The following is a 72,089-nucleotide window of genomic DNA, read 5'->3' as shown; positions in this document are numbered from 1 at the left end:
AGGGAAAATGTGGAATTTGCCCCTGGTTTTTGTTGAAGGGGACCTGGGGGGGTCCCTTGCTTGGAGTTTCTTGGGAGAGGTGTTCCTTCAATATCAAATTTAGATTTACAATCTTTGGCCCAATGCCTTCCTCTATGGCAGTGAGGGCAAATTCTTGGAGGTTTGTTTATTAACCTTCTTAGGGCAGTCCCTTTTTAAATGGTTTTTATCTCTACTTGTAAAGCATCCTTCATTTTCCTCTCTAAAGGCAATAGCCATTGTCTCAGCTAGCATTTGCATCTTTTGAGTTTCTATCCTAGATTGAGACAAGTCTTCATATAATCAATAATAGTCCCAGTCTCATGAATTGGAGTGAAAGCTCTTTGACACTCCTGATTTGCTTTCTCATAAACAAGTAATTTCTCTAGCTGTCTTTTGACTTCTTCTCCAATTACAGTACGGGAAATAACAGTTTCTAATCTAGCTAAAAAATCAGCATACTTTTCGTTAGGTCCTTGTAATATTTTGGTGTAGCTACCTGTAGGCTCTCCTTGAGAAGTAATTCGACCCCAAGTTTCTAGGGCCACTGTTTTTAATTGTTCATGCAGCAAGGAATGGCATTGTATTTGAGCTTCTATGGCATCAAATTGCCTGGTGTCAGTTAACATTTCCAAAGTCATTTGGTGTTGGGAGTGCCAGCTCGGGCATTCTTGTTAGCATGATCTCTGGCTATATCATGAAACCACATTGTCCATTGAAGATATTCTCCTGGTTTAAGGAGAGCTTTTACTAGAATTTGCCAATCACAGGGAATAAAGTTTCCAATAGAAGATGCCACAGCATTTAGAAGCTCTTTATTAAAAGACGAATGTGGGCCATACACAGTTACAGCCTTTTTTGTTTGTTGCATGTAAAAAAAAAAAAAAAAAAAAAAAACTAATACCTTCATATTGAGGTATTTTGTGCCCTTGAGCATCAGAATTTCTTAAAACCAGAAAGGTGGAGAAACCATCTGGTTCAGAGACTTGTGATTGCACACCAGTAATTCAGAGAGCTTCTGTCATGGAGGAGAGTGAGTATGTACTGATTTTTTGCAAACATAAATCTGTACTAGGGACTTATCACTATTATCTTAAAAAGGATTGCCAGTTTTGGTGTCAAAAAGTGTCTCAGGAGAGTCGTTGTAAGAATCATTAGGTTCTATCAAAGGAGAGACTTTTGGATTTGTGCCTGCTGGCAGAGGAGGAGCATTCGGAGCAGCCGGGGCAGGGCTTGTAGGAAAATTCTGAAATATTTTCTGTTGTTCTAATTGGGCCTTTTGTAAAGTTTTATCATTTAATTTATATTCATGTAATAAGTGTTCTGTCTCTTGTCGAATATTAGGAGGGCTAGAGTTACCTTGAAATGGCAGAATAACAGCTTCAATGAGAGCCCATAGGGGCCAGAAATCAATTGGAATATTTTTTCTCCATTTGGTGGCTTGTTCAACATTTTCTTTGACCCAGTACCAAATTTCTAAATCAAAACTGTCTTTATCAGGGAACCAAGGATTATAATTAACCACTGTTTAAAGGCAAGCTTCTATTTGTTGGTGCAAAACCAAAAGTCCCTGAGCTTTAAACAAATGATGAAGTAAAGTAGAGAGATGATGGGGCTTTCCAGCCGTTTGAAGTTAAGTAGAGAAATGAGGTGGCTTTTTAGCCGTTTGGCCCATGTCTTAGTACTTACTGACCTCAATAGGCCCTGAGTCACTCCGTCTGAAATGCCACGAATAGCAGAGTCCCTGTTCTGGGTGCCACTTGTTGGGGTCCTTTAATGGATAGAGAGAGACAAAAAAGGCACGAGGACGTTGGCTCTGATGGAGCAAAGGTGCTTTAATGATCTTTTTGTGAGTATATGTAGGCGGTTTTACAACGAATTTCTTTCAACAATGATAAAGTTCAGAAAATTAAACGTACAGCAATCATTACCAAGGGAACAAGGGATTAATATTGGTCATAAGGTCAAGAGACAATGCATATCTCAAGAAAGAGGATCGAAAAAAAGCAGTTTTGTCATAAAGAGAATGTTTACTGAGGGAGACTCAAGTCTGTCTCACACACTGACTCCAGCACTGGGAGCAGCTTGCTGTTCCACTGATAAGGAACAGAGGATTTATGAGAAATAGCACATAGGAATCCTCCTGTTAAACACCCACTGACAGACAGGGAGGCCTGGTGTACTGTGGTTCATGGGGTTGCAAAGAGTCGGACATGATGAGTGACTGAACTGAATTGAACTGAATAAAAATCTTATCAGTAAACAATGTCCAGGATTGAGGGTATCACATGTGATCCTTTGAAACATTTTTTAAAATAACATCTATCATTCTTAAACTATTCCAAAAAGTTGAAGAGGACGGGAACACTCTTAAATATTTTCTATCAGGCTATCTCTACACTGAAATCAGTACTATAATGAAACACTACAGAAAATTACAGATCATTTTCTTCATGAATATGGTTGAAAAAAGTTTTCAAGAAAATATTAGCAGACAGAATTCAACAATCTATAAAAGGTATCATAAATGATTATCATGTAGCATTCTTCCAGAGATGCAAGGATGGTTAAAAATCCACAAATCAATCCACGTGATACACCACATTAAAAAAAGTAAGAGAAACACAAGATTGTGTCAACAGACGTAGAAAAAGCATTGACAAAATCGAACATCCATTCATGGTAAATACTCTTAGAAAAATGGGCATAGAGAAAATACTCTCAAAATTAAAAGGCCATTTATGACAAACCCACAGAGGTGGATATCTGACAGCTTTTTCCTCTAAAATCAGGACCAAGAGAAGGATGCTCACTCTTGCCACTCTGGTTTAACAGTGTGGAGATCCTAGCCACAGCATTTGGACAAAAATATAATAAGAGACCTCCAACACCTAAGAGAAGAAGTAACACTATCACTACTAAAGAGAAATGATACTTTATATAGAAAACCCTAATATCTCCACCAAATAACTAACTAATGAAAACAGTATACACACACACACACACACACACACACACACACAGGAATATTCCTCACCCCTTAAGGATAAAATTTTGCTGCTTCTAACATAGATGGACCTGAGTATCATTCTGTTTAGTGAATTATGTCAGACAGAGAAAGACAAATACGGTATATTATCACCTGACATACGCAATCTAAATCTAGTACAAATGGATGAAAATAATGGAGTAGAAAAAGACTCTTGCACATAGAGAATAAACCAGTGTTTACCAGTGGGGAGAGAAAGTGGGAAGGGGCAAGACAGAGTAAAGATTCAGAAGTACACACTACTATGTATAAAAAATAAATAAATAAACTACAAGGACATACTTTACAGCACAGGGAATATGGCCAATAGCTCATAATAGCTTAAAACAAAGTATAACCTATATATTGAACCACAATGTTGCACCTCTGCCACTACCATAATACTGTAAATCAACTAAAATTAAATGAAATTTTTGACATAAAAGAAGAGTTCTGCATTGTGATATGTGGTTGTAATGATATTCATATTACAATATTTACATGTAACAAATTAACAAATCTTGTACTTGAAATTTCCACAATGTTATATGTCAAATATATTTCAGTTTGAAAAATCTGCTGAAATATAGTTTTCTTTTGACATGTTTTTTATTGTACTTCACTTCAAACTGCTCATTTCTACATGAAAATATTTTAATGTGATAATCTTCCTGCAAGACTCTTTCTAATAAAACTGCCATTTCCTCTTAACATTTAAATCAGTTCTAATGAGGTGGATGAAACTGGAGCCCATTATACAAAGTGAAGTAAGCCAGAAAGAAAAACACCAATACAGTATACTAAGGCATATATATGGAATTTAGAAAGATGGTGATGATAACTTTATATGCAAGACAGAAAAAGAGACACAGATGTATAGAACAGACTTTTGGACTCTGTGGGAGAAGGCGAGGGTGGGATAATCTGAGAGAATAACATTCAAACATATATATTGTCAACTGTGAAACAGATTGTCAGTCTAGGTTTGATGCATGAGACAAGTGCTCAGGGCTGGTGCCCTAGGATGACCCTAGGAGGGAGGTGGGAGGGAGGTGGGAGCAGGGTTCAGGATGAGGAACACATGCAAATCCATGACTGATTCATATCAATGTATGGCAAAAACCACTACAATATTGTAAATTAATTAGTCTCCAACTAATATAAATAAAGGAAAAAGAAAAAAAACACAATGTTAACTATAAACTTGTAACTGGCTCCCAAACTCTTACCTGATTTTACCTTCGAGTGCTAACCAGGCTATGTTTACACTGTAAGGACATTAATTTCTTCAATTTTATTTCTGACTACTGTACACATTGATCCATTTTCATGTATACTTGAATCTATAATTCCATACCTACTCATTTCTTGGAAATTTTTTTGGTTAGACTAAAAGTAACACATCTGAACACTTCATAATATGCAGATTATTTCAAGACCCGTTGTGTATTGCATAAACCTGAACTCCATTTCCACAATAAAGCTTCACTGTTATATTCATATTTCATGACAATATATTTCAATTGGTCTTTATGTTGAAGAAGATACTTGGCATGTCCGGTATAAGATTGTCTTGAGATTCAAAATTTAAATTAGGATTCTGAGGGTGAATAAATAAACTGGCAACCAACCATTATAGAAATAAATAGAATTCACACTTTTCTCATAATACTAGAGGACTTTGCATTTCTTATCCAGGCCAAATAGAGCCTGTGTACACTGGAGTTATGGCTCATGAGCAGAAAGGGGCTGACAGTTGGGAAACACGCTGCAATCATTATACTCATGTCCACAAGGAACCAGCTGGGCTGATCAAAAAGAGCCAAAAGAACTTGACAGATGGAGGAAAGAATATAAAAGCAGACAAAGGTGCTCCCGAGGAGAAGGATGGATTTAGTAGCTCTGGACTCAGGGGAGGACCTGGAGGAGGTGTCAGTCCTGCAAATGTGCTGGACCTGCTGCTTATGTCTGTACAGGATGAGAACCATGGAGCTGCCAGCCCAGAGCATGAGCCCCAAACATAAAACATCAGGGAATAATAGCAATGCTGCATACAAGGCGTCTTCAGACTTGTCAGTAACAATAGAAGAACAGTAGCCAAAATCTCTTTCCTCTGTGGTGTTTTTTTCACTCCATTTGCCAGTCATATGGAAAGGAAAAATGACATTTACCAGCATTTGCAGGATCCAACACAGGAAAATAGAGAGAACCACGTACTTGGGAGCTGTTACTTTCAGCGCTGCCCACCTGGAGTTCCAGGGACTGATCGTGATCACCTGAAAGACACTCAAGAGGCAGATGCTACCGATGGACACTCCCCTCCCCACTCTGTGCAGAAAGAAGAGAAGTTTGCAGCCAAAATCACTGCAGAAATGCTTCCACCCAAAGACTGCCATTGTCTGGGGGACCCCTTTACAGAGGAGGACCAAGGAGTTGGCCACAATCAGGTGCTTAAGGATCAAGTCTGTGGACCTTAACCTGTAACCCAAGAAGTGAAGCATGACATAACTGCACATGAGTGAGATATTCCCCAGGATTCCAACCATGGTCTGTGTTAAGATGATCATGCCTATCATGAAAAAGCTGCTTGCCATCTTTCAGTTCACAGTCACTGGTACTTTTGAGTTAGAATGTCCTGCGTGGGAATATGAGGCATGGGTTACATGCATCATGTCAACTGAAATCCAATATTCTCCACTTAACAATAGTTCCCACTTGGAAATATTTGCTTCTTGCATTTCTGTTACCAGCACCTTTAAAGGGTTTCATGTATAACATTTAAAGAGAACTAATATGTTAAATTAATCACTGAAGATACTCATGTGATCACTTCTTTATTCTTCACAAATATTAGGCAGGAACTGAAGGGACCTTAGTTATACAGAGGAGTGTAACCTACCCCCAAACTGGTTAAGTATTTGCCACACCTGCTTCTTAGTGCAGAGTGAGAACTGAATCCCATTGGGCTGCTCAAGACAGTGGTTTGAGGAACCCCCCAGGTGCTTAAATGATTAAGACCCTGCCTTGCATCACAGAGGGTCCAGGTTAAATCCCTGGTCCAGGATCTAAGATCTGATGAACTTTGATGCACAGCCAAAAGCAAAAAAAGAGCATGCACTGATCACCAGCCATGCCAAACAGCTAGTTAGTTGCAGGCATATAATAAACCAGATCTGTATTGGATTTTGATTTCACAGCTTTTCTGTTTGTAGACCTGTGGTATCTTTTAATTTTGCTATAACATGATTCCATGTATTTTTAAAGCTTTATTCTATGGTACCATGTATTATGAATTAAGTCTTAGCATCTTAACACATGAACATCACTGCTGGCAGTAGAATACAGCAGGAGCCTGCCTCGGGACAAAGCAGTGTCATGAAGATGAGAATGTCTCACCATGAGGATGGCAACACAAAGACTCTTTTTTTCCCGTGACAGAAACACAAATAAATAACATGCATTATATAAATGTTTGAATAATCATATGTAGGCAATAAACCTTAGGGCATAAAACATTAGCATGTGATAAAACAGTTTAAGAAAAAACAAATTATTGTTCATTCATATGCTGAATCAGTATGTTATTGTCTGAGCCCAGTGAATATATTAGCAATGAAGTAATATTTTCAGTTGACATTAACATACAAGACACAGAGGCAAAATTTGGCACTTGTAAAGCATGGATCCTTGTGTCTCTCATACACTGACGTGCTAGACTTGCTGAAATGTCAACAAATTGGTGTTGGTGTCAGTTTCTGATGTGATCACTTACCCAGAATCTTGATCTGCCTTTCTCTCACAGACTCTGCTGCTCAGACGAAAGTACAACGAACATACCTTCCAGCTTCCAGGACAAGGGCTCGGTGGGATGGTCATATTATGTGTGTGGGAGGGAGGCAGCCAGATCTTGATAAATGGGTTTGAGACGCTGTGCTCCCCTCCCCTCCCGTCAAAACAGCAATTAGCTTTTCACCCGCAGCAGTGATGGGAATGCAGGCTTGGGAGCTGAGAACATTTCTGGAAACTTTTCTCTCAGTTGTTAATTACTGGAAACAATTACAAGTTTCTAGTTAGCAGCCTTAGGAGACAACTGGCTCTACTTGAGAGGCATTTGCTTTTCCATGATCCCTGAAGGGCATGGTCTCACGAGGAAGAAATGCTGAAATCACACACATTAGGGACTGACACAAACCATGTGCGTCCCTCTGGATTCTTCACTTGCCTGAGATGAGTCTCTGCCCTAATACTAGTACTTTCCTCACCTTCAACCATTGAATGGAACCGTCAATCAAAGTATTGGTAAAGAAATGGAATGAGACAAAACACCTGGGAAGTATATTTGAAGAGACAAAAGGAAAAGGAGGAACATCATCAAGAACTCATGATAGGAACCACTGGCAAAACTTATATCAATTTAGACTCATTTTCATAATTCAATGCCACTTATTATGGAAATTTTGTAGCAAATAAACTTTATTATTATTGAACCCTGTGATAAGAATTGGGTGCAGAACAAATAAATAGGAAAAAGAGTGAGGATTTGAAAACAATTATGAATCAAATCACGTAGATCTGATGGCTCAATTATTTTACCAAGTTCTTAATTCAGGAGCATCCTGGAGAGGAAACAATATGCCACTAGAACTTGTGCATCAGTGCAAAATTAAAAGAAAATCTGAAATGCAAGTTGGAGGCTTCACAAAAAGCCAACACACTGACAACTTGATCATGTACTTCTAGCCTCCAGAACTGTGAAAAACTGGGAAAGCTGTCTATATTTAAACCTCCCAGGCTGTTGTATTTTATGAAGTCAAACCTAAATGTAATAGAAACTGTAAGAGTCTGTCTGTTTGATCCTGGGACTTCTAAGGGTGATCCTGCAATTTATGCAAGAGAAAGTGTTGCCTATGTTCTCTTCTAGCAGTTTTATGGTGTCATATATTCTGTTTAACTCTTGGAGCCATGTTGAGTTTATTTTTGTGTATGGTGTGAGGGCATGATTAGACTTCACAGATTTACATGAGGCTCTCCAGCTACCAGAAAGAGTGGAGAAACAACTCGAGAAAGAACGAAGAGAAGGTGCCAAAGTAAACAATGCTCAGCTATGGATGTGACTGATGATGGAAGTAAAGTCTGATGCAAAGAACAATATTGCATAGGAACCTGGAATGTTAGATCCATGAACCAAAGGACATTGGAAGTGGTCAAATAGGAGAAAGGAGGAGTGAACATTGACATTTTAGGAATCAGTGAACTAGAATGGGCTGGAACAGGCGAATTTAATTCGGATGACCATTATATGTACTACTATGTGCAAGAATCCCTTAGAAGAAATGGAGTAACCCTCATATTTAACAAAAGAGTCCGAAGTGCCGTATTTGGCTGTAATCTCAACAGTGACAGAATGATCTCTGTTCATTTCCAAGGCAAAGCATTCAATATCACAGTAATCCAGGTCAATGCCCCAACCATCAATGCTGAAGAACCTCAAGCTGAATGGTTTGATGAAGACCTACAAGACGTTCTAGAACTAACACCAAAAAAGAAGTTCTTTTTATCATAGGGGACTGGAATACAAAAGTAGGTAATCAAGAGATTCTGGAGTAGCAGGCAAGTTTGGCCTGGAGAACTAAATGAAGCAGGGCAAAGGCTAACAGAGATTTGCCAAGAAAACGCACTGGACATAGCAAACACCCTCTTTCAACAATACAAGGGACAACTATACACCAGATGGACATCACCAGATGGTCAACACTGAAATCAGACTGATTATATTCCTTGCGGCCAAAGATGGGGAGACTCTATACAGTCAGCAAAAACAATATCAGGAGCTGACTGTGGCTCAGATAATGAACTCCTTATTGCCAAATTCAGACTGAAATTGAAGAAAGTGGGAAAACCACTAACCATTCAGGTATGACCTCAATCAAATCCATTACAATTATACAGTGGAAGTGACAAACAGTTTCAAGTGATTAGAGCTGATAGACAGAGTGCCTTAAGAACTGTGGACGGAGGTTGGTGACATTGTACAGGAGGCACTGTTCAAGAACACTCCAAAGAAAAAGAAATGCAAAAAGTCAAAATGGTTGTGTAAGGAGGCCTTACAATTAGCTGAGAAAAAAAGAGATGACAAAGGAAAAGGAGAAAAGGACAGATATACCCATCTGAATGCAGACTACCAGGGAATAACAAGGAGAGATAAGAAAGCCATCTTCAGTGATCAATGCAAAGAAATAGAGGAAACCAATAGAAAGAGAATGGCTAGGTATCTCTTCAAGAAAATAGGAGATACCGAGGGAACATTTCATGCAGAGATGGGCACAGTAAAGGACAGAAATGGTATGGACCTAACAGAAGCAGAAGATATTAAGAAGAGTTGGCAAGAATACACAGAAGACTATACCTAAAAATCTTATGACCCAGATAACCACAATGGTGTGATCACTCACACTCACCTAGATCCAGACATCCTGGTGTCTGAAGTCAAATGACCCTTAGGAAGCATCTCGACAAGCAAACCTCGTGGAAGTAATGGAATTCCAGATGAGCTATTTCAAGTCCTAGTAGATGACTCTGTGAACGTACTGCACTCAATATGCCAGCAAGTATGGAAAACTCAGCAGTGGCCACAGGACTGGAAAAGTTCTGATTTCATTCCAATCCCAAAGAAAGGCAATGCAAAAGATTGTTCAAACTACCACACAATTGCACTCATCTCACAGGAGAGCAAAGTAATGATCAGAATTCTCCAAGCCCAGCTTCAACAGTATGTGAACCAAGAACTTCCAGATGTACAAGCTGGATTTACAAAATGCTGAGGAGCCAGAGATCAAATTACCAACTTCCACTGGATCATCAAAAAAGCAAGAGAGTTCTAGAAAAACATCTACTTATGCATGATTGAACACAAAAAAGCCTTTGACTGTGTGGATCACAATAGACTATGGAAAATTATTCAAGAGAGAAGAGTACCAGATCTCCTGACCTGCCTCCTGTGAAATCTGCATGCAAGTCAAGAAGCAACTGTTAGAATGGACATGGAAGCATGGACTGGTTCCAAATGGGGAAAGGAGTACATCAAGGTTGTATAATGTCACCCTGCTTATTTAATTTATATGCAGAATAGATCATGCGAAATGCCAGGCTGGATGAAGCACAAGTTGGTATCAAGATTGCCAGGAGAAATGTCAGCAACTTCAGATATGCAGATGACACCACCCTTTTGGCAGAAAGTGAAGAGTAACTACAGAACCTCTGGATGAATGTGAAAAAGGAGAGTGAAAAAACTGGCTTAAAACTCAAGATTTGAAAACAAAGATCATGGCATGTGGTCCCATGATTTCACGTAAAATAGCTGGAGAAACAATGGAAACAGTGACAGAATTTATTTCCTTGGTCTCCAAAATCACTGCAGATGGTCATGCAGCCATGAAATTAAAAGATGCTTGCTGCTTTGAAGAAAAGTTATGATCAACTTAGATAGCATATTAAAAAGCAGAGACATTACATTGTTGACAAAGGTCCATCTAGTCAAAGCTATGGTTTTTCCTGTAGTGGTGGGTGGATGTGAGAGTTGGACCACAAAAAAGCAGAGTACAGAAATTGATGCCTTTGAACTGTGGTGTTGGAGAAGACTCTTGAGAATTCCTTGAACTGCACGGAGATCAGACCAGTCAGTCCTAATGGAAATCAGTCCTGAGTATTCACTGGAAGGCTGATGCTGAAGCTGAAGCACCAATACTTTGGCCACTTGAGGAAGAACGGATTCATTGGAAAAGACCATAATGCTGTGAAGGATTGAAGGCAGGAGAAGGGGACGACAGGATGAGATGATTAGATGGCATCACTGACTTGATGGACATGAGTTTGAGCAAGCTCTGGCAGTTGGTGCTGGACATGGAGCCTGGCATGCTGCAGTCCGTGGGCCCACAAGTAGTTGGATGTGACTGAGCAACTGAACTGAACTAATTACACTTAGCCCATAGACAATTGGGGGAATTTCCCTGTCTTGAATCAACTCATTAGTAAACATAATGGACCTGAAAAATCCACTTGCCATGTAGTATAACATGACTACCCAGATGATGTCACATCCATGAGAGGAGAACTGTTTATTATTTATATAATTATCAATATGTTTTAAACACTATGAGCAGTCTTTACCTCCTGTGATAGTTTGTTATGAGGAACAAGCTAGTATAAGGGGATATGCCTTCACAAATTTTAGTGGTCTTATCTTTTGTCCGACTCCTTGTGACCCAATGTATTGCATCATGGCAGACATACCTGTCCATCACCAACACCTGGAGCTTACTCAAACTGATGTCCATAGAGTTGGTGATGCCATCAACCTGTGTCATCCCCTTCTCTTCCTACCTTCAATCCTTCCCACCATAATGGTCTTTTCAAATGAGTCAGTTCTTCTCATCATGGGCCAAATATTGGGCTTTCAGCCAGCATCAGTTCTTCAAATGAATATTCAGGATGGATTTGCCTTAGGATGGACTAGTTGGGTCTCCTTGCAGTCTAAGGGAGTCTCAAGAGTTTTCTTCAACACCACAGCTCAGAAGCATCAATTATTCAGTGTTCAGCTTTTTTTTACAGTCAAACTCTCACATCCATACATGACTACGAGAAAAAGCATAGCCTTGACTAGACGGACTTTGTTGGCAAAGTAATGTCTCTGCTTTTTAATATGCTGTCTATGTTGGTCATAACTTTATTTCCAAGGAGCAAGCGTCTCTTAATTTCATGGCTGCAGTCACTAACTTCAGTGATTTTTGAGCCCCCCAAAATAAAGTCTCTCACTGTTTCGATTGTTTCCCCATCTCTTTGCCATAAAGTAATGGGACCAGATGCCATGATCTTCGTTTTCTAAATTTTGAGTTTTAAGCCAACTTTTTCACTCTCCTCTTTCACTTTCATCAAGAGGCTCTTTAGTTCTTCTCCGTTTTCTGCCATAAGGCTGGTGTCATCTACATCTCTGAGGTTATTCATATTTCTCCCTGTAACCTTGATTCCAGCTTGTGCTTCATTGACCCCAGCATTTCTCCTGATATGCTCTGCATTTAAGTTAAATAAGCAGGGTGACAATAAACAACCTTGGCATACTCCTTACTCGATTTGGAACCAGTCTGTTGTTCCATGTCCAGTTCTCACTGTTTCTTCTTGGCCTGCATACAGATTTCTCAGGGGACAGGTCAAGTGGTCTGGTATTCCCATTCTTTAACAATTTTCCACAGTTGATTGTGATTCACACAGTCAAAGGTTTTGGCATAGTCAATAAAGCAGAAATAGATATTTCTGGAACTCTCTTTCTTTCTCGATGATCCAGTGGATATTGGCAATTTGATCTCTCATTCCTCTGCCTTTTCTAATTCCAGCTTGAACCTCTGGAAGTTCACGGTTCACATACTGTTGAATTGGTTACAGTAAAGCTTAAAGGGTTTAAAGATGTGTATATCTGCATTTTAAATGGTTTGTTTCAATACCTCAACATAATAAAAGCTATATATGACAAACCCACAGCAAGCATTACCCTCAATGGTGAAAAATTGAAAGCATTTCACCTGAAATCAGGAACGAGACCAGGGTGCCCATTCTCACCACTACTCTTCCACATAGTTTTGGAAGTTTTGGCCACAGCAATCAGAGCAGAAAAAGAAGTAAAAGGAATCCAGATAGGAAAAGAAGAAGTGAAACTCTCACTGTTTGCAGATGACATGATCCTCTACATAGAAAACCCTAAAGACTCTACCAGAAAATTACTAGAGCTAATCAAAGAATATAGTAAATTTGCAGGGTAAAAAATTAACACACAGAAACCCCTTGCATTCCTATACACTAACAATGAGAAAACAGAAAGGGAAATTAAGGAAACAATACCATTCACCATTGCAACAAAAAGAATAAAATACTTAGGAGTATATCTATCTAAAGAAACAAAAGACCTATACATAGAAAATTATAAAACACTGATGAAAGAAATCAAAGAGGACACAAACAGTTTTAGAAACATACCGTATTCATGGATTGGAAGAATCAATATTGTCAAAATGGCTATACTACCCAAAGCATAAAGTACCCAAAGTGATACTACCCTATCACTACCAACGGTATTTTTTACAGAACTAGAACAAATAATTTCACAATTTGTATGGAAATACAAAAAACCTCGAATAGCCAAAGTAATCTTGAGAAAGACGAATGGAACTGGAGGAATCAACCTGCCTGACTTCAGACTCTACTACAAAGCCACAGTCATCAAGAAAGTATGGTACTGGCACAAAGACAGAAATATAGATCAATGGAACAGAATAGAAAGCCCAGAGATAAAGCCATGTACCTAAGGACACCTTATCTTCGACAAAGGAGGCAAAGGTATACAATGGAAAAAAGACAACCTCTTTAACAAGTTTTGCAGGGAAAACTGGTCAACCACTTGTAAAAGAAGGAAACTAGAACACTTTCTAACACCATACGCAAAAATAAACTCAAAATGGATTAAAGGTCTAAATGTAAGACCAGAAACTATAAAAGTCCTAAAGGAGAACATAGGCAAAACACTCTCCGACATGAATCACAGCAGGATCCTCTATGACACACCTCCCAGAATATTGGAAATAAAAGCAAAAACAAACAAATGGGACCTAATGAAACTTAAAAGCTTTTGCACAACAAAGAAAACTATAAGCAAGGTGAAAAGACAGCCCTCAGATTGGGAGAAAATAATAGAAAATGAAGCAACAGACAAAGGATTAATCTCAAAAATATACAAGCAACTCCTGAAGCTCAATTCCAGAAAAATAAATGACCCATTCAAAAAGTGGACCAAAGAACTAAACAGACATTTCTCCAAAGAAGACATACAGATGGCTAACAAACACATGAAAAGATGCTCAACATCACTCATTATCAGAGAAATGCAAATCAAAACCACAATGAGGTACCATTACAGGCCAGTCAGGATGGCTGCTATCCAAATGTCTACAAGCAATAAATGCTGGAGAGCGTGTGGAGAAAAGGGAACCCTCTTACACTGTTGGTGGGAATGCAAACTAGTACAGCCACTATGGAAAACAGTGTGGAGATTTCTTAAAAAACTGGAAATAGAACTGCCATATGACTCAGCAATCCCACTTCTGAGCATACACACCGAGGAAACCATATCTGAAAGAGACAGGTGCACCCCAGTGTTCATTGCAGCACTGTTTATAATAGCCAGGACATGGAAGCAACCTAGATGCCCATCAGCAGATGAATGGATAAGGAAGCTTTGGTATATATACACCATGGAATATTACTCACCCATTAAAAAGAATTCATTTGAATCAGTTCTCATGAGATGGATGAAACTGGAGCCCATTATACAGAGTGAAGTAAGCCAGAAAGATAAAGAACATTACAGCATACTAACACATATATATGGAATTTGGAAAGACGGTAATGATAACTCTATATGCAAAACAGAAAAAGAGACACAGATGTATAGAACAGACTTTTGGACTCTGTGGGAGAAAGCGAGGGTGGGATGTTTCGAGAGAACAGCATTGAAACATGTATATTATCTATAGTGAAACAGATCACCAGCCCAGGTTGAATGCATGAGACAAGTACTCGGGCCTGGTGCACTGGGAAGACCCAAAGGTATCGGGTGGAGAGGGAGGTGGGAGGGGGGATCTAGATGGGGAATACATGTAACTCCATGGCTGATTTATGTCAATGTATGACAAAACCCACTTCAATATTGTAAAGTAATTAGCCTCCAACTAATAAAAATAAATGAAAAAAAAAAAAAAAAGAATGAGAAAAATAAATAAATAAATAAAATGGAATATTTCAGGAATAACAGAACATATAAATGTGTTTTCATCATATCAGTAGAGAGGCACAAAAATTCTTTGAGGTATAGGAAATATTGAATAACACAGTGGACTTTGAACATGATGCACTGACATCACTCCCAAACACCTACATCACTGGACACCTGTAAACAGCCTGTCCTTCCTGACCCGGTGTGTCCACATCCTATGGCTGATATTGTGAAGGAAGAGGGAGAATGCTGTTGAGTGTTGTTTCCTCAAAATTTTATCTTTCCTCCATTACTTCTAAAACAATTTTGAGGGTATTTTTAAAAAGCAAGATATTTTTCCCCTGAGCCGAAATTAGAAAGTAACCCTGACTGATTAAATACTATGTGATGTATGTGTACAATGGAATACAACTCAGCCATGAAAAGAATGAAATAATGCCATTTGCAGCAACATGGATAGAGTTCGAGAGGATCATACTAAGGGGATTAAGCCAGAAAGAGAATGACAAATACCATGTGGTATCATTCATATATGGAAACTAAAATACTGAGGTTTCCCAGGTGGTAGAGTGGTAAATAACCCTCCTGCCAATGAAGGAGACATAAAGAGACGTGGGTTCCATCCAAGTTTGATCCACTACTTGGGTCAGGAAGATTCCCTGTGTAGTGCATGGCAACGCACTCCAGTATTTTTGCCTGGAGAATCCTCATGGACGGAGAAATCTGGTAGGCTGCAGTCTGAAGAGTTGGATATGACTGAAGCAACTCAGTGAGCAAAAACATGACACACATGAACTTATCTATGAAAAAAAACAGACTCACAGACAGAAAACAAAATTGTGATTCACAAGGGGGAAGGTGGGGGAAGGATGCATTGGGAGTTTGAGATTAGTAGATGAAAACTGTTAAACACAGAATGTATCAAGAACAATGTCCTACTGCAGAGCACATGGAACTATAGTTACTATCTTGTGATAAGCCATGGTGGGAAAGAATATGAAAAAGAACATCACTAAATCAAGTTGCAGTACAGCAGACATTGACACCATACTGTAAGTCAACACTATATATCAGTAAAATAAATTTTAAAAAACTGAATGTGTCAGATATGAAGTGAAGTGAAAGTCACCCAGTCATAGCCAACTCTTTGAGACCCCATGGACTGTAGATTGCCAGGCTCCTCTCTCCATGGAATTCTCCAGGCCAGAATACTGGATTGGGTAGGCGTTCCCTTCTCCAGGGGATCTCCCCAATCCAGGGATTGAACCCAGGTCTCCTGCATTGCAGGCAAATTCTTTACCATCTGGGTCACCAGGGAAGCCCAACAGTCCTGGAGTGAGTAGCCTCTCTCTTCTCCAGTTGATCTTCCTGACCCAGGAACTATACTGGGATTTCCTGCATTGCAGGTGGATTCTTTATCAGGTGAGCTATGAGGGAAGCTATGATTAGATGACAAATTGTGGAATTCATGAATGGGTCCTCTGCCACGTCCTCATTTCCAGCTCCTCCTTCCTACAACTAGGTGTTACCAAGCTGAATTTGGGCCCATAGGAGTCTTTCAATGTATTATTGCATGCAATTTTCTAATATTTTGTGAGGTTTCTTGCATCTATGTTTATGAGAGATTCTGGCCTGTAAATTTCTTCATAAATATTGCCATTTTGGGCTTTTGGTATCAGAGTGATGTTGGCCTCATAAAATGAGGTAAGAAGCATTCTTTACTCTTCAGTTTTTTTTTTTTTTTTTTTTTGGAAGTACTTGGGAACCATAAGTATTAACTCCTTGAATGTTTGGTAGAATTCACCTGTGAAGCAATCTGGTCCTGAACTTTGTTTGGGGAAGTTTTCTATTACTGTTTCAAGCACTGGACGAGTGATCAGTCTAGTCAGGTTTTCTACTTCATGATTCAATCTTGGAAGGTTGCATTATTCTAAAAACTGGTCAATTTCTTCTGGTCTATCCAAGTTTGTTGGCATAGATAGATGTTCACAATATTGTCATAATTCTTTGTACTGTTGTGTAATTATCGCTCTTTTCCTTCTTGATTCATAATTGATTGATCAGAGCCTTCTCTCTCTCTCTCTTTTCTTAAAGTGAGTCTAATTAAAGGTTTCTCAATGTTGTTTCCCTTTTCAAAGAACCAGTTTTTAGTTTGATTTGTCTTTTAAAAAGATTCTAAGTTGCTTCAGTCGTGTGCAACTCTGTGCGACCTCATGGATAGCAGCCCACCAGGCTCCTTCATCCACAGGATTCTCTAGGCAAGAATACTGGAGTGGGTTGCCAGTTCTTTCTCCAAAATATTTTTTAAAATTATTAAAATATATATATATATATATATATATATATTTATCTGGGTGCACTATGTCTTAGTTGTGGCTCTCGGTATCTTTAGTTTCAGCATGTGAAGTCTTAGTTGTCACATGTACTATCAGGATCCTGGACCACGGATCAAACCCAGGGCCCCTGCATTGGGAGCTTGGAGTCTTAGCTACTGGAACACCAGGGAAGTCACTGATTGATCTTTTCTACTGTCTTTTTAGTCTCTCCTTTATTTATTTCCACACTGATTTTATCATTTCCTTCATTCCTAACTCTGGGCTTTGTTTGTTCCTCTTCTCCAGTTTCTTTAGGTGTATGGCGAGAATGTTATTCGAGATTTCCTATCTTTCCGTAGGTGGGCCTGTATTGCTGTAAACTCCCCTCTCACTTTTCTAGTGCTTGTCTCAAAGATGGCTTCTTCATTTTGTACCATTGTGAGTGGAATATAGGTTATACGTGATTTCTACTTAAATTTGTTGAGATTTGTTTTGTGTTCCAAAATATGATCTATCTGTGAGCATTCAAGCTAGGAGCTGAACCCATGACTGACATCTCAGAAAAATGGATACCCTGGTGAGTGAGTTCTTTGAGCCACAGATTGGGTACCCCAGTCCTAGATTCCTGTGTGTTTGATACAAGCCACTTTGTCTGGTGGAAGAAGTGCTAGGATGAGAAGAAGGGCTATAAAAAGGCAGGACTATGCTCATGAGGAGCACACATTGCCTAGCCCATGAGGCAGGGAAAACAGAGGTCTAGTCAAGTAGCTGTTGTTTTCCCACAACCAACTCACCACACAGCCCAGACCCAGTGGAATGAACACACCAGTCCTCCTCCCTCCATGGCACTGTATCTGCAAAAGCCACTATGTGGGAAGAGTTGATGGAGGGACACAGAGGTAACCGACAGCCAGGGCAGAGCCTGGGTGGAGCAGTGGCAGCCACTGTTGCTGTTGATTCAAGAAACCCCCCAGAAGCAGCCCGGAGATCATATGACAGCTCGTTCACTACAGCTCATTACCTGAAATCACATGCAAAGAACTGCCTATCCTGAGTAGCTTCGCAACAGTGCAGGAGTGATAGAGGATGGGGAAAGTTTAGAGACACAGGGGACCTGCTGCCCAGATAAGACAGATAGGTCTGCTCTCGTGGCTGCAGAGTTTCCTAGGACCACCTACCACCTACTGATGTGCCCCAGCCTGAACACAGCGAATGCTTCTGCCCAACTCAGTCCCTGTCATATCCCTGCACTGGATCTAGAGCACCTACACCCAGAGAGAAAACTTCACCTAGGGACACAGAGCAACCTGGTTCTGGGACAGAGGTGTTCGGTAACAGCTCACTTCTCAACCAACCCTTAGGATCAGGTGAGCTTCTGTAAAGAGCAAGCTATAAAGAGTAGCTCCATAACAAGGTGGGGTCTGCAAAGACAGGGAGCAGTCTTCAACTGAGAAGGACAATGGGAACTTACACTTGAGGCTGCAACAGCACAGCCATTGGCACCTACATAGACGGAGCATCAGACCCCTGTCTGCCCTTGGTTCCCAATTGATTCATAGGTATTCTTCCTCTGGGGAAATGGACCCACTGTGCGGAGAGGAAAAACACACACTTAGAAGAAAGACATTCACCTTGGGCCCGACCCACAGGGTTTCTGTTCCAGAACCTAACTGGATTCAAAACAAAAAACGAGCTCCTTCACTATGTTTCTGGCAGGAGACTTTTCTCAGATATAAATCTGCAAAGAGACAGAGAGAGACTAAACAACACACTACTAAAATCTGATTGGTTCAAAAGAGAAATCAAGAGTAAATCAGAAATTACTGGAAGACAAATTAGAACAAAAACACAACTTTCCAAAACTGATGGAACACAGTAAACACAGTTTGAAGAGAAAACTTTATATCAATACAGGCCTACTTCAAATGTGTGAGAAAAATCTAAAGAAAAAAACCAAACCCACTTAACTGACCAAATTTCTAGAAACAGTCTTTAAAGACTGAATTAGGAGGAAATAGACAATCTTCAATGAAAAGAAGCAAAATGGCTGTCTGAGGAGGCCTTAGAAATAGCTATGAAAAGAAGAGATGCAAAAAGCAAAGGAGAAAAGGAAAGATATACCCATCTGGATGCAGGGTTCCAAAGAATAGGCAGGAGAGATAAGAAAAGCTACCTTAGCAATCAATACAAAAAATACAGGAAAACAATAGAATGGAAAAGACTAGAGATCACTTCAAGAAAATTAGAGATACCAAGGGAACACTTCATGCAAAGATGGGCTCAATAAAGGACGGAAATGGTATGGACCTAACAGAATCAGAAGATATTAAGAAGAGGTGGCAAGAGTACACAAAAGAACTGTACCAAAGAAACCTTGATGACTGAGATAATCATGATGGTGTGATCACTCACACTCACCTAGAGCCAGACATCCTGGAATGTGGAGTCAAGTGGGCCTTAGGAATGATCACTACGAACAACGTTAGTGGAGGTGATGGAATTCCAGTTGAACTGTGTCAACTCCTAAAAGATGATGCTGAGAAAGTGCTGCACTCAATATGTTAGCAATTTCGGCAAATTCAGCAATGGCCACAGGACTGGAAAAGGTCCATGTTCATTCCAGCACCAAAGAAAGGCAATGCCAGAAAATGCTCAAGCTACTGCACAATTGCACTCACCTCACACGCTAGTAAAGAATGCTCAATATTCTCCAAGTCAGGCTTCAGCAACACATGAACTGTGAACTTCCAGATGTTCAACTGGTTTTAGAAAAGGCAGAGGAATGAGTGATCAAATACCAACATCCTCTGGATCATCGAAAAAGCAAGAGAGTTCCAGAAACACATCTATCTCTGCCTTATTGACTGTGCCAAAGCCATTGACTGTGTGGATCACAATAAACTGTGGGAAATTCTGAAAGAGATGGGAATACCAGATCACCTGATCTGCTTCTTGAGAAACCTGTATGCAGGTCAGGAAGCAACAGTTAGAACTGGATATGAAACAACAGACTGTTCCCAAATAGGAAAAGGAATACATCAAGGCTGTGTATTGTCACCCTGCTTATTTAACTTATATGCAGAGTACCTCATGAGAAGTGCTGGGCTGCAAGTAGCACAAGCTGAACTCAAGATTGCTGGGAGAAATATCAATAACCTGAGATATGCAGATGGCACCACCCTTATGGCAGAAGGTGAAGAAGAACTAATGAGTCTCTTAAGGAAAGTGAAAGAAGAGAGTGGAGAAGTTGGCTTAAAGCTCAACATTCAGAAAACTCAGATCATGGCATCTGATTCCATCACTACGTGGCAACTAGATGGGGAAACAGTGTAAACAGTGTCAGACTGTATTCTGGGGTCTCCAAATTCACTGCAGATGGTGATTGCAGCCATGAAATTAAAAGACACTTAGTCCTTGGAAGGAAATTTATGACCAACCTAGACAGCATATTTAAAAGCAGACACATGACTTTGTCCACAAAGATCCATCTAGTCGAGGCTATGATTTTTCCAGTAGTCATGTATTTATGTGAGAGTTGGACTATAAAGAAAGCTGAGCACAGAAGTATTGATGCTTTTGAACTGTGGTGTTGTAGAAGACTCTTGAGAGTCCCTTGGCCTGCAAGGAGATCCAACCAGTCCATCCTAAAGGAAATCAGTCCTGAATACTCATTGGAAGGACTGATGTTCAACCTGAAATTCCAATACTTTGGCCACCTGTTGTGAAGAGCTGACTCATTGGAAAAGACCCTGATGCTGGGAAAGATTGAAGTCGGAAGGAGAAGGGGACGACAGATGAGATGGTTGGATGGCATCACCGACTCAATGGACATGAGTTTGGGTAAACTCCGTGAGCTGGTGATGGACAGGTGTTAGGATGCTTTAATGGACCAAAACCTGGTGGTCTGGAGTCAATCATAAGGAAGTGAAAGAGCGAAAGTGGCTGATAGTCCCTGGTTTACACCGAGGACCAATAAAGCCCTTGACACAGGGCTTGCATCACTCACGAAGGCACAGGTTGCCCTCTCGATGGGAACTTGAAAGCCCGTGTAGGAGAGAGAGCACGATGGGTCTCTATGCTCCAGAGAAATAGCCGGGGGTGGCGGTGTGGTGGGGAGGGGGTGGGGAGTGAGAGTGAGAAAAGACATGGAGACCTAAGCTCTGATGGAGCAAATGTGCTTTAATGAACTTTTTGTGATGATGTATAGGCTGTTGTACAAGGAATTTCTTTTGAGAATGATAAAGATCAGAAAACTAAATGTGCAGCAACCATTACCAAGGGAACAAGGGATTAACAACAGTCATAATGTCAGGAGACAATCCATATCTCAAAAAAGAGGATTGAGACTAAGTTTTGTCATAAAGAGAATGTTTACTGAGGGAGACCCAAGCCTGTCTCCCACAGTGACCCCAGCTCTGGGAGCAGCTTGCCTTTCCACTGATAAGGAACATAGGATTTATGAGAAACAGCACATAGGAATCCTCCCATTAAACATCCCCTGACAATTCTCACTTATTTATTTATAATATTTGTAAAAAGGGCTCTAACCATTTGAGTTTGTTTAGTTTTAACCATTTTTGCATGAAGGCAACAGTAAATGACAAATATAATTGTCAAGACAATCACCAAAATTATAATTCCTGACCCAATGCTGTGAGTGATGCTTGGAAACCATCTGCATGGGTCTAGCCCAGATAATCGATCAGCTAGTTGTTCAGCTAAAGTTTCCAAATGAGTGGAAGATGGCAGATTTTTAGAAGACGTTTCAAAGATTTCTTTTTGTAATACTGTACATTCAGAGAGACATTATCATGTATGTTTTGTAAAGGAAATTTGATTTGTTCCCAGTTGTAGGCACGATGACTAAATAGTACAGGAGCAACAGAAAATTGAGTAGAATTCCAATCACATTTTAGTATCACCTGTTTTTGTATATCTATTAATTGATCTCCAACCCATTTGATGGCTGTTTTTAGTTTTTGTATTTCATCTTAAATATCCTCATCTATCTGAGCCTGAGTGGCCCAAATAGTATGAGCATCTTTAGTCCAATTTTGGATAAAATTATGTGTTTGAATTGAGGTTTGTAATGCAATGCCATTAATGGCAGTAGTGGTGCAAATAGCTATTAATCCCAAAATGCCGAGAATCAGCCATCCAATGAATCGTTTAGATCACTGGATCAGTTTAGTAAGTAACCAGGAAGCAAGTCCAGCCACAGGACCTTCTTCCCAGGGCCATTGGAGATTTATTGGTAACCACAGTCCACGTCGAGATCGAAGAATCAAAAGGGAATCATTTCTTAAGGAAATAGAGGAGTTAAGACAGCTATATAATTTGCAATTTATACAAGTTACAGAACATAAAGTCTTAATGAATTCTAAGTTTCCTATAGCTACAACAAAAGGAAGTGGAACACAGGCTTGTATGAACTATGAGTGATGATAAAAGAAATAATTACTATGACTCTGATTGGTCCCTGTGAAATGTCCAGTCTAAGTCCCAAGTTCTTCAGTGCTTGCTGCAAGTTTCCAGATGTCCCATTGTTTAGGCCCAATCTGTTTATCAAGGACGATTTGAGGGCGAGAAGGGGTCATTTCGCCATCAAGCCAGCCAAGGAGTCCTTTTCATGGCAGTGTTTCATTGAACTGTTGGTAATCTTTTCTGTTACTTGAATAACATAATCACATATAGTACTGTTATTATAACCTGAGCAGTTAGATAGCCATATACCACGGGGTCCCCAATCAAGAATGGTGTAATTGGCCATAAACATTAATTTCCCTGATTCAGCTTGACATCTATCTCAGTAAATAGAGTATATTTAATGTCTTTATAAGTAAACCCCTTACATTCTGACTTTTGTCCTCTTCCTAGAGTTTTGGTAGTGTTGACATGGTTTTCAGAAAAGGACAGGGCAGTAAACAGTCCAAGCAATGTGTGGAAGTTCTTTTTTGGAGGCAGGACAAAAGCCCGTGTTTGTCGACTGACATTAATACATAATTTTGTTGTGCCCATGCATAAAGGAAAGATTTCATAGCCTAGAGAAATGTCAATTAGACTTCCTTCTCTCTCAGGATGATAGGGCCCCTCCAAGCTCCAAGGAGGGGGCATATGTGTTGAGTCATTAGTGGATACGATTGGTCCTATATCTGTCCATTCTAGAACCTACAATAAAAAGGGGGATTAGGTGCATAAGCCCAATAAGTGTGATCAATCAAGTCAGCCTGAGTGGGGGAAGCAAAAGCAAGCAAAGCAAGCATAGCAAAAAAAAATTTTCAGGATTCCGAGGCATTCCCTGTTGACAAATCAGATTTTCAACTTGATTAGTAAGGGTTTTTATCTGTCCCCAAGTCGGGAGATCATAAGGTCAATGACATCGAGTGGCATTTGTTGGAAATGTTTTAAAGCCACCATGGCTTGTACTGGAATTTCTTCCTCCTAAAGCTTTTGTTGTTTTGTCTCTAGTTTGAATGTTGGGGTCCCCCTTAGGTCGATTCTTCCGAAGAGGAAGCCATGTGAGTTCGTTGGATCCATCTGGAGAAACAGAAGCATACCCCTTTCCCTGTAAGATTAGTTTTCTAGATTTCCATTGATTAGTTATCCTGTCTTGATACCAAATGGGAAGAGGAAGGGAGGTGTCCTTCAATGTCTCGAAATGTTTTTCTGCTTTTGTCAAAATATCTCCTTGCAGTAAGTTTAAAAAAAAATTCAAAACAAATCAAGCTATATTAACAATAATTATAGGCTTAAAGAACATATTGCATTGGAATCTAGTAGAGTCTGCTCTAGATAAGGACGATAGAAGTGTTCCTATCCATTTCCCCTTTAAAAAATCAAAATTTTTTTGTAGTTTCTGTGTGTGACGTGTTTGTTTAACTATGTCTCGTGTTTGTGGATTATAAGGATGTCTGTAATGTGTTTAATAGAGAATGAAAGCAAAAATTGTTTGAACTGTCTAGAAATATAGGCAGGGCCATTGTCTGTTTTTATAGAATTAGGTGTTCTCATTATTGCAAAGTAAGCTAAAAGGTGGGTTATAACATGTTGTGTAACGGCAAACACTAACGAGTATGAAAGAGGAAATTAATAGTAACACAATAATAGTGGGAGACTTTAATACCCCACTCACAACTATGGATAGATCAACTAAACAGAAAATTAACAAGGAAACACAAACTTTAAATGACACAATGGACCCGCTAGACCTAATTGATATCTATAGGACATTTCACCCCAAAACAATCAACTTCACCTTTTTCTCAAGTGCACACGGAACCTTCTCCAGAATAGATCACATCCTGGGCCATAAATCTAGTCTTGGAAAATTCAAAAAAATTGAAATCATTCCAGTCATCTTTTCTGACCACAGTGCAGTAAGATTAGATCTCAATTACAGGAAAATAAATTGTTAAAAATTCAAACACCTGGAGGCTAAATAACACGCTTCTGAATAACCAACAAGTCATAGAAGAAATCAAAAAAGAAATCAAAATATGTATAGAAATGAATGAAAATGAAAACACAACAACCCAAAACCTATGGGACACTGTAAAAGCAGTGCTAAGGGGAAGGTTCATAGCATTACAGGCTTACATCAAGAAACAAGAAAAAAACCAAATAAATAACCTAACTCTACACCTAAAGCAATTAGAGAAGGAAGAAATGAAGAACCCCAGGGTTAGCAGAAGGAAAGAAATCTTAAAAATTAAGGCAGAAATAAATGCAAAAGAAACTAAAGAGACCATAGCAAAAATCAACAAAGCTAAAAGCTGGTTTTTTGAAAAAATAAACAAAATTGACAAACCATTAGCAAGACTCATTAAGAACCAAAGAGAGAAGAACCAAATTAACAAAATTAGAAATGAAAATGGAGAGATCACAACAGACAACACTGAAATACAAAGGATCATAAGAGACTACTACCAGCAGCTCTATGCCAATAAAATGGACAACTTGGATGAAATGGACAAATTCTTAGAAAAGTATAACTTTCCAAAACTGAACCAGGAAGAAATAGAAGATCTTAACAGACCCATCACAGGCAAGGAAATCGAAACTGTAATCAGAAATCTTCCAGCAAACAAAAGCCCAGGACCAGATGGCTTCACAGCTGAATTCTACCAAAAATTTAGAGAAGAGCTAACACCTACCTTACTCAAACTCTTCCAGAAAATTGCAGAAGAAGGTAAACTTCCAAACTCATTCTATGAGGCCACCATCACCCTAATTCCAAAATCAGACAAAGATGCCACAAAAAAAGAAAACTACACGCCAATATCACTGATGAACATAGATGCAAAAATCCTTAACAAAATTCTAGCAAACAGAATCCAACAACATATTAAAAAAATCATACACCACGACCAAGTGGGCTTTATCCCAGGAATGCAAGGATTCTTCAATATCCGCAAATCAATCAATGTAATACACCACATTAACAAATTGAAAGAGAAAAACCATATGATTATCTCAATAGATGCAGAGAAAGCCTTTGACAAAATTCAACACTCATTTATGATTAAAACTCTCCAAAAAGCAGGAATAGAAGGAACATACCTCAACATAATAAAAGCTATATATGACAAACCCACAGCAAGCATCACCCTCAATGGTGAAAAATTGAAAGCATTTCACCTGAAATCAGGAACAAGACAAGGGTGCCCACTCTCACCACTACTGTTCAACATAGTGTTGGAAGTTTTGGCCACAGCAGTCAGAGCAGAAAAAGAAGTAAAAGGAATCCAGATAGGAAAAGAAGAAGTGAAACTCTCACTGTTTGCAGATGACATGATCCTCTACATAGAAAACCCTAAAGACTCTACCAGAAAATTACTAGAACTAATGAATATAGTATGAATGAATATAGTAAAGTTGCAGGATATAAATTTAACACACAGAAATCCCTTGCATTCCTATATACTAACAATGAAAAAAACAGAAAGAGAAATTAAGGAAACAATACCATTCACCATTGCAACAAAAAGAATAAAATACTTAGGAGTATATCTACCTAAAGAAACAAAAGACCTATACATAGAAAACTATAAAACACTGATGAAAGAAATCAAAGAGGACACAAACAGATGGAGAAACATACCGTGTTCATGGATTGGAAGAATCAATATTGTCAAAATGGCTATTCTACCCAAAGCAATCTATAGATTCAATGCAATCCCTATCAAGCTACCAACGGTATTTTTCACAGAACTAGAACAAATAATTTCACAATTTGTATGGAAATACAAAAAACCTCGAATAGCCAAAATAATCTTGAGAAAGACGAATGGAACTGGAGGAATCAACCTGCCTGACTTCAGACGCTACTACAAAGCCACAGTCATCAAGACAGTATGGTACTGGCACAAAGACAGAAATATAGATCAATGGAACAGAATAGAAAGCCCAGAGATAAATCCACGAACCTATGGACACCTTATCTTTGACAAAGGAGGCAAGGATATACAATGGAAAAAAGACAACCTCTTTAACAAGTGGTGCTGGGAAAACTGGTCAACCACTTGCAAAAGAATGAAACTAGAACACTTTCTAACACCATACACAAAAATAAACTCAAAATGGATTAAAGATCTAAATGTAAGACCAGAAACTATAAAACTCCTAGAGGAGAACATAGGCAAAACACTCTCCGACATAAATCACAGCAAGATCCCCTATGACCCACCTCCCAGAATATTGGAAATAAAAGCAAAACTAAACAAATGGGATCTAATGAAACTTAAAAGCTTTTGCACTACAAAGGAAACTATAAGTAAGGTGAAAAGACAGCCCTCAGATTGGGAGAAAATAATAGCAAATGAAGAAACAGACAAAGGATTAATCTCAAAAATATACAAGCAACTCCTACAGGACAATTCCAGAAAAATAAATGACCCAATCAAAAAATGGGCCAGAGAACTAAACAGACATTTCTCCAAAGAAGACATACAGATGGCTAACAAACACATGAAAAGGTGCTCAACATCACTCATTATCAGAGAAATGCAAATCAAAACCACAATGAGGTACCATTACAGGCCAGTCAGGATGGCTGCTATCCAAAAGTCTACAAGCAATAAATGCTGGAGAGGGTGTGGAGAAAAGGGAACCCTCTTACACTGTTGGTGGGAATGCAAACTAGTATAGCCACTATGGAAAACAGTGTGGAGATTCCTTAAAAAACTGGAAATAGAACTGCCATATGACCCAGCAATACCACTTCTGGGCATACACACTGAGGAAACCAGATCTGAAAGAGACACGTGCACCCCAATGTTCATCGCAGCACTGCTTATAATAGCCAGGACATGGAAGCAACCTAGATGCCCATCAGCAGATGAATGGATAAGGAAGCTGTGGTACATATACACCATGGAATATTACTCACCCATTAAAAAGAATTCATTTGAATCAGTCCTAATGAGATGGATGAAACTGGAGCCCATTATACAGAGTGAAGTAAGCCAGAAAGATAAAGAACATTACAGCATACTAACACATATATATGGAATTTAGAAAGATGGTAACGATAACCCTATATGCAAAACAGAAAAAGAGACACAGAAATACAGAACAGACTTTTGAACTCTGTGGGAGAAGGTGAGGGTGGGATGTTTCAAAAGAACAGCATGTATACTATCTATGGTGAAGCAGATCACCAGCCCAGGTGGGATGCATGAGACAAGTGCTCGGGCCTGGTACACTGGGAAGACCCAGAGGAATCGGGTGGAGAGGGAGGTGGGAGGGGGGATCGGGATGGGGAATAAGTGTAAATCTATGGCTGATTCATATCAATGTATGACAAAACCCACTGAAATGTTGTGAAATAATTAGCCTCCAACTAATAAAAAAATTAAAAAAAAAAACAAAAACAAAAACATGTTGTGTAGCTTCACCTCGGAGAGGTGTTGCCCATATAAAAGAAGAATTTGTATAGATCAAGACATGTAAGAGGGAAGAGGATGAAAGTTCAGGGCAATGAGGTACATACATTTGCCATAAATCTTTTTTCTGTTTTTGTATTCATCATTCCAATCATCATTCCTTGTACCTTTTTATTAAATATCTTATTTTTCATTAGCAACTATGAACTGTCTTGTATATTAGCATTTTATAGATTGGTGAATATACTTATTATATTATATATTATAATATATATTTATTTTTATATATGTAAATACACACACACACACATATATACCATAATATTTAAACAATATATTTATTATAATATAATATAATATAATATAATATATATTTATTAATAGTCCAAAACTAGGTTTTCTGTAAGAAAAAAGTTCTGTAAGAGGAAGGTAGGTTCAGTAATTAATGTTTTAAAATCTTATTTTATTTGAAAATGACCTAGCTATTTATTGATTTTTTATTATTTAGTTTAGCATAACTATAGAAATTTAAGTTATCCCAATCCTAAGAGATTATTTTCGATTATAATAATAGATTATTACTTTTAACAGAGTTTATCTAAAGGTTTTCAACTAACTTATATATATATATATATATATACAATATATTTATATATATATGGAGAGGGAAATGGCAACCCATTCCAGTGTTCTTGCCTGGAGAATCCCAGGGACGGGGGAAGCTGGTGGGCTGCCGTCTATAGGGTTGCAGAGAGTTGGACACGACTGAAACGACTTAGCAGCAGTATATATATATATATATAAAGTATATCTTTTTGTTGACAAATTTATTTTACCTTAAACCTAGGCACAATAAAAGTATTATATAATGTTGATGACTTAAGACATGACTTTATTAGATTAGCAAACAATTTAAATTATATTTATATTTAAATAAACTCTACATTTTATTTCAGCCTCTTGATGAAAGTGAAAGAGGACGGTGAAAAAGTTGGCTTAAAGCTCAACATTCAGAAAACTAAGATTATTGCATCTGGTCCCATCACTTCATGGAAAATAGATGGGGAAACAGTGGAAACAGTGTCAGACTTTATTTTGGGGGGCTCAAAAATCACTGCAGATGGTGATTTCAGCCATGAAATTCAAAGATTCTTACACCTTGGAAGGAAATTTATGACCTACCTAGACAGCATATTCAAAAGCAGAGACATTACTTTGCCAACAAAGGTCCGTCTAGTCAAGGCTATGCTTTTTCCAGTGGTCATGTATGGATGTGAGAGTTGGATTGTGAAGAAAGCTGAGCAGTGAAAAATTGATGCTTTTGAACTGTGGTGTTGGAGAAGACTCTTGAGAGTCCCTTGGACTGCAAGGAGATCCAACCAGTCCATCCTAAAGAAGATCAGTCCTGGATGTTCACTGGAAGGACTGACACTGAAGCATAAATTCCAATATTTGGCCACCTCAAGCAAAGAGTTGACTCATTGGAAAAGACCCTGATGCTGGGAGGGATTGAGGGCAGGAGGAGAAGGGGACGACAGAGGATGAGATGCCTGGGTGGCATCACCGACTTCATGCACATGAGTTTGAATAAACTCTGGGAGATGGTGATGGACAGGGAGGCCTGGCATGCTGAGATTCATGGGGTTGCAAAGAGTTGGACATGACTGAGTGACTGAACTGAACTGAACTGAAACATTATATTTAATATTGAATATTTTTCAATTCACAGGCATCTGAATTTAAATAGAGCTCATTTAACTTCATATTATCAAAAAAAAAAAAAGACATACATTGAGACACAGAAAAATTTAGATAGACGGATAGAGATAGTTTTCCGCTTGAAATTAAAAAAAAAAAAAAAAAAAACACCTTTTTTTTTTTTTTTAGTTCTTCCAATTTGTTTATGACTGGAGTCCCAGATAGAGTGGGCTGTGTATCCCAAGGACATGATAAGAGTTAACTTATGGCTTTTTCCTAGGCCTGTTTTTGTTTCCCAGGCAGAATTGAAGCTTCAAAAAAGTATTTTAACAAGTTAACCTTTTCATAACTGCATGTGTAAGAAAAACCAGTTTTCAGAAATGATTTTATTTTAATCAGTTTTTTCTGGCGTCTGAAGAATATCATGGCCATTCAGTGTCAAAAATGTCATTTTTCTTTTTTATAGTCACAGTATACCATTAATGATATATGCATGAGGGAATTGTTGTCACATTGGGAGCAAAGCTATGGCTACAAAATTCTGACAAAGAGTGGGACTGTTAATCATATCTTGAGGTAACATAGTCCATTGAAATCTTTTATGAGACCCAATATGATTAGGATAAGGGAGAGAGAAAGTGAATCTCTCCTGGTCTAAAGGGTGTAGGGGTATATTGAAAAAGCAATCTTGTAAATCAATAATAATAATAATATGCCAATTTTGAGGAATAGTAGTAGGTGATGGGATCCCTAGTTGCAATACACCCATAGGTTTCATAGATGCATTAACTTTTCTAACGTCTGTTAAGAGACACTGTTTTTTAAATTTCTTTTTTATAACAAAAATAGGAGAGTTCCAAGGAAAGCAAGCTTCCTCAATATGTCTTGATTTTAATTGTGTGTCTATAAGTTCTTTAGCAGCCTGTAATTTATCTTTCATAAGGGGACATTGCTCTGTCCAAATAGGCTCGTCATTTTTCCCTGTTATTTTAATAATTGCTTTGTTTTTTAAATGAGCAGTGGCCCCTAGGAAAAATGTGGAATGTATATCTGAGTTTGCCATTGCATAAGTCAGTGTTTCCTATTAGATTAAGGGGTACATTTATCACATAAGAAGAAGGAAATGTCAACCCACGCCAATATTCTTGCCTGGAGAATCCCATGGATGGAGGAGCCTGATGGGCTATACAGTCCATGGGTTAGCAAAGAATCAGACACAACTGAGTGACTTCACTTCACTCACTTACCACATAAGGACTTAATGTTCCAGGTTGGCCTTCTGGTCCGTCACAGGGGTATATTTGAACACTTTGATAGACTTCTTGCATTTTGGTTTGAGAAATTCCTGCTATTTGGCAAGAGACTTTTTGTATAGGCCATGATTTGGGCCATAAGTGTTTGGAAATAATAGTAATATCAGATCCAGTATCAAGGAGACCAGAAAATCTTTTACCATTAATTTTGATATTTATATTTGGTCAGGCATATTCAGATACCAATGATGCCCATAAGGATTGTTTCTGGTCTGTACTGTTGAATCTGCCTGTCCATATATCATTAGAGGAGTTAATAGAAATGTGTTGCTAACAAAGGTCCATCTGGTCAAGGCTATGGTTTTTCCAGTCACATGTATGGATGTGAGAGTTGGACTGTGAAGAAAGCTAAGAGCTGAAAAATTGATGCTTTTGAACTGTGGTGTTGGAGAAGACTCTTGAGAGTCCCTTGGACTACAGGGAGATCCAACCAGTCCATCCTGAAGGAGATAGGTTCTGGGTGTTCATTGGAGGGACTGATTCTGAAGCTGAAACTCCAATACTTTGGCCACCTCATACAAAGAGTTGACTCATTGGAAAAGACCCTAATGTTGGGAGGGATTGGGGGCAGGAGGAGAAGGGGACAACAGAGGATGAGATGGTTGGATGGCATCACCGACTCGATGGGCATGAGTTTGTGTGAACTCTGGGAGTTGGTGATGGAGAGAGAGGCCTGGCCTGCTGCGGTTCACGGGGTCACAAGAATCGGACATGATTGAGTGACCGAACTAACTAAGGCAAAAGAAGTAATTGAGCAATTTTGTCCTCCTTTTTGAATTGCCTTAGAATCTGAGATGACATCATGATTTGAAATTCTCCTTTAAAATCTGAATTAATTATTCCAGGGTGAACAGCAATTCCTTTACAAGTCAAACTAGATCGGCCGAGTAAAGACCGAAGGTTTGTCGGGGTGCGGACCCAAAAAGTCCGGTAGGGATTGTAGAAGGGACTGCTTGAGGGTAAAGGAGAAAGTCATTTAGGGCTGATATGTTGACAGCAACACTGCCGGATATTGAGGGTTTGAGGGAAAAGATGGAATTTGCCCATGGTTTTTGTTGAAGGGGACCTGGGGGGTCCCCTGCTTGGAGTTTCCTGGAATAGGTCTTCCTTCAATATCAAATTTAGATTTACAGTCTTTGGCGAATGCACTCTTCCAATGCAGTGAGGGCAAATTCTTGGAGGTTTGTTTCTTAACCCTCTTAGGGCAGTCCCTTTTTAAATGGTTTTTATCTCTACTTGTAAAGCATCCTTCATTTTCCTTTCTAAAGGCAGCAGCCATTGTCTCAGCTAGCATTTGCATCTTTTGAGTTTCTGATCCTAGATTGAGACAAGCCTTCAAATAATCAATAATAGTCCCAGTCTCATGAATTGGAGCGATAGTTCTTTGACATTCCTGATTTGCATTCTCATAAACAATTAGTTTCTCTAGCTGTTTTTTGACTTCTTCTCCAATTACAGTACGGGAAATAGCAGTTTCTAATCTAGCTAAAAAATCAGCATACTTTTCGTTAGGTCCTTGTAATATTTTGGTGTAGCTACCTGTAGGCTCTCCTTGTGGAGTAATTCGATCCCAAGTTTGAAGGGCCAATGTTTTTAATTGTTCATGCAACAAGGAAGGGCATTGTATTTGAGCTTCTATGGCATCAAATTTTCTGGTGTCAGTTAACATTTCAAAAATCATTTGGTTTTGGGAGTGCCAGCTCAGCAATTCTTGTTAGCATGATCTCTAGCTATATCATGAAACCCATTGTCCATTGAAGATATTCTCCTGGTTTAAGGAGAGCTTTTACTAGAATTCACCAATCATAGGGAATAAAGTTTCCAATAGAAGATGCCACAGCATTTAGAAGCTCTTTAGTAAAAGACGAATGTGGTCAATACACAGTTAAAGCCTTTTTCATTTGTTGCATGTAAAAAAAGCTAAAAGCTTCATATTGAGGTATTTTGTGCCCTTGAGCATCAGGATTTCTTAAAACTGGAAAGGCAGAGAAACCATCGGGTTCAGAGACTTGTCATTGCAAAGCCAGTAATTTAGAGAGATTCTGTCATGGAGGAGAGTGAGTACGTACCAATTTTTTGCAAATATGAGTCTGTACTAAGGACTTATCATTATTATTTTAAAAAGGACTGCCAGTTTCGTGTCAAAAAGTGTCTCAGGAGAGTCATTGTTAGAATCATTAGGTTCTAGCGAAGGAGAGACTTTTGGATTTGTGCCTGCTGGCAGAGGAGGAGCATTCGGAGCAGCCGGGGCAGGGCTTGTAGGAAAATTCTGAAATATTTTCTGTTGTTCTAATTGGGCCTTTTGTAAAGTTTTATCATTTAATTTATATTCATGTAACAAGTGTTCTGTCTGTTGTCGAATATTAGGAGGGCTAGAAGTTACCTTGAAATGGCAGAATTACAGCTTCAATGAGAGCCCATGGGGCCAGAAATCGATTGGAATATTTTTTTCTCCGTTTGGTGGCTCATTCAACATTTTCTTTGACCCGGTACCAAATTTCTGCATCAAAACTGTCTTTATCAGGGAACCAAGTATTACAATTAACCACTGTTTAAAGGCAAGCTTCTATTTGTTGGTGCAAAACCAAATGTCCCTGAGCTTTAAACAAATGGTGAAGTAAAGTAGAGAGATGATGGGGCTTTCCAGCCGTTTGAAGTTAAGTAGAGAAATGAGGGGGTTTTTAGCCATTTGACCCATGTCTTAGTACTTACTGACCTCAATAGGCCCTGAGTCACTCCATCTGAAATGCCATGTATACCACAGTCCCTGTTCTCGGTGCAACATGTTGGGATCCTTTACTGGATAGAGAGCGAGAGAGAAAAGGCACGGGGACCTAAGCTCTGATGGGGCAAAGGTGCTTTAATGATCTTTTTGTGAGTATATGTAGGCTGTTGTACAAAGAATTTCTTTCAACAATGATAAAGTTCAGAAAATTAAACGTATAGCAACCATTACCAAGGGAACAAGGGATTAACGATGGTCATAAGGTCAAGAGAGAATCCATATCTCAAGAAAGAGGATTAAGACAAAGCAGTTTTCTCATAAAAAGACTGTTTACTGAAGGAGACCCAAGCCTGTCTCATACACTGACCCCAGCCCTGGGAGCGGCTTGCTGTTCCACTGATAAGGAACAGAGGATTTATGAGAAATAGCACATAGGAATCCTCCTGTTAAACATCCCCTGACAGACAGGGAGGCCTTATGTAATGCGGTTCATGGGGTTGGAAAGAGTCGGACACGATGAGTGACTGAACTGAACTGAACTGAATCAAATACCTCCCAGAAAACAATGTCCAGGACTTGAGGGCATCACATGTGATTCTATGAAACATTTTTTAAAATAACATCTATCCTTCTTAAACTATTCCAAAAAGTTGAAGAGGAGGGGGACACTCTTAAATATTTTCTATCAGGCTATCTCTACGCTGAAATCAGTATTATAATGAAACACTACAGAAAATTACAGATCATTTTCTTCATGAATATGGTTGAAAAAAGTTTTCAAGAAAATGTTAGCAGGCAGAATTCAACAATCTATAAAAGGTATCATAAGTGATTATCATGTAGCATTCTTCCAGAGATGCAAGGATGGTTAAAAATCCGCAAATCAGTCCACATGATACACCACATTAAAAAAAGGAAGAGAAACGCAAGATTGTGTCAACAGACGTAGAAAAAGCATTGACAAAATCGAACATCCATTCATGGTAAATACTCTCAGAAAAATGGGCATAGAGAAAATACTCTCAAAATTAAAAGGCCATTTGTGACAAACTCACAGAGGTGGACATCTGAAAGCTTTTTCCTCTAAAATCAGGACCAAGGGAAGGATGCTCACTCTTGCCACTCTGGTTTAACAATGTGGAGGTCCTAGCCACAGCATTTGGACAAAAATATAATAAGAGATCTCCAACGCCTAAGAGAAGAAGTAACACTGTCACTACTATAGAGAAATGATACTTTATATAGAAAATCCTAATATCTCCACCAGAAAACTAATGAAAACAGTACACACACACACACACACACACACACACACACACACACAAACACACATACACACACACACACACAATGGAATATTCCTCACCCCTTAAGAATAAAGTTTTGCTGGTTTACCATAGATGGACCTGGATATCATTCTGTTTAGTGAATTAAGTCAGACAGAGAAAGACAAATACTGCATATTATCACCTGACACATGCAATCTAAAACTAGTACAAATGGATGAAAATAATGGAGTAGAAAAAGACTCTTGCACATAGAGAATAAACTAGTGTTTACCAGTGGGGAGAGAAAGTGGGAAGGGGCAAGACAGAGTAAAGATTCAGAAGTACACACTACTATGTATAAAAAAAAAAATAAACTACAAGGACATACTTTACAGCACAGGGAATATGGCCAATAGCTAATAATAGCTTAAAACAAAGTATAACCTATATATTCAACCACAATGTTGTACCTCTGCCACTACCATAATACTGTAAATCAACTAAAATTAAATGAAAAATTTAACATAAAAGAAGAGGTCTGCTTTGTGATATGTGGTTGTAATGGCACCCATATTACAATATTTACATGTAACAAATTACCAAATCTTGCACTTGAAATTTCCACAATGTTATATGTCAAATATATTTCAGTTTGAAAAATCTGCTGAAAAATAGTTTTCTTTCAGTGTGTTTTTTTTTATTGTACTTCACTTGAAACTGCTCATTTCTACATGAAAATATTTTAATGTGCTAATCTTCCTGCAAGACTCTTTCTAATAAATACTGCCGTCTCTCTCAACATTTAAATCAGTTCTAATGAGGTGGATGAAACTGGAGCCCATTATACAGAGTGAAGTAAACCAGAAAGTAAAACACCAATACAGTATACTAAGGCATATATATGCAATTTAGAAAGATGGTGATGATAACTCTATATGCAAGACAGAAAAAGAGACACAGATCTATAGAACAGACTTTTGGACTCTGTGGGAGAAGGCGAGGGTGGGATGATCTGAGAGAATAGCATTCAAACATGTATAGTATCAACTGTGAAACAGATTGCCAGTCCAGGTTTGATGCATGAGACAAGTGCTCAGGGCTGGTGCCCTAGGATGACCCTAGGAGGGAGATGGGAGGGAGGTGGGAATGGGGTTCAGGGTGAGGAACACATGCAAATCCATGACTGATTCATATCAATGTATGGCAAAAACCACTACAATACTGTAAAGCAATTAGTCTCCAACTAATATAAATGAAGGAAAAAGAAATAAAACACAAACAATGTTAACTATAAACTTGTAACTGGCTCCCAAACTCTTACCTGATTTTACCTTCGAGTGCTAACCAGGCTATGTTTACTCTGTAAGGACATTAATTTCTTCAATTTTATTTCTGACTACTGTACACATTGATCCATTTTCATGTATACTTGAATCTATAATTCCATACCTACTTCATTTCTTGGAAATTTTTTTGGTTAGACTAAAAGTAACACATTTGAACACTTCATAATATGCAGATTATTTCAAGACCTGTTGTGTACTGCATAAACCTGAACTCCATTTCCACAATAAAGCTTCACTGATATATTCATATTTCATGACAATATATTTCAATTTGTCTTTATATTGAAGAAGATACTTGGCATGTCCGGTATAAGATTATCTTGAGATTCAAAATTTAAATTAGGATTCTGAGGGTGAATAAATGAACTGGCAACCAATCATTAGAGAAATAAATAGAATTCACACTTTTCTCATAATAGTAGAAGACTTTGCATTTCTTACCCAGGCCAAATAGAGTCTGTGTACACTGGAGTTGTGGCTCATGAGCAGAAAGGGGCTGACAGTTGGGAAACACGCTGCAATCATTATACTCATGTCCACAAGTAACCGGCTGGGCTGTTCAAAAAGACCCAAAAGAACTTGACAGGTTGAGGAAAGAATATAAAAGTAGACAAAGGTGCTCCCGAGGAGAAGAATGAATTTAGTAGCTCTGGACTCAGGGGAGGACCTGGAGGAGGCGTTGGTCCTACGAATGTGCTGGACCTGCTGCTTATGTCTGTACAGGATGAGAACCATGGAGCTGCCGGCCCAGAGCGTGAGCCCCAAACATAAAACATCAGGGAATAATAGCAATGCTGCATACAAGGCGTCTTCAGACTTGTCAGTAACAATAGAAGAACAGTAGCCAAAATCTCTTTCCTCTGTGATGTTTTTGTCACTCCTTTTGCCAGTAATATTGAAAGGAAAAATGACATTTACCAGCATTTGCAGGATCCAACACAGGAAAATAGAGGGAACCACGTACTTGGGAGCTGTCACTTTCAGCGCTGCCCACCTGGAGTTCCAGGGACTGATCGTGATCACCTGAAAGACACTCAAGAGGCAGATGCTACCGATGGACACTCCTCTCCCCACTCTGTGCAGAAAGTAGAGAAGTTTGCAGCCAAAATCACTGCGGAAATGCTTCCACCCAAAGACTGTTATTGTCTGGGGGACCCCTTTAGAGAGGAGGACCAAGGAGTTGGCCACAATGAGGTGCTTAAGGATCAAATCTGTGGACCTTAACCTGTAACCCATGAAGTGAAGGATGATATAACTGCAAAGGAGTGAGAAATTCCCCAGAATTCCAACAACGGTCTGTGTTAAGATGATCATACCTATCATGAAAAAGCTGCTGGCCATCCTTTCAGTTCACAGTCACTGGTACTTTTGAGTTAGAATGTCCTGCATGGGAATGTGAGGCATGGGTTACGTGCATCATGTCAACTGAAATCCAATATTCTCCACTTAACAATAGTTCCCACTTGGAAATATTTGCTTCTTGTGTTTCTCTTACCAGCAGCCTTTAAAGGGTTCCATGTATAACATTTAATGAACTAATATGTAAAATTAATCACTGAAGATAGTTATGTGATCCCTTCTTTATTCTTCACAAATTTATTAGGCAGGAACAGAAGAGACCTTAGTTATACAGAGGAGTGTTACCTACCTCCAGACAGGTTAAGTCTTTGTCAAACCTGCTTTTTAGTGCAGAGTGAGGACTGAATCCCATTGGGCTACTCAAGACAGTGGTTTGAGGAACCTCCCAGGTACTTAAATTATTAACACCCTGCATTCCACCGCAGAGGGTCCAAGCTCAATCCCTGGTCCAGGATCTAAAATCTCATGAACTTTGATGCATGGCCAAAAGCAAAAAGAGAGTGCACTGATCACCAGCAATGCCAAACATCTAGTTTGTTGCAGGCATATAATAAACCAGATCTATATTGGATTTTGATTTCACAGTTTTTCTGTTTATAGACCTGTGGTATCTTTTAATTTTCATATAACATGATTCCACTTATTTGTAAAGCTTTATTCTATGGTACCATGTATTATGAATTAAGTCTTAGCATCTTAACACATGAAAATCACTGCTGGCAGTAGAATACAGCAGAAACCTGCCTCACGAAAAGCCAATGTCATGAAGATGAGAAGGCGTCACTCTGAGGATGGCAACAGAAAGACTCTTTAGTTCCCATGACAGAAACACAACTAAAATAACATGTATTATAGAAATGTTTGAATAATCATATGTAGGCAATAAACCTTAGGGCATAAAACACTAACATGTGATAAAACAGTTTAAGACAAAACAATATTATTATTGTCCAATTATACACTGTATCAGTATGTTATTGTCAGAGCCCAGTGAATATATTAGCAATGAATTAATATTTGCAGTTGACATTAAAATACAAGACACATAGGAAATTTGGCACTTATAAAGCATGTATTATTGTGTCTTTCATAAACCGGCATACTAGATTTGCTAGAATGTCAACAAATTTGTTTTGGTGTCAGTTTCTGATGTGATCACTTACCAAGAATCTTGAACTGCCTTTCTCTCACAGACTCTGCTGCTCAGTCGAAAGTACAATGAATATATCTTCCAGCTGCCAGGACAAGGGCTCGGTGCGATGGTCATTATACCCAGTATGTGTGTGGGAGTGAGGCAGCTGGATCCTGATATATGGGTTTGAGACGCTGTGCTCCCCTCCCCTCCTGTCAGAACTGCAATTATCATTTCACCTGCAGCAGCGATGGGAATGAAGGCTTGGGAGCTGAGAACATTTCTGGAAACTTTTTTCTCAGTTGTTAATTACTGGAAACAATTACAAGTTTCTAGGTAGCAGTCTTAGGAGACAACTGGCTGTACTTGACAGGCAATTTCTTTTCCATGATCCCTGAAGGGGATGGTCTCACGAGGAAGAAATGCTGAAATCACACACATTAGGATTGACACAAACCATGTGCATCCCTCTGGATACTTCACTTCCCTGAGATGAGTCTCTGCCCTAATACTAGTACTTTCCTCAACTTCAACCAATGAATGGAACCGTCAATGATAGTATTGGTAAAGAAATGGAATAAGACAAATACCTGGGAAGTATATTGGAAGAGACAAAAGGAAAAGGAGGAACATCATCAAGAATTCATGATAGGAAACACAGGCACAACTTATTTCAATTTAGACTCATTTTCATAATTCAATGCTAATTATTATGGAACTTTTGTAGGAAATAAACTTTATTATTTTTGAACCCTTTGATAGGAATTGGGTCCAGAACAAATGAATAGAAAAAAGAGTGAGGGTTTCAAAATAGCTATAAAATAAATGCACACAGATCTGATGGCTCAATTATTTTTTTCAAGTACTTAATTCAGGAGCATCCTGGAGAGGAAACAATATGACACTAAAACCAAGTGCATCAGTGCAAAATTAAAAGAAATTCTGAAATGCAAGTCAGAGGCTTCACAAAAAGCTAACACACTGACAAATTGATCATGTACTTCTAGCCTTTAGAACTGTGAAAAACTGTCTCTGTGAAAAACTATGAAAACTATCTATGTTTGAATCTCCCAGGCTGTTGTGTTTTATTAAGGCAGACCTAAAATGTAATATAAACTGTAAGAGTCTGTCTGTTTGATCCTGGGCCTTCCAACGGTGATCCTGCAATTTATGTCAGAGAAAGTTTTGCCTATGTTCTCTTCCAGCAGGTTTATGGTGTCATGTCTTCTACTGAACCCTTGGAGCCATGTTGAGTTTATTTTTGTGTATGGTGTGAGGGTGTGATTTGACTTCACGGATTTACATGAGGCTATCCAGCAACCGGAGAAGAGTGGAGAAATAACTCAAGAAAGAACGAAGAGAAGGAGCCAAAGTGAAAACAATGCCCAGCTGTGGATGTGACTGATGGTGGAAGTAAAGTCTGATGCAAAGAACAGTATAGCATAGGAACCTGGAATGTTAGATCCATGAACCAAGGTACATTGGAAATGGAAAATATCAGATGGGAGGGGTGAACGTTGACATTTTAGGAATCAGTGAACTGAAATGGGCTGGAACGGGTGAATTTAATTCAGATGACCATTTTATGTACTACTGTGTGCAAGATCCCTTAGAAGAAATGGAGTAACACTCATAGGTAACAAAGGAGCCTGAAATGCAGTATTTGGGTGTAATCTCAAAAATGACAGAATGATCTCTGTTCGTTTCCAAGGCAAAGCATTCAATATCACAGTAATCGAGGGCGATGCCCCAACCAGCAATGATGAAGAAGCTCAAGTTGAATGGTTCGATGAAGACCTACAAGACCTTCTAAAACTAACACCAAAAAAGATGTCCTTTTGACCATAGGGGACTGGAATACAAAAGTAGGAAGTCAAGAGATACCTGAAGTAACAGGCAAGTTTGGCCTTGGAGTACAAAGTGAAGCAGGGCAAAGGCTAACAGAATTTTACCAAGACAACACACTGGTCATAGCAAACACCCTCTTTCAACAACACAAGAGACAACTCTATACCAAATGGACATCACCAGATGGTCAACACCAATATCAGATTGATTATATTCTTTGCAGCCAAAGATGGAGAGCTCTATACAGTCAGCAAAAAAAAGACCAGGAACTGACTGTGGCTCAGATCATGAACTCCTTATTGTGAAATTCAGACTGAAATTGAAGAAAGTGGGAAAACCACTAACCATTCAGGTATGACCCCAATCAAATCCATTTGAATTATACAGTGGGTTTGACAGTTTCAAGTGAATAGATCTGATAGACTGAGTGCCTAAAGAGCCGTGAACGGAGGTTGGAGACATTGTACAGGAGGCACTGTTCAAGACCACACCCAAGAAAAAGAAATGCAAAACGTCAAAATGGTTGTCTGAGGAGGCCTTACAATTAGCTGAGAAAAAAGAGACGATAAAGGAAAAAGAGAAAACAACAGATATACCCATCTGAATGCAGACTTCCAGGGAATAACAAGGAGAGATAAGAAAGCCTTCCTCAGTGATCAATGCAAAGAAATAGAGGAAACCAACAGAAAGAGAAACGCTAGGTATTTCCTCAAGAAAACTGGAGATACCAAGGGAACACTTCATGCAGAGATGTGCACAGTAAAGGGCAGAAATGGTATGGACCTAACAGAAGCAGAAGATATTAAGAAGAGGTGGCAAGAATACACAGAAGACTATCCAAAAAACCTCTTGACCCAGTACCATGATGGTGTGATCACTCACACTCACCTAGAGCCAGACATCCTGGAGTCTGAATTCAAATGGGCCTTAGGAAGCATCATGACGGAAACAGCTAGTGGAGCTGCTGGAATTCCACTGAGCTATTTCAAGTCATAATAGATGACGCTGTGAACGTGCTGCACTCAATATGCCAGCAAATTTGGAAAACTCATAAGTGGCCACAGGACTGGAAAAGGTCTGTTTTCCTTCCAATCTCAAAGAAAGGCAATGCCAAAGAATGTTCAAACTACCACACGATTGCACTCATCTCACATGCTAGCAAAGTAATGATCAAAATTCTCCAAGGCAAGCTTCAACACTATGTGAACCAAGAACTTCTAGATGTACAAGCTGGATTTAGAAAAGGCTGAGGAGCCAGATATCAAATTACCAATATCCACTGGATCATCGAAAAAGGAAGAGAGTTCTGGAAAAACATCTACTTATGCCTTTCTGGATACAACAAAGCCTTTGACTGTGTGGATCACGATAAACTGTGGGAAATTATTCAAGAGATAAGAGTAACAGACCACCTGACCTGCCTCCTGTGAAATCTGCATACATGTCATAAGCAACTGTTAGAATGGACATGGAAGCATAGACTGGTTCCAATTTTGGAAAGGAGTACATCAAGGCTGTATATTGTCACCCTGCTTATTTAACTTATATGCAGAGTACATCATGTGAAATGCCAGGCTGGATGAAGCACAAGCTGGTATCAAGATTGTTAGGAGAAATGTCAGCAACTTCAGATATGCAAATGACACCACCCTTATGGCAGAAAGTGAAGAGTAACTACAGACCCTCTGGATGCATGTGAAAGAGGAGAGTGAAAAAACTTACTTAAATCTCAAGATTTGAAACACGAAGATCATGGCATCTGGCCCCACTATTTCAGAAAAAATAGACGCGGAAACAATGGAGACAGTGACAGAAGTTATTTCCTTGGGCTCCAAAATAACTGCAGATGGTCATGCAGCCATGAAATTAAAAGATCCTTCTCCTTTGAAGAAAAGTTATGATCAACTTAGATAGCATATTAAAAAGCATAGACATTACTTTGCTGACAAAGGCCCATCTAGTCAAAGCTGTGGTTTTTCCTGTAATGTATGAATGTGAGAGTTGGACCACAAAAAAGCAGAGCACAGAAGAATTGATGCTTTTGAACTGTGGTGTCAGAGCAGACTGTTGGGAATTCCTTGAACTGCATGGAGATCAGAACAGTCAGTCCTAATGGAAATCAGTCCTGAATATTCACTGGAAGGCCTGATACTGAAGCTGAAGAACCAATACTTTGGCCACCTGATGTGAAGAATGGACTCATTGGAAAAGACCCTGATGCTGCAAAGGATTGAAGGCAGGAGAAGGGGACGACAGGATGAGATGCTTGGATGGCATCACTGACTTGATGGACATGAGCCTGAGCAAGCTCCAGCAGTTGGTGCTGGACAGGGAAGCCTGGCAGCTGCAGTTTGTGGGCCCACAAAGTGTTGGATGTGACTGAGCAACTGAGCTGAACTAATTACATTTGGCCCACGGATACTGGTGAAAATTCTCTATCTTGAATCAACTCATTAGTAAACTTAATGGACCTGAAAAATCCACTTGCCATGTAGTATAACATGACTACCCAGATGATATCAAATCCATGGGAGGTGAACTGTTTATTATTTATATAATTATCAATAGGTTTTCAACACTATGAGCATTCTTTACCTCCTGTGATGGTTTCTTATGAGGAAGAAGCTAGTGTAAGGGGATATGCCTTCACAATTTTTAGTGGCCTTATCTTTTGACCAATTCTTTGTGACCCCATGGATTGCACCATCTGAGACTTCCCTGTCCATCACCAACTCCTGGAGCTTACTGAAACTGATGTCCATAGAGGTCGGTGATGCCATCCAACCATCTCAACTTCTGTCGTCCCCTTCTCCTCTTGCCTTCAATCTTTCCCAGCATAATGGTCTTTTCCAATGAGTCAGTTCTTCTCATCATGGGCCAAAATATGGGAGTTTCAGCCAGCACCAGTTCTTCCAATGAATATTCAGGACTGATTTCCTTTAGGATAAACTGGTTGGATCTCCATGCAGTCTAAGGGAGTCTCAAGAGTTTTCTTCAACACCACAGCTCAAAAGCATCAATTCTTCAGTGCTCAGCTTTTATTTACACTCAAACTCTCACATCCATACATGACTACTAGAAAAAGCATAGCCTTGGCTAGATGGACCTTTGTTGGCAAAGTAATGTCTCTGCTTTTTAATATGCTGTCTAGGTTGGTCATATCTTTATTTCCAAGGAACAAGCGTCTCTTAATTTCATGGCTGCAATCACCAATTTCAGTTATTTTTGTAGCCCCCCACAATAAAGTCTCTCACTGTTTCCATTGTTTCCCCATCTCTTTGCCATGAAGTGATGGGACTGGATGTCATCATATTCATTTTCTAAATGTTGAGTTTTAAGCCAACTTTTTCACTCTCCTCTTTCACTTTCATCAAGAGGCTCTTTAGTTCTTCTCCACTTTCTGCCATAAGGGTGGTTTCATCTGCATCTCTGAGGTTATTGATATTCCTCCCTGCCACCTTGATTCCAGCTTGTGCTTCATCCAGCCCAGCATTTCGCATGATACGCTCTGCATTTAAGTTAAATAAGCAGGGTGACAATAAACAACCTTGACATACTCCTTTCTCGATTTGGAACCAGTCTGTTGTTCCATGTCCAGTTCTCACTGTTTCTTCTTGATTAGCATACAGATTTCTCAAGAGGCAGGTCAGGTGGTCTGGTATTCCCATTCTTTAGGAATTTTCCACAGTTTGTTGTGATCCACACAGTCAAAGGTTTTGGCATAGTCAATAAAGCAGAAGTAGATGTTTACCGGTAACTCTCTTGCTTTCTCGATGATCCTATGGATGTTTGCAATTTGATCTCTGGTTCCTCTGCCTTTTCTAATTGCCACTTGAACATCTGGAAGCTCACAGTTCACATACTGTTCAATTGGTTACAGTAAAGCTTCAAGGGTTTTTGTTTGCTTGTTTGTTTGTTTTTTTTATTTGTTTGTTTTGTATTTTCATTTATTTTTATTACTTGGAGGCTAGTAACTTTACAATATTGTAGTGGTTTTGGCATACATTGCCATGAATCACCCATGGGTTTACATGCGTTCACCATCCTGATCACCCCTCCTGCCTCCCTCTCCATCCCATCCCTCTGGGTCTTCCCAGTGCACCAGCCCTGAGCACTTGTCTCATGCATCCAACCTGGGTTGGTGGTCTGTTTCACCCTTGATAGTATACTTGTTTCAATGCTGTTCTCTCAGAACATCCCAGTCTTGCCTTCTCCCATAGAGTCCCAAAGTTTATTCTGTACATCTGTGTCTCTTTTTCTGTTTTGCATATTGGGTTATCATTACCATCTTTCTAAATTCCATATATATGCATTAGTGTACTGTATTGGTCTTTATCTTTCTGTCTTACTTCACTCTGTAAAATGGGCTCCAGTTTCATTCATGTCATTAGAACGGATTCAAATGAATTCTTTTTAATGGCTGAGTAATATTCCATTGTATATATGTACCATAGCTTCCTTATCCATTCGTCTGCTGATGGGCATCTAGGTTGCTTCCATGTCCTGGCAATTATCAAGAGTGCTGCGATGAACACTGGGGTGCACATGTCTCTTTCAGATCTAATTTCCTCAGTGTGTATGCCCACGAGAGGGATTGCTGGGTCATATGCCAGTTCTATTGCCAGTTTTCTAAGGAATCTCCACACTGTTCTCCATAGTGGCTGTACTAGTTTGCATTCTCACCAACAGTGTAAGAGGGTTCCCTTTTCTCCACACCCTCTCCAACATTTATTGCTTGTAGGCTTTTGGATAGCAGCCATCCTGACTGGCATGTAATGGTACCTCATTGTGGTTTTGATTTGCATTTCTCTGATAATGAGTGATGTTGAGCATCTTTTCATGAATTTGTAAGCCATCTGTATGTCTTCTTTGGAGAAATGTCTGTTTAGTTCTTTGGCCCATTTTTTGATTGGGTCTTTTATTTTTCTGGAATTGTGCTGCAGGAATTGCTTGTATATTTTTGAGATTAATTCTTTGTCTGCTGATTCTTTTGCTTTTATTTACTCCCATTCTGAGGGCTGACTTTAAACCTTGCTTATCATTTCCTTTGTTGTGCAAAAGCTTTTAAGTTTCATTAGGTCCCATTTGTTTATTTTTGATTTCATTTCCAATATTCTGGGAGGTGTGTCATAGAGGACCCTACTGTGATTTATGTCGGAGAGTGTTCTGCCTATGTTCTCCTCTAGGAGTTTTATAGTTTCTGGTCTTATATTTAGATCTTTAATCCATTTTGAGTTTATTTTTGTGTATGGTGTTAGAAAGTGTTCTAGTTTCATTCTTTTACAAGTGGTTGACCAGTTTTGCCAGCACCACTTGTTAAAGAGGTTGTCTTTTTTCCATTGTATATTCTTGCCTCCTTTGTCGAAGATAAGGTGTCCATAGGTACATAGATTTATCTCTGGGCTTTCAATTCTGTTCCACTGATCTATATTTCAGTCTCTGTGCCAGTACAATACTGTCTTGATGACTGTGGTTTGTAGTAGAGCCTGAAGTCAGGCAGGTTGATTCCTCCAGTTCCATTCTTCTTTCTCAAGATTGCTTTAGCTATTCAAGGTTTTTTGTATTTCCATACAAATTGTGAAATTATTTGTTCTAGTAATACTGTTGGTAGCTTGATAGGGATTGCATTGAATCTATAGATTGCTTTGGGTAGTATAGCCATTTTCACAATATTGATTCTTCCAATCCATGAACATGGTATATTTCTCTATCTATTTCTGTCCTCTTTGATTTCTTTCATCAGTGTTTTATAGTTTTCTATGTATAGGTCTTTTGTTTCTTTAGGTAGATATACTCCTAAGTATTTTATTCTTTTCGTTGTAATGGTGAATGGTATTGTTTCCTTCATTTAGCTTTCTCTTTTCTCACTGTTAGCGTATAGGAATTCAAGGTGTTTCTGTGTGTTAATTTTATATCCTGCAACATTACTGTGGTCATTGGTTAGCTGTAATAATTTTCTGGAAGAGTCTTTAGGGTTTTCTATGTAGAGGATCATGTTGTCTGCAAACAGTCAGAGTTTTACTTCTTCTTTTCCTATCTGGATTCCTTTTATTTCTTTTTCTGCTCTGATTGCTGTGGCCAACACTTCCAAAACTATGTTGAATAGTCGTGTGAGAGTGGACACCCTTGTCTTGTTCCTGACTTTAAGGGAAATGTGTTCCTGACTTTAAGGGAAATGAGTAAAGCTTAAAGGGTTAAAAGACGTGTATATCTGCATTTAAAATGGTATGTTTCAGAAATACCAGAACACATAAGTGTGTTTTCATCATATCAGTAGAAAGGCATAGAGTTTCTTTGAGGTATAGGAAATATTGAATAACACAGCAGACTTTGTACACAATGAGCTGACCTCACTCCCCAACACCTGCATCACTGAACACCCGTAAACAGTCTGTCTTCCTGACCCTGTGTGTTCATCCTATGGCTGATATTGTGAAGGGAGAGAGAGAATGCCGTTGAGTATTGTTTCCTCAAAATTTTATCTTTCCTCCTTTACTTTTAAAACAGTTTTGAAGGTATTTTAAATAAGCAAGCTATTTTTCCCCGAGCTGAAATTAGAAAGTAACCCTGACTGATTAAATACTATGTGGTGTATGTGTACAATAGAATACAACTCGGCCATGAAAAGAATGAAATAATGCCTTTTGCAGCAACCTGGATAGAGTTCGAGATGACCATACTAAGGGGAGTAAGCCAGAAAGAGAATGACAAATACCATGTTATATCATTTATGTATGGAAACTAAAATACTGGGTCTTCCCAGGTGGTACTAGTGGTAAAGAACCGTCCTGCCAATGACAGAGACGTAAAGAGACGTGGGTTCCATCCAAGTTTGATCCACTACTTGGGTCAGGAAGATTCCCTGAGTAGTGCATGGCAACCCACTCCAGTATTCTTGCCTGGAGAATCCTCATAGATGGAGCAATCTGGTAGGCTGCAGTCTGAAGGGTTGGACATGACTGAAGCAACTCAGTGAGTGAAAACATGACACAAATGAATTATCAATGAATAAAGAAACAGACTCATAGACCTATAAAACCGAATTGTGGTTCGCAAGGGGGAAGGTGGGGGAAGGATGCATTGGGAGTTTGAGATTAGTAGATGAAAACTATTAAACACAGAATGTATCAAAAACAATGTCCTACTGCATAGCACATGGAAATATAGTTACTATCTTGTGATAAGTCATGATGTGAAATATGAAAAAGATTGTCACTAAATCACCTTGCAGTACAGCAGACATTGACACCACACTGTAAATCAACACTATATATCAGTAAAATAAATTTTAAAAAACTGAATGTGTCAGATGTGAAGTGACGTGAAAGTTGCCCAGTCGTAGCCAACTCTTTGAGACCCCATGGACTGTAGACTGCCAGGTTCCTCTCTCCGTGGAATTCTCTAGGCCAGAACACTAGATTGGGTAGGCATTCCTTACTCCAGGGAATCTCCCCAACCCAGGGATTGAATCCAGGTCTCCTGCATTGCAGGCAGATTCTTTACCATCTGAGTCACCAAGGAAGCCCAACAATCCTGGAGTGCGTAGCCTATCTCTTCTCCAGTTGATCTTCCTGACCCAGGAATTATACTTGGTTTTCCTGCATTGCAGGTGGGTTTTTTACCAGCTGAGCTACCAGGGAAGCTATGATTAGATGACAAATTGTGGAATTCATGAATAAGTCCTCTGCCACGTCCTTCATTTCCAGCTCCTCCTTCCTACAACTAGATGTTACCAAGCTGAATTTGGGTCCATATGAGTCTTTCCATGTATTGTTGCATGCAATTTTCTAATATTTTGTGAGGGTTCTTGCATCTATGTTTGTGAGAGATTCTGGCCTGTAATTTTCTTTATATATATTGCCATTTTGGGCTTGTGGTATCAGAGTGATGTTGGCCTCATAAAATGAGGTAAGAAGCATTTTCTACTCTTCAATTTTTGTGGAAGTGCTTGGGAAGCATAGGTATTTTTTTTTTCTACTTTTTATCTTTTTTTTTTTTTACTTTTTCTTTTTTTCATTTATTTTTATTAGTTGGAGGCTAATTACTTTACAATATTGTAGTGGGTTTTGTCATATATTGACATGAATCAGCCATGGAGTTACATGTATTCCCCATCCCGATCCCCCCTCCCACCTCCCTCTGCACCTGATTCCTCTGGGTCTTCCCAGTGCACCAGGCCCGAGCACTTGTCTCATGCATCTCACCTGGGCTGGTGATCTGTTTCCCTATAGATAATATACATGCTGTTCTCTCGAAACATCCCACCCTCGCCTTCTCCCACAGAGTCCAAAACTCTGTTCTGTACATCTGTTTTTCTGTTTTGCGTATAGGGTTATCATTACCATCTTTGCAAATTCCATATATATGTGTTAGTATGCTTTAATGATCTTTATCTTTCTGGCTTACTTCACTCTGTATAATGGGCTCCAGTTTCATCCATCTCATTAGAACTAATTCAAATGAATTCTTTCTAATGGCTGAGTAATATTCCATGGTGTATATATACCACAGCTTCCTTATCCATTCATCTGCTGATGGGCATCTAGGTTGCTTCCATGTCCTGGCTATTATAAACAGTGCTGCAATGAACACTGGGGTGCACGTGTCTCTTTCAGATATGGTTTCCTCAGTGTGTATGCCCAGAAGTGGTATTCCTGGGTCATATGGCAGTTCTATTTCCAGTTTTTTAAGAAATCTCCACACTGTTTTCCATAGTGGCTGTACTAGTTTGCATTCTCACCAACAGTGTAAGAGGGTTCCCTTTTCTCCACACCCTCTCCAACATTTATTGCTTGTAGACTTTTGGATAGCAGCCATCCTGACTGGCCTGTAATGGTACCTCATTGTGGTTTTGATTTACATTTCTCTGATAATGAGTGATGTTGAGCACCTTTTCATTTGTTTGTTAGCCATCTGTATGTCTTCTTTGGAGAAATGTCTGTTTAGTTCTTTGGCCCATTTTTTGATTGGGTCATTTATTTTTCTGGAATTGAGTTTCAGGAGTTGCTTGTATATTTTTGAGATTAATCCTTTGTCTGTTTCTTCATTTGCTATTATTTTCTCCCAATCTGAGGGCTGTCTTTTCACCATACTTATAGTTTCCTTTGTAGTGCAAAAGCTTTTAAGTTTCATTAGGTCCCATTTGTTTAGTTTTGCTTTTATTTCCAATATTCTGGGAGGTGGGTCATAGAGGATCCTGCTGTGATTCATGTCGGAGAGTATTTTGCCTATGTTCTCCTCTAGGAGTTTTATAGTTTCTGGTCTTACATTTAGATCTTTAATACATTTTGAGTTTATTTTTGTGTATGGTGTTACAAAGTGTTCTAGTTTCATTCTTTTACAAGTGGTTGACCAGTTTTCCCAACACCACGTGTTGAAGAGTTTGTCTTTTTTCCATTGTATATCCTTGCCTCCTTTGTCAAAGATAAGGTGTCCGTAGGTTTGTGGATTTATCTCTCGGCTTTCTATTCTCTTCCATTGATCTATACTTCTGTCTTTGTGCCAGTACCATACTTTCTTGATGACTGTGGCTTTGTAGTAGAGTCTGAAGTCAGGCAGGTTGATTCCTCCAGTTCCATTCTTCTTTCTCAAGATTACTTTGGCTATTCGAGGTTTTTTGTATTTCCATACAAATTGTGAAATTATTTGGTCTAGTTCTGTGAAAAATACCGTTGGTAGCTTGATAGGGATTGCATTGAATCTATAGATTGCTTTGGGTAGTATAGCCATTTTGACAATATTGATTCTTCCAATCCATGAACACAGTATGTTTCTCCATCTGTTTGTGTCCTCTTTGATTTCTTTCATCAGTGTTTTATAGTTTTCTATGTATAGGTCTTTTGTTTCTTTAGGTAGATGGACTCCTAAGTATTTTATTCTTTTTGTTGCAATGGTGAATGGTATTGTTTCCTTAATTTCTCTTTCTGTTTTTTCATTGTTAGTATATAGGAATGCAAGGGATTTCTGTGTGTTAATTTTATATCCTGCAACTTTACTACTTTCATTGATTAGCTCTAATAATTTTCTGGTAGAGTCTTTAGGGTTTTCTACGTAGAGGATCATGTTATCTGCAAACAGCAAGAGTTTCACTTCTTCTTTTCCTATCTGGATTCCTTTTACTTCTTTTTCTGCTCTGACTGCTGTGGCCAAAACTTCCAACACTATGTTGAATAGTAGTGGTGAGAGTGGGCACCCTTGTCTTGTTCCTGATTTCAGGGGAAATGCCTTCAATTTTTCACCATTGAGGGTGATGCTGGCTGTGGGTTTGTCATATGTAGCTTTTATTATGCTGAGGTATGTTCCTTCTATTCCTGCTTTCTGGAGAGTTTTAATCATAAATGAGTGTTGAATTTTGTCAAAGGCTTTCTTTGCATCTATTGAGATAATCATGTGGTTTTTCTCTTTCAATTTGTTAACGTGATGTATTACATTGATGCGGATATTAAAGAATCCTTGCATTCCTGGGATAAAGCCCACTTGGTCATGGTGTATGATTTTTTTCAATATGTTGTTGGATTCTGTTAACTAGAATTTTGTTAAGGATTTTTGCATCTATGTTCATCAGTGATATTGGCCTGTAGTTTTCTTTTTTTGTGGCATCTTTGTCTGGTTTTGGATTTAGGGTGATGGTGGCCTCATAGAATGAGTTTGGAAGTTTACCTTCTTCTGCAATTTTCTGGAAGAGTTTGAGTAAGATAGGTGTTAGCTCTTCTCTAAATTTTTGGTAGAATTCAGCTGTGAAGCCATCAGGTCCTGGGCTTTTGTTTGCTGGAAGATTTCTGATTACAGTTTCGATTTCCTTGCTTGTGATGGCTCTGTTAAGATCTTCTATTTCTTCCTGGTTTCATTTTGGAAAGTTATACTTTTCTAAGAATTTTTCCATTTCATCCAAGTTGTCCATTTTATTGGCATAGAGCTGCTGGTAGTAGTCTCTTATGATCCTTTGTATTTCAGTGTTGTCTGTTGTGATCTCTCCATTTTCATTTCTAATTTTGCTAATTTGGTTCTTCTCTCTTTGGTTCTTAATGAGTCTTGCTAATGGTTTGTCAATTTTGCTTATTTTTTCAAAAACCCAGCTTTTACCTTTGTTGACGTTTGCTATGGTCGCTTTAGTTTCTTTTGCATTTATTTCTGCCCTAATTTTTAAGATTTCTTTCCTTCTACTAACCCTGGGGTTCTTCATTTCTTCCTTCTCTAATTGCTTTAGGTGTAGAGTTAGGTTATTTATTTGGCTTATTACTTGTTTCTTGAGGTAAGCCTGTAATGCTATGAACCTTCCCCTTAGCACTGCTTTTACAGTGTCCCATAGGTTTTGGGTTGTTGTGTTTTCATTTTCATTTATTTCTATGCATATTTTGATTTCTTTTTTGATTTCTTCTATGACTTGTTGGTTATTCAGAAGCGTGTTATTTAGCCTCCATATGTTTGAATTTTTAACAATTTATTTTCCTGTAACTGAGATCTAATCTTATTGCACTGTGGTCAGAAAAGATGACTGGAATGATTTCAATGTTTTTGAATTTTCCAAGACCAGATTTATGGCCCAGGATGTGATCTATTCTGGAGAAGGTTCTGTGTGCACTTGAGAAAAAGGTGAAGTTGATTGTTTTGGGGTGAATTGTCCTATAGATATCAATTAGGTCTAGCTGGTCCATTGTGTCATTTAACGTTTGTGTTTCCTTGTTAATTTTCTGTTTAGTTGATCTATCCATAGTTGTGAGTGGGGTATTAAAGTCTCCCACTATTATTGTGTTACTATTAATTTCCTCTTTCATACTCATTAGCGTTTGCCATACATATTGCGGTGCTCCTATATTGGGTGCATATATATTTATAATTGTATTATCCTCTTCTTGGATTGATCCTTTGATCATTATGTAGTGTCCTTCTTTGTCTCTTTTCACATCCTTTATTTGAAAGTCTATTTTATGTGATATGAGTATTGCGACTCCTGCTTCCTTTTCTTCTCCATTTGCGTGAAATATTTTTTTCCAGCCCTTCACTTTTAGTCTGTATGTGTCTCATGTTTTGAGGTGGGTCTCTTGTAGACAGCATATATAGGGGTCTTGTTTTTGTATCCATTCAGCCAATCTTTGTCTTTTGGTTGGGGCATTCAAACCATTTGCATTTAAAGTAATTATTGATAGGTGTGGTCCCGTTGCTATTTACTTTGCTGTTTTGGGCTCACGTTTATACAACCTTTCTGTGTTTCCTGTCTAGAGAAGATCCTTTAGCATTTGTTGAAGAGGTGGTTTGGTGGTGCTGAATTCTCTCAGCTTTTGTTTGTCTGTAAAGCTTTTGAATTCTCCTTCATATCTGAATGAGATCCTTGCTGGGTACAGTAATCTAGGTTGGGAAGCATAGGTATTAACTCTTTGAATGTTTGGTAGAATTCAACTGTGAAGCCATCTGGTCCTGAACTTTTTTTGGGGAAATTTTCTATTACTATTTCAAGCACTGGACGAGTGATCAATCTAGTAGGTTTCCTATGTCATGATTCAGTCTTGGAAGGTTGTATGATACTTTTTTTTTTAATGTATTTATTGTATTTTACAATATTGTATTGGTTCTGCCATACATTGACATGAATCCAATATGGGTGTACATGTGTTCCCCATCCTGAACCCCCCTCCCACCTCCCTCCCCATCCTATCTCTCTGGGTCATCCCAGTGTGCCAGCCCCTAGCATCCTGTCTCATGCATAGAACCTGGACTGTCGATTCATTTCACATATGATAATTTACATCTTTCATTGCCATTCTCCCATATCACTCCACCCTCGCCCTCTCCCACAGAGTCCAAAAGACTCTTCTATACATCTGTGTCTCTTTTGCTGTCTCGCACACAGGGTTATCATTACCATCTTTCTAAATTCCATATATATGCGTTAGTGTACTGTATTGGTGTTTTTCCTTCTGGCTTACTTTACTCTGTAAAATGGGATCCAGTTTCATCCACCTCATTAGAACTGATTCAAATGTATTCTTTTTAATGGCTGAGTAATATTCCATTGTATATATGTACCACAGCTTTCTTATCCATTCGTCTGCTGATGGGCATCTAGGTTGCTTCCATGTCCTGGCAATTATAGACAGTGCTGTGATGAACATTGGGGTGCATGTATCTCTTTCAATCTGGTTTTCTCAGTCTGTATGCCCAGGAGTGGGATTGCTGGGTCATATGGCAGTTCTATTGCCAGTTTTCTAAGGAATCTCCACACTGTTCTCCATAGCGGCTGTACTAGTTTGCATTCCCACCAACAGTGTAAGAGGGTTCCCTTTTCTCCACACCCTCTCCAACATTTATTGCTTGTAGGCTTTTGGATAGCAGCCATTCTGACTGGTGTGCAGTGGTAACTCATTGTCATTTTGGTTTGCATTTCTCTGATAATGAGTGATGTTGAGCATCTTTTCATGTGTTTGTTAGCCTTCTGTATGTCTTCTTTGGAGAAATGTCTGTTTAGTTCTTTGGCCCAATTTTTGATTGGGTCTTTTATTTTTCTGGAATTGTGCTGTAGGAATTGCTTGTATATTTTTGAGATTAATTCTTTGTCCGTTGCTTCATTTGCTATGATTTTCTCCCATTATGAAGGCTGTCTTTCACCTTGCTTATAGTTTCCTTTGTTGTGCAGAACCTTTTAATTATAATTAGGCCCCATTTGTTTATTTTTGCTTTAATTTCCAATATTCTGGGAGGTGGGTCATACAGGATCCTGCTATAGTTTATGCCAGAGAGGGTTTTGCCTATGTTCTCCTCTAAGAGTTTTATAGTTTCTGGTCTTACATTTAGATCTTTAATCCATTTTGGGTTTATTTTTGTGTATGGTGTTAGAAAGTGTTCTAGTTTCATTCCTTTACATGTGGTTGACGAGTTTTTCCAGCAAAACTGGTTAAAGAGATTGTCTTTTCTCCATTGTATATTCTTGTCTCCTTTGTCAAAGATAAGGCATCCATAGGGGCGTGGATTGATCTCTGGACTTTCTATTTTGTTCCATTGATCTATATTACTGTTTTTGTGCCAGTACCACACTGTCTTGAAGACTGTGGCTTTGTAGAAGAGACTGAAGTCAGGCAGGTTGATTCCTCCAGTTCCATTCTTCTTTCTCAAGATTGCTTTGACCATTCGAGGTTTTTTGTATATCAATACAAATTGTGAAGTCATTTGTTCTAGTTCTCTGAAAAATGCCATTGGTAGCTTGATAGGGATTGCATTGAATCTATAGATTGCTTTGGGTAGTATACTTATTTTCACTATATTGATTCTTTCAATCCATGAACACGGTATATTTCTCCATCTATTTGTGTCCTCTTTGATTTCTTTCACCAGTAGTTTATAGTTTTCTATATATAGGCTTTTCGTTTCTTTAGGTAGATATACTCCTAAGTATTTTATTCTTTTCGTTGAAATGGTGAATGGTATTGTTTCCTTAATTTCTCTTTCTCTTTTCTCATTGTTAGTGTATAGAAATGCAAGGGATTTTTGTGTGTTAATTTTATATCCTCCAACATTACTATATTCATTGATTAGCTCTAGTAATTTTCTGGAAAAGTCTTTAGGGTTTTCTCTGTAGAGGATCATGTCGTCTGCAAACAGTGAGAGATTTACTTCTTCTTTTCCAATCTGGATTCCTTTTATTTCTTTTTCTGCTCTGATTGCTGTGGCCAACACTTCCAAAACTATGTTGAATAGTAGTGGTGAGAGTGGGCAACCTTGTCTTGCTCCTGACTTTAGGGGAAGTGCTTTCAATTTTTACCACTGAGGATAATGTTTGCTGTGGGTTTGTCATATATAGCTTTTATTATGTTGAGGTGTGTTCCTTGTATTCCTACTTTCTGGAGGGTTTCTATCATAAATGGATCTTGAATTTTGTCAATGGCTTTCTCTGCATCTATTGAGATAATCATATGGTTTTATCTTTCAATTTGTTAATGTGGTGTATTACATTGATTCATTTGCAGATATTAAAGAACCCTTGCATTCCTGGGATAAATGCCACTTGTTCATGATGTATGATCTATTTAATATGTTGTTGGATTCTGTTTGCTAAAATTTTGTTAAGGATTTTGTATCTATATTCATCAGTGATTTGGGGCTATAATTTTCTTTTTTGTGGCACCTTTGTCAGATTTTTGTATTAAGGTGATGGTGGTGTCATAGAATGAGTTTGGAAGTTTACCTTCTTCTGCAATTTTCTGGAAGAAATTGAGTAGGATAGGCATTAGTTCTTTTCTAAATTTTTGGTAGAATTCAGCTGTGAAGCCATCTGGTCCTGGGCTTTTGTTTGTTGGAAAATTTCTGATTAAAGTTTCAATTTCCATGCTTGTGATGGGTCTGTTGAGATTTTCTATTTCTTCCTGGTTCAGTATTTGAAAGTTGTCCTTTTTGAAGAAAAGGCATCTGGTCCCATCACTTCATGGCAAATAGATGGGGAAACAGTGGAAACAGTGGCTGACTTTATGTTGGGGGGCTCCAAAATCACTGCAGATGGTGGTTGCAGCCATGAAATTAAAAGATGCTTACTCCTTGGAAGGAAAGTTATGACCAACCTAGACAGCATATTAAAAAGCAGAGACATGACTTTGTCCACAAAGGTCCATCTAGTCAAGGCTATTGTTTTTCCAGTAGTCATGTATTTATGTGAGAGTTGGACTAGGAAGAAAGCTGAGCGCTGAAGAATTGATGCTTTTAAACTGTATTGAAGAAGATTCTTGAGAGTCCCTTGGCCTGCAAGGAGATCCAACCAGTCCAACCTAAAGGAAATCAGTCCTGAATATTCATTGGAAGAACTGATGTTCAACCTGAAACTCCAAAACTTTGGCCACCTGATGCAGAGAGCTGACTCATTGGAAAAGACCCTCATGCTGGGAAAGATTGAAGGCGGAAGGAGAAGGGGATGACAGAGGGTGAGATGGTTGGATGGCATCACCGACTCGATGGACATGAGTTTGGGTAAATTCCGGGAGTTGGTGATGGACAGGGAGGCTTGGTGTACTGCAGTTCATGGGGTTCCAAAGAGTCGGACATGACTGAGCGACTGAATTGAAATGAACTGAATAAAAAACCTGCCAGAAAACAATGTCCAGGATTTGAGCGTGTCACATGTGGTCCTATGAAATAATTTTTAAAATAACATCTATCCTTCTTAAACTATTCCAAAAAATTGAAGAGGAAGGAAACACTCTTAAATTTATTCTGTCAGGCTATCTCTACACTGATATCAGTACTATAAAGAGAGCCTACAGAAAATTAAAGATCATTTTCTTGATGAATATGGTTGAAAAAATTTTTCAAGAAAATATTAGCAGACAGAATTCAACAATCTATAAAGTGTATCATAAATGATTATCACGTAGCATTCTTCCAGAGATGCAAGGATGGTTAAAAATCCACAAATCAATCCGTGTGATACACCACATTAAAAAAAGGAAGAGAAACACAAGATTGTGTCAGTAGATGTAGAAAAAGCATTGACAAAATCGAACATCCATTCATGGTAAATACTCTCAGAAAAACGGACATAGAGAAAATACATCTCAACATAATAATGGCCATTTATGACAAACCCATAAAGGTGGATATCTGAAAGCTTTTTCCTCTAAAATCAGGACCAAGGGAAGGATGCTCACTCTTGCCACTCTGGTTTAACAGTGTGGTGGCCCTAGCCACAAAATGTGGACAAAAATGTAATAAGAAACACCCAATGCCTAAGAGAAGAAGTAACACTGTCACTACTATAGAGAAACGATACTTTATATAGAAAACCCTAATATCTCCACCAGAAAACTAACTAATGAATTCAGTACACAAATACACACACATGCACATGCACACACACACACACACTGGAATATTCCTCACCCCTTAAGAATAAAATTTTGCTGCTTCTAACATAGATGGACCTGGATATCATTCTGTTTAGTGAATTAAGTCAGACAGAGAAAGACAAATACTGTATATTATCACTTGACATATGCAATCTAAAACTAGTACAAAAGGATGAAAATAATGATGTAGAAAAAGACTCTCACACACAGAGAATAAACTAGTGTTTACCAGTGGGGAGAGAAAGTGGGAAGGGGCAAGACAGAGTAAAGATTCAGAAGTACACACTACTATGTGTAAAATAAATAAAGTACAAGGACATACTTTACAGCACAGGGAATATAGCCAACAGTTCATAATAGCTTTAAAAAAAAATAACCTATATATTGAACCACAATGTTGTACCTCTGCATTACTATAGTACTGTAAATCAACTATAATTAAATGAAAACTTTAACATAAAAGAGTTCTGCATTGTGATATGTGGTTGTAATGGCAGTCATATTACAATATTTACATGTAACAAATTTCCAAATCTTACATTTTAAATTTACACAATGTTATATGTCAAATATATTTCAGTTTAAAAATCTACTGAAACATAGTTTTCTTTCAGTGTGTTTTTTTTTATTGTACTTCACTTCAAACTGCTCATTTCTGCATGAAAATATTTTAATATGCTAATCTCCCTGCAAGACTCTTTCTAATAAATACTGCCATCTCTCATAAAAATGTTAACTATAAACTTGTAACTAGCTCCCAAACTCTTACCTGATTTTATCTTTGAGTGCTAACCAGGGTATTCTTTACTCTATGAGGACATTAATTTCCTCAGTTTTATTTCTGACGACTGTACACACTGATCCATTTTCTTGTATAATTTTATCTATAATTCAATACCTACTTCATTTCTGGGAAATTTGTCTTGTTAGACTGAAAGTGACACATTTGAACACTTTATAATATGCACATCATTTCTAGACCTGTTGTTTATTGCATAAAAATGAACTTTTCTACAAGAAAGCTTCACTGATATATTCCTATTTCATGACAATATATTTCAATTGGTCTTTATATTGAAGAAGACACTTGGCATGTCTGGTATAATAGTACCTTGAGATTAAAATTATAATTAGGAGTCTGAGGGTGAATAAATGAACTGGCAATGGCTCATTATAGAAATAAATAAAATTCACACTTTCCTCATAATAGTGGAGGACTTTGCATTTCTTCTTCAGGCAAAGTAGAGCCTGTGTACACTGGAGTTATGGCTTATGAGCAGAAAGGGGCTGACAGTTGGGAAGCATGCTGCAATGATTATAGTGATGTCCACAAGGAACCGGCTGGGTGGATCAAAAAGAGCCAAAAGATCTTGACAGATGGAGGAAAGAATATAAAAGGAGACAAAGGTGCTCTCAAGGAGAAGGATGGATTTAGTAGCTCTGGACACAGGGGAGGACCTGGAGGAGGCGTCAGTCCTACCAATGTGCTGGACCTGCTGCTTATGTCTGTATAGGATGAGAACCATGGAGCAGCCGACCCAGAGCGTGAGCCCCAAACATAAAACATCAGGGAACAACAGCAATGCTGCAGACAAGGCGTGTCTGGTTTTTCTACTCTTCTGGTCAGTAAGAATAGTAGAACAGTATCCAAAATCTTTATTGCTTGTGTTGTTTCTGTCACTCATTTTGCTATTTATATACATAGGAAAAATGACATTTACCAGCATTTGCAGGATCCAACACAGGAAAATAGAGGGAACCACATACTTGGGAGCTCTTACTTTCAGTGCTGCCCACCTGGACTTCCAGGGACTGATCGTGATTGCCTGAAAGACACTCAAGAGGAAGATGCTACTGATGGACTCTCCCCTCCCCACTCTGTGCAGAAAGAAGAGAAGTTTGCTGCCAAAATCACTGCGGATATGCTTCCACCCAAAGACTGCCATTGTGTGTGGGACTCCTTTAGAGAGGAGGACCAAGGAGTTGGCCAAAATCAGGTGCTTAAGGATGAAATCTGTGGACCTTAACCTGTAACCCATGAAGTGAAGGATGATATAACTGCAAAGGAGTGAGAAATTCCCCAGAATTCCAACCACGGTCTGTGTTGAGATGATCATGCCTATTATGAGAAATCTGCTGGCCATCCTCTCAGTTCACAGTCACTGGTACTTGTCTCGTGAGTTAGTGTCTGTATGGGAACATCAGGCGTGAGCTGTGTGAATCATGTCTATTGAAATCCAATATTCTCCACTTATCCTCAGGTCCCACTGGGAAGATTTTGCTTTATGCTTTTCTGCTACTAGTAGCCTTAAAAGGGTTCAATGTATAACACTGAAAGAGCACTTAAAATGCAGAATTACTTGCAGAAGGCACTCCATGGTATCACTTCATTCTTCACAACTCCACGAGCCCAGGATTTCTGTGACTTCAATTTTTTCAGGGAAAGGTAACACAGAGAGGTTCCGTATTTGTTGAGATCTGCTGTACAGGGCAGAGCGAAGACCTTAGAAACTCATTAGGCTGGTCAAGAGAGTGCACTGAACTACCAGCTCTGCCGAAAAACAGTTAGTTGTCTTCAAGTAATAATCCATACCTATGCTTAGTTTTGATTTCACAACTTCTTAACTTGATTTTAGACCGATGGTCTTTTATATTTTCATTACAAGATGATTCCATTTTTGTAAAGCTTTATTCTGTAGGGCACTATGTACTATGTGTTAGGTTTTAGATATCTTAATACATATACATGGACTGCTGGCAGTAGAATATGCCATATGGCAGGAAGCTGCCCAAGATTACGTAATGTCATGAAGATGAAAATGGCTCAGTATTGGGATGGTATTAGGATGTTTTTATGTCTGAAAAGCAGGTACAATGTACCCATCACAGGAATTATTGAATAAGCACAAGTAACATTGTAAACTTTCAGCCATAAAATACTAATACATGATAAAAGAGGGTAAGCAAAAACTGAATTATTATTGTTTTCAATTCATATACCTATCTATTTGTTACTTCCAGAGCTAAACAAAAATAGCAACAAAGAAATAAGATTTGTGCATGCCACTGACATACCAGACATATATGTAAAATAGCATCTGCAAGGCATGTATTCTTGTACATTTTATAAATTCAGAGACTGGACTTTTGGATTGATAGTAGCCTATTAAAAAAAAAAATCAACATGCTAGGAGACTGTCAGCTGCTGCCTCTAACTTGCAATTACCATGTCAACTGTTCTTTAAATCTAAGAATAACAATAACCTCACCAGAATTAACACACTACAGAGGTTTTCAGTAGAGGCAAAGTTACTGTCTATACTAATTGCATCAGACATCCAGGATTGGAGCAACCCTTTCTATTCAAGTTGTTTCCATTTAGATACACTTTCTGCATGGGATTAGATGATTTCTTCAGATCCATCATACATTTTATTGCAAACCTGTATGGATTAGTGGTGGACTTCTAGTCATCCTGAACATGGAGTCTATAATTCCTGTAAGGTAGACTCAACAGCAGATCGATTTTAAAAATGTATTTTGCCACTTAAAATACAATTTTTTTAAGTTGAGAAAAATATCTTTATGGGAATTGTGTCACGTGTGCAGTTTCATTCTTTGCCGAGAAAAGGCTTTGATGGACATGAATGAGTTAAATCCAAGATGATAGACCATACACTTATTTACAAATGACATTTCCCCAATGTGGACTAGCATCCTTCTCATCACAAATATTTTTAAGCACCTTAAAAATCAGGTTTTGCTGTAACTTGGATTGAGTCACAACTGAAACTGTCAGAGGATTACATTTGATTGCATGCAGGGTCTTCAGAGATTGCTGTGGGTTCTAGAAACCCATCTCTCAATATTAGCTCAGCTCGCGCCTCAGACTTACTCCACTTTTCTGCCTGCTGTTGGCACTGAATCAAGTTTCTACACAGAAGATTGCCTTTGTCTGATACAATCTCTTCTCCAGACTCTTGATCTGACTTTCTCTTACAGATGCTGCTGCTCAGAATGGGATGGAAAACACTTACCTGACACCTTCCTACTGTCAGAAGAGGGGGCTTCCTGGTGGTCATTATACCCAGTGTCTGTGTGGGAGGGAGGCAACTGGATCCTGATATATGGGTTTCAGATGCTGTGTCCTCCCCCTTCTCCCATCAAAGCTGCAATTATCATTTCACCTGCAGCAGTAATGGGAATGCGGGCCTGGGATCTGAGAACACTTCTGGAAACTTCTGACTCAGTTGTTAATTACTGGAAACAATTACAAGTTTCTAGTTAGCACCCTTAGGTGACTAAAAGAGGGTTTCCAAGAGCCTTCTTAATTTCCATGATCCCTGAAGGCAGACAGGGTCTCACATGGAGGAAAGCTGGGCTTTCTGAAGTCACACACATAAAGGACTGGCATAAACGGTGTGTCCCTCTGCATTCTGTACTTCCCTGAGATGTTTCTCTACCTTGAAACTAGTGCTCTCCTAATCTTCAGACCATTAAACTGAATGATCAATTAAAATGTTGTTAGAGAAATGGAATGGGACAAAATACCTTGGAAAAACATTCAAAGAGATACAAGTAAAAGGAAGAACAGGACACATCACTCATGATAGAAAATGTCAGCACAAATCAGAGTCATTTAATTGGATGACTTGCATAAATCAATGCCAATCAATATGGAGATGTTGTAGGAAAATTTACTTTATGATTATTGACCTCCATTAGCAATTAGAATCAGGCACAGAACCATATGAGGCTTCCCTAGTAGCTCAAATGGTAAAGCATCTGCCTGGAATGCAGGTTCCATCCCTGGGTTGGGAAGATCCCCTGGAGATGGAAATGGCAATCCACTCCAGTATTCTTGCCTTGAGAATTCCATGAGCAGAGGAGCCTGGTGGGCTACAGTCCATGGGGTCGCAAAGAGTCAGACATGACTGAGCAACTGACACACAACAGAACAATATACATGGGAAAAAATGAGAAAGTTCAAAATGAGTGTCTCACAAATGAGCACTTAGTTCTGATAGCTCAACAGACAGATTCTACCATTCTTGTAAATATCAAATGGACCAATGCTCAATTACTTCATTCAAAGAGATAAAATAGTTACCACAGTGCTCTACATTAATTAATTAATTATGCTATTTTTCCAGAATGAGCACTTGATGCTCTGATAATTAAGAAATATAAATTAGGAGTTCCAAGAAATCTGGTTTTTCATATAAATACATTTACATTTGATGCAGTGTCATGATGTAATCACTGCTGATTTTCAAGTCAGGGGTTTGGAACCACACTTGGTGGGCAATCAAGTCTGCACACAAATTCATTTAAATACTTACAGGCAGATGCAAACACCCATGTGCATTAATACTCACATACTTATGTATATAGTACTTACACAATTATAGTTTAAAACTCACAAACATTTGTGCGCATGCTCACCACACACAAAATCACATCATATTCCTAAACACATGACACATATTCATATGAACTCACACGGTCATGTTCACCTTCATGAAATCAACTTACATGGTCTCTGTGTATCTCTGGATGATGATTTCATATACAGAAGAACAGGTGTATCTCCAGACTTGTGGATGCAGGAAAATGACATCATTTCCTCTGCTTGTAATCCTTTCACCCTGCAACAATCCACAGACAATATTTGCTATAAGCTGCCTTAAAATTGGGCTTCCCTGGTGGCTCAGCTGGTAAAGAATATGCCTGCAATGTGGGAGACCTGGGTTTGATCCCTGGGTTGGGAAGATCCCCTGGAGAAGGGAACAGCTACCCACTCCAGAATTCCGGCCTGGAGAATTCCATGGACTTTATAATTCCATGTGAGCATTACCTACTCACGGGTCAGGGGATAAGAACGATAGCGTGTTTCAGGGCATAACAGTGAACAGGTATGTATTCATACCCAAATAAAACCATGGTGGGGAAAGCCTGGAGTGAAGGCATAAAGTCTCTATGGAAACACAGAAGACCCTGAATACACAAAACAATCTTGAGAAGGAAAAACAAAGCTGTAGCTATCTTGCTCCCAATTTCAAACTACACTATAAAACTATAGGCATCAAAACAGTGTGGTACTGACACAAGATCAATGGACACATAGATCAATGGAACAGAAAACATAGAACAGAAGTGAATCTACACTTAATGGTCAATTTCTCTATGACAAAGGAGACAAGCAGATACAATAAGGCAAAGACAGCCTCTTCAATAGATGGTGTTGGGAAACTGGACAGATACATGCAAAACAATCAGACTGGAATCATCTCTTATATCATATACAAAAATAAACTGGTATATACATACAATGGCATATTATTTAGGCTTAAAGAGGAGGAAATAATGATATATGCCACAACATGGATAAACTTTGAGGATACTATATAAAGTGAAGTAAGCCAGTCACAAAAAGACAAACACAGTATGATTCCACTTTTATGAGACATTTATCATAGTAAAAATCACAGCAATAAAAGCAGGAAGGGAGTTGTTAGGGTACTAAGGAAGGAGAGATGGGTAGTTACTGTTTCAGTTTTGCAAGCTGAAACAAATTCTCTATCTTGTTTTCTATCTTCTCTTTTCATGAGTAGGAGCACTTAACTTCAATACAAGCTCATTTGTCATATCCTCCTTTAGAGTTGATATTTTTGCTCTGTTTAAGAACTGTCTTTTCCTATGAGAGCTCAGAAATGTTCTCTGTTTTCCTCTAAAAGCATCATTTTATATCTTTAAAATTTACATCAGCAAACTATTCAGAATAATTTGTGATATATGTCAGTAGTAACTTGTCTCTTTGCGGTTCAAGATAACCCACTTCCATTTCTTCTAAAAATGCTGTACTTGCCTTTTTATTTGCTGTCATCTATCGTTGCCTCATCCAGTTTGACATTGCCTCACCGTTGGAGCTGGTTTTCTGTCAAAGTTCCTGGTGACCCCATCTCTTCTTGTCTCTTCCAATATTTACAGCTCCAGTGTGCCACACAGTCAAGTTTAGTCTTGGGACCAGAAAGCTTCAGTGGGCCTTTTTGTGTAGAAGGTTAATTAGGCTCACATTTTAAAGGGAACGTTGCACGGTGCTGACAGACAAGTTTTGCTCTCTTAAGTTTCTTCACAGCTTGTGTCAGCTTCTGTCCTAAATTATCAAGAACTTCTCATACAACAATCAGCTTCAGATAATGTCTACAGTGTATTCTCCAGGGAAAAGGACAGGTTAATTACTTGATCCACATAATAAAAATAATGCCTTCCTCTGAGGCAAAATTTGGGCAGGTTTGTTCGTGACCAACATTAAAACATTTGGATTTCTTACCCTTCACACCTGCACTTGTGATGTAAACCTATTATGGGTATCGTATCCACCTGGGCCTCTTTTTATCACCTCTGAAAAGGCTGATACAGACAAGAAGAACAAACAAAAACACAAAGCTCTTGCTGTTCTTGTGTCATGAATAATAAAATCTTTCTTCTCAGACCCAGGAGTCTCATGCCTTCTGACAGCATCCATGAAGTTGACAGGATAATTTCTTATCTTGCATGTAGGATAAAACCTAAGACATTTCTTCACATTCTTTAATAGTCATGATGATAAGGATGTGATGCTGAGACAGACATGAATTTCTCAAAGAGAAAATTACAAAGATCTTACACAATCCTGGTGAGGGGATACGAGAATGCTTCCTGGCACAAGTGGAAATCTTCTTACCCAAGTTCTGGGCAATGTGGAAAAGGACAGTTCTTTCAACAAATGAGGCTGTGAAAATTGGATATGCACATGCAGAAGAAGGAAGTTGGGCCCTTACTTAACAGTACATACAAAAATTAACTCAAAATGGATCAAAGACCTAAATGGAAGACCTCAAACAATAAAATTCTTAGAAGAAAATACAGGGAAAAATTCGCAACATTAGACTTGGCAATGATTTCTTTGGATTTGACACTAAAGGCACAGGTAACACACACTGAACCTCCTAAGATTTAAAAAGCTTTTGTGTATCAAAGACAGAATCATCAGAGTAAAAAAGAATTCACTGAATAAGAGAAAACATTTGCAAATCATATACCTGATAAGACATTAATATCCAAAATATGCAGACAATTCTTAAACAAAAAACACAGAAAACCAACCGAGAAATAACCCAATTCAGGACTTGGGAAAGGCTGTTTCTCCATAGAAGATATACAAAAGACAAATAAGCACATGAAAAGATGATCAACTTCACTATCCATTAGGGGAATGCAGATCAAAACTACAATGAAATGCCATCTTGCAGCCATTAAGATAGCTACTGTCAAAACAATAGAAGACAACAAGTGATGACAAGAATGTGGAGAAATTGGAATTCTATGCACTATTGGGCAGAAAGGTAAGATGGCACAGTCATTGGAAAACAGGATGGCAGCTCCTCAGGAAATCAAAAACAGAATAACTATATGATCGAGCAATTCTACTTCTGGGTATCTATACCAAAGAATCAGAAGCAGGGTCCCAAACAGATGTTTGATAGCTAAAACATGGAAACAATGCAACAGTTCATCAACAGATGGACAGATAAGTAAAATACAGTATAGACATAAAATTTAAAGAAAGGAAATTCTGCAATATAATGCAATGTGAATGAAACTTGAGAAATGTGAACAATAAAGGGAAATCTCACTAAAATGTTGTTGGGTGACCAGCAGGGGGAGCACTCACACATATACCGCTGGATCGCAATACAGATCCCAGCAAGAAAGAGATGCTTGTTACCTTGCATTTTCTGGCAGGAAGTGAAACTACTTGACTACTACCACTAGCAACTGGAAGCCAGACAACAGCTCAACCAATGAGAGACTGTCACAACGCAATGAAAAGCCACTGCACTTTGAACGCTCAGTTTCCTCCAAAGGACTGTTTGTTTATAACAGCCCCTCCCAACGGCCTCTTCTCCTCTATAAAAGCTTCCTCTTACTTGCTTTACTGGATTTCTATATGTTTCACCAGAGTTTGCTTGTCCCAAATTGCAATTCTCTGCTGCTCCTGCATAAACCCACTTGTCTGGTAAAATGCTGTTTTGTTGTTTTTGGTTAACAAGGGCATTAAGCTAGGAGAAATAGACCACTCACAAAAGGACAAATACTGTATGATTCCACGTATGTGAGATACTTAACAGCAGTCAAAATCATAAGAGACAGAAAGTAGAGTAGTAGTTTCCAGGGACTGAGGGAAGGGGAAAATGAAAAGTTAATGAATTGTTGTTTAATGGGCATAGAGTTTCAGTTTTACAAGAGGAAATGAATTATGGAGCTGGATATGGTGATGTTTGCATAACATTATGGATATATTTAATTCCACTTATCTGTACCATTTAAATCATTAAGGTGGTAAATTTTATGAGTATTTTTACTATGATTTTTCAAACCTCAAAAAAAAAATCCAGGGACTTGTCAAAAAAAAAAAAAAAAAGAAAATCTAGTAAAGACATGAATTTGAGCAAACTCCAGGAGATAGTGAAGGATAGGGAAGCCTGGCATGCTGAAGTCCATGGGGTCGCAAAGAGTCAGACACAACTGAGAAACTGAACAACCCTAAAGACCCACCCCCAGGACCTGGCTCCAGAGACCCTTCCCTCTGCTCCCTGAAGATTTTAAACATCACATATTTGTGGGTGTGTGGGGTTACAGGCTTTGTAGAGCTGGGTCCCCCACCCCTACCCCCCTAGCCTCCAGAAGAGAAAAGGAGCTCCATGTGTTGCAAAATTAGAAAGTAGAAGTTTGAGTTGGCTAGACTCTGACTTCAGAAGGGTGGAGGGAAACCTGTGACCCTGATATTCTTCATGGTGAGTAGCTGTCCCCTGCCCCAGTGGAGGCTGAGGACTGGAATCTACTCCCCACCCTAGAGCTTAGCCTTAATGGAAATGAAGAGCAGTTCCTGTTCTGCTGTTTCCCTACCCTGTGCATATATAACCTAGAATATTGGTGAAAAGAGACCTTCCAGCTCCAAGTGTGGGGAAGAAGGAGAGCTATTAAGAACCCCACCGAGGGCTTTGTTCAGATCCTTGTCCCAGATGAAAAGTGTTGAGAGGTTACTGCCCTTCCTTCCTGTCTCAACCTAGAGTCTGGGCAAACAGTTCTGTGAGAAGGGTAACGATGCATGCATGAGTCTGCAGTAGCCCCGCTATTTGACTGTTGGACCCTGGCCAGAAGAAGGAGCATAGGGCAGGCGTTTAAAAACTGGAGGGTAAAGGAGATGTGCTTTTTGTGGACTTGGACAAGAGATCTTTTCCTGTGTTTGAGCAGCACCCAGGTCTCTCTCCAGCCACTGGATAGAAGTGGCTTCCAAGCTAGGGACATCAAAGTTCAGCCCTGACATGGGCAAGTTCTCCCCTTGCCCTCTCTCTACAAGGCAGCGCAACTCCAAAGAGGCTCAGGGTCAGGGGTGTTTTCCCAGAATCTGAGGCACTGTAGTTGCTGAAGTTTAGAAAATGTCATCAGTGTCCAGGAGAAGTAGTATTGGAAGAGTATTAGATGGAGATATGATCTGGAGATATATGTGTGTGTGTGTGTATTATTTATATATATAAATGTTTATATTTTAATGTGGATCCCAGGAAGAGCAAGTAAAGCCTAAGTATACATCAGGATCTGTCTTCTGATGTTACCCTGTCTGGAGACAATATGAACTTGACCCTGACATCTCCCCCTTGGTGGCACCATGGGAAAGAGGAGACACTCCCTGTGCAAACTTCATGCCTGTCATGATGATTTCATTGTGGGGTAAAGAAATCCTCCAGTAGTGGCGGGAGTGTTCATGAGGTAAGCACATGCTGCCTTAGGGGAAAATGAGGCAGACAGTGAGAAAGAGGCTGAGATGGAATGCCTAGGAAATGAACAAAGAGGGGTGCAAAGAATGGCCAGCCTGGTGGTAATGAATGGAAACACTCCCAACATCTTCATCTTCACCATCCACTCACACACACTACAGGATCCAGGAGCCAGGTCCTTGTGGCTCCACGATAAACTCCAGACCACACTGATGTATCCGTGCCAGACTGTGTGTGGAACTTGTCTTTGAGCACAAAGATGTGAGAGATGCCTTCAGGCCTGTCATCACTCATTTGGGAAGATGAACCTGGTGCCTTCCATCCATACTTGATGATAGTATGCAAGAGCTTGTCCTTCACCTGGACAATTTGCACATCAGGAACACAGTGTCTTCGTATGGCCCTGATCTGCTTGGGCAGCCATGGTAATTCTCCAGCGCCTGTGGGCTCAGTCGCTTCAGTCATGTCTGAGATACCATGGACTGTAGCCCGTCAAGTCTCCTCTGTCCATGGGGTTCTCCAGGCAAGAATACTGGAGTGGCTTCCCATGCCCATCTCCAGGGGATCTTCCTGACCCAGGGATCAAAACTGTGCCTCCTGTGTCTCCTGCCTTGCAGGTGGATTATTTGCCCACTGAGCCACCCGCGATAACTGCATCTCATGCACCACAGGCAGACCTCCTGACAGCACAGTGATTCTGGGGCTCTGCTAGAATCTCTACTCTGACCATTCAAGTTAAAGCAGACAAAGGTACCAAATGGCTCCCCAAACTCATCCACTTTCAGGTCATCTAGATTGAAGCAGTTGGAGGGCTGAATGGGGAAGCTGGTGGTTAAAAAAAAAAAAAATTCCAGCCAAAGTGGAGTCATCAAATAGGGAGACAATGTTAGTGTGCCGGTTCTCATGAACAGTGTCATGGGAGAGATGAGTGACGCACCATTGCTGGTTTGGGCCTGCAGGGGATGAGAAATTAGGGCCATGTAGCTCATCCCAGCTCCACCCTGGTCTCTTCACTCTGACGGGATTGAGGACCTGGAGCAGCAAACTGCAGCTTTTAAAGAAAGGGTCAGGCTTACACAGCAAGCAAAGCCTGTGGGCTGGGGTGCTGCTCATAGCAGTACACTTATCACCACGCATTCACCACTATATTCTCCCAACATGAAGTTCACAGAAGCCAAGTCACCCTCCAGGTGGAAAAGATAGGACTGGAGAACTTGGAGGGCGGACCCCTCAGCCAGTGACCTTTACCACATGCCCCATGGCTGAAGTACTTCTCCAGTGTGAGTGGGTGGCTGAGAAGGGCCATGTGACCAACTTCAGGTCACATTAAGTAGGAAATTTCTTCCAAAAATTGAGCCATCAAGAATATGTTAAGCTATATACAGTAGACTATTTATAAATTTGTCAGTCCTTCTGGAACTGTTACAGTTGTTTATGTGTGTTCCTGATATATGGAATGTGTAATTAACATATAATCTACTTGTGATACTTTTATATCTTATATATTTCATTAAAAACTAAGATTTCCAGCATACAAGACAAAAGAAGTATTCTAAATATTAAATCAAACAGGTCTGGGTTGTGGTCAGACATTCTGCACTTCTAACAAGCAAACTTCTGGGGCAGCTGAGGCTGTTGGTCCGTTGTGGGCTTTGAGTATCAAGATTCTCAGGTTCTCACATTAACCATGAGGATGAAGGTCTTGATGTTAGACTTTAATTTGTTGGTTATGCAAGTGGTTATATCTAGGGCAGAGGTTCTCAGCCAGGAAGGATTTTGCCTTCCACTGTGTATGCCATGCTGGAGACATTTCTGTTCATTGAGAAGGGGTGGTGCTGTGACTGCTGACTAGTGAGTGGACGCCAGGGATGCTGACAAACTTCCTAAAGCACAGCCTCCACAAGAAACTATCCAGCTGAAAACCTCAGTAAGTACTCAGGTGGGGAAATACTGCACTAGGGGAACTTCTAAAAGCAAGCAGAGTCAGTGGATTCCAAACCAGAAGAGTGGAGAAATGAATTAGTAAAATAAACCCTAAGTAAATCAGCAAAGAGGTGATTAGAAAAAGAAACATAGAAGAATAGAAGAAATAGAAAGCATAAAGGGAGGCAGCAGTTTTAGTTGCAAATATATTCATTAAGCATATTAAGTATAACTGGAATTATCAGTTAACAAAGAATGTCAGACTAGATTTTCCAAAAATGTGCCATTTATAATTGCTATATATAAAACCTAAGGATGCAGAAAGTTTTAAAGTAAAAGGATGGCAAAAGCATGGCATGAAAATACTAATCAAAAGAAGCTGATGCATCTATATTAATTTCAGAGAAACAAGGCTTGACATGAAAAGGTCTTGCTCGGTATAAAGAAGCAGTTTCATAATGATAAAAGACTGAATTCATCAAAAATACAAAAAGTCTTCATTTTATGCCTCTATAAACATGGCTTCAAAATATATAACACAAAAACAAAACAGGAAGAGTGGGCAATTCTAGAATTAAAAGTGGGAGTTAAGCAATTTCCTCAGTATTAGTTTGTTAAAAGCTGAATTAATTTAGAAATGAATAGCAGGTCTGCCTACCACAAACAATAAACCTGGCCTTTTGGACTTTGCAGAATGTTGCTCCCATTGCTGACTACACCTCTTAAAGACACAAAGGGATTTACAAAACTCGACCACATATTGGGCCCAAAGTATGTCTTGGCTGTAATCAAAGGATTTTTTAAAATACCAAACATATCCTCTAATTATAGTGCAATGAAGATAGAAATTGATAGCGAATGTGTTAGAAAGTCTTCTTGAAAACAGCACTTGAAACAGTCATCCATCAGTATATGCGGGTTCACCCCCAGAATGCCCCATGAATACCAAAATCCATGTATGCTCAAGCCCCTTACATTTAACAATTGCACACAACCTACACACATCCTCTTGTATACTTTAAATCATCTCTAGATTACTTATAATACCTACTGCAATGTAAATGATTCAATGGATATGAGTTTGTGCAAACCCAAGGAGACAGTGAAGTACAGGGAAGCCTGGTGTGCTGCAGTCCACGGGGTTGCAGAGAGTTGGACACGACCGAGCGACTGAACAATAAATGTGGCAAGTACAAGTTCTGATGTTTGAAACTTTCTGTATTTTTTTTCCAAATATTTTTGACGAAAGGGTATGGAGGGCCAACGGGGGTGTAAATAACTTTCTGGAGAGGAGAGAAAACAATTCTGTTTGATTCTTACAAATCCACTTACCTAGACCAGGGTAGCCAGATAGGGCTTGGTGATGATTGCTTTTCATAGAGACATAATTCATATACCATAAAACACACCTTTTTACAGGGCACAACTGCATAGGTGTTAGTATATTTATCAAGTGGGGGAACCATCTCCACTAACTCCAGGACATTTCATCACCTCCAGAAGAAACCTGATACCCATTAAGGAGTCAATGTCCATTGCCCGACCCCGACCCCTGACCTCAGCTACTTTGTCTCCAGAGATTTACCTATGTGGACATGTCCTGTAAATGAAAGCACACCACAACAGCCTTTTGTGTGTGCCTCCTTATGCTCAGCACAATCTTTTTTTTTTTTTTTCTGTTAGGTTCCAACATGTTATCGAACATGTCAGTACTTCACTTATTTTTATAGCTAAGAAATATCCATTATATAGATACATTTACCCATTCATCA

At 39.0% G+C, this 72,089-nt stretch overlaps 3 protein-coding genes across 3 annotated transcripts; all 3 read right to left on the bottom strand.

Annotated features, from left to right (window-relative positions):
- Positions 1–4,698: 4,698 nt before the first annotated feature.
- LOC122692828 (vomeronasal type-1 receptor 4-like) lies at positions 4,699–5,640 on the bottom strand. Its single transcript, XM_043900644.1, has one exon. The coding sequence runs from the start codon at positions 5,638–5,640 to the stop codon at positions 4,699–4,701; it is 942 nt and encodes a 313-aa protein (XP_043756579.1).
- A 31,168-nt stretch (positions 5,641–36,808) lies between these two features.
- On the bottom strand, positions 36,809–37,750 carry LOC122692827 (vomeronasal type-1 receptor 4-like). The gene has a single exon (XM_043900643.1). The coding sequence runs from the start codon at positions 37,748–37,750 to the stop codon at positions 36,809–36,811; it is 942 nt and encodes a 313-aa protein (XP_043756578.1).
- A 21,053-nt stretch (positions 37,751–58,803) lies between these two features.
- Positions 58,804–59,715, bottom strand: LOC122690075 (vomeronasal type-1 receptor 4-like). The gene has a single exon (XM_043897038.1). It carries the CDS (start codon positions 59,713–59,715, stop codon positions 58,804–58,806), a length of 912 nt encoding a protein of 303 aa, XP_043752973.1.
- Positions 59,716–72,089: the final 12,374 nt, after the last annotated feature.

The sequence above is a fragment of the Cervus elaphus genome, chromosome 4 (genome assembly GCF_910594005.1).
Source record: "Cervus elaphus chromosome 4, mCerEla1.1, whole genome shotgun sequence".
In the NCBI taxonomy this organism is placed as follows: Eukaryota; Metazoa; Chordata; class Mammalia; order Artiodactyla; family Cervidae; genus Cervus; species Cervus elaphus.
The sequence above is the reverse complement of the archived record's forward strand: the minus strand, read 5'-3'. Positions and strand labels throughout refer to the sequence as shown.

Coding starts and splice junctions, on each gene's coding strand:
- LOC122692828 (XM_043900644.1), bottom strand. CDS start 5,640: ATGGCAAGCAGCTTTTTCATGATAGGCATGATCATCTTAACACAGACC.
- LOC122692827 (XM_043900643.1), bottom strand. CDS start 37,750: ATGGCCAGCAGCTTTTTCATGATAGGTATGATCATCTTAACACAGACC.
- LOC122690075 (XM_043897038.1), bottom strand. CDS start 59,715: ATGGCCAGCAGATTTCTCATAATAGGCATGATCATCTCAACACAGACC.